Source organism: Elephas maximus, chromosome X, assembly GCF_024166365.1.
Source record: "Elephas maximus indicus isolate mEleMax1 chromosome X, mEleMax1 primary haplotype, whole genome shotgun sequence".
Classification (NCBI taxonomy): Eukaryota; Metazoa; Chordata; class Mammalia; order Proboscidea; family Elephantidae; genus Elephas; species Elephas maximus.
The window spans coordinates 177,560,294-177,632,220 of NC_064846.1; the positions used below are offsets into that span (position 1 = coordinate 177,560,294).

Sequence of the window (71,927 nt, forward strand, 5' to 3'; positions counted from 1 at the left end):
TCTGGGTGGACTCAAACCTCCAACCTTTTGACTGGCAGCCAAGTGCAATCACCATTTGCGCCACCCAGGGACTCCCTTGGAGAAGTTAAGGCATTCATCAGAAGGGACTGTCAGGCTCATTTCTTGTTAGGTCCTGGCGGTCCCTGGTCACGGGCCGTTGCACACCCAGCTCCATCAGGACCGCTGGACTGGGGAGTGTCCTGCGCGCTGCCGTTCTTCCTCCCATGGAAACCTCTGCTTCTCCCCTTCCCAGTGGGGGCCCCATGGGGTCTTTGGCTCTGCCGTTTCAACTGCCCACATCATCCTTTCCAGCCCGTCTCAGGTCCTTTTCTCCTGGAAGCCAGTCCACTAACTCCTCCTACCTCCGCCCCAGAGCAGAGACACACGGTCCTCTCCAGCCTCCCTTTGGTACCCCTCCCCAGGTCATCCCCACGCCCCGGCTGTACCACCGGGCTACCCATGTTCCCACTCCGGGCGCCGCCGGGCGAAAGGAGGCAAGGCTTCCACCTTGGGCCAGGGGGCCGGGCGGGGGGCGTGGCTGGCTCACGGGGCCGGGGGCGCAGCCAGCTCCCCTGCACACCGGAGCGCAGCCTGGTTCCCGCCGTCGTCCACGAGAAGAGCAAGGCTTCTCGCTCGGCCGGGCAGGGTGCCCGGCGCCGATTTGCAGAGACCTGAACGCTCCCGCGGCGCCCCCTTCGCCCTGGGTCCCCCTACTTTCACCGGCTCCGCGCGCCCCGCCCCGGCCGCCTGCGCTCGGCCCCGCGGGAGCGGACGAGGATGCCCGCCCGGGCCGGGTCCCGTGGCCGCCCGCCGGCTCCCGGGGTGGGGCGGGGGTGGGCCGAGGCGTGGACTCGGGGATAAAAGGGCGCCGCGCGGGCTCGCTGGAGCCACGCTCTGCCCGCCCGGGAAGGGCATGGCGCCCCGGCCGTGACGCGCCCGTGCCTGGAGGCTCCGAAGAACAGGTGAGGACCGGACGGCCGGGGCTCTGCCCCCGCAGGGGTTGGGCGCGGGGAGCCAGAGGGACAGGCAGGGCGAGGGCAGAGGTGCGCACAGACAGTCTCCAGGGGCAATTTCAGGTCGCAAAGGGGCCCGCTGCCACCCAGGAGAGCAGCGGGTAGAGTCTGGAGGCCGAGGGCGGCTGCTGGGAGCCGGACTGCCGGCGCCAGGACTCTCTCCTCCTTCGCGTATCCATCCCAGCCTCTTGAGCTCTCCAGCCGCCTCCCCTCTGTCCACCCGGTCCTCCAGCGCTGCCAACCGGCTTCCCAAGCGCAGCGTCCTGTCTGCTCTTGGACGCGGTGGGGAAGAACAGTGCGTGGCCGCCTCCCAAGTCCCGGCTCCAGTATCAAGTCTCCTCCCGCCCAGACTCCCCTGGAAGGGGCGGCGAACGCCCAGCCGGGGCTGCAGCGCGCAAGCTGGGGAAGCCATCACCGGGAGAGACGGGCTCGGTGGCCGGGTCACAGGCGGCGGGGGCTCGCAGGCAACACAAGCCGCGCTCTGGGACCCTGCCGAAGCCCCTGAGCCGCCGCCCGGCGCGGCCGAGCAGCAGCTGGAAGTCGGCCAGGGCGCAGAACCGCCCGCCCGCAGCGCCAGGTCGTCTGCCCCGGCGGGGAGGGTAGAGGGCGGCCTCGCGCCCTGGCGCCGCTTGCATCCAGGGTTCGCGGACCGTCCCGAGAGGGCGGGGGTTTGCAGGCACAGGGCGCCTTCCCCGGCCGGGTGTGCCCGGAGCTAGGGTTCCCTGGGGGGACCGGGTCTCCTGGGAGGACCACGGGGAGAGGGAGGAGGGAGCGCCAAGGCTGGGGACGCATAGAGGGCATAGGGCTCAGGGCTGGGCCTGAGATGCCCTGGAGGATACCCAGTAGGGCCCAGGGTAAACGCGCAGCCAGGGGCGGGGAAAGCCCGGCTGGGGCAAGCTAGGGGACTCCTCCCCGCAAGCTGTTGGAGCAAGTTCTTTCCAGCGCTGAGAGGTGGAGCGCCGACTTGGTTTTTGCAAAGCTCTCTGCACCGTCAGCACTTCGTGGGTAACTGAAAGGGGGAGACGCACAGGGGTTCAGGAAAATGCATACTTCCAGGTCTTTTAAAAGGTGGAAAAGCGACGGATTTTGGGTGCCCAACCCTGGTGGCTTAGTCGTTGAGAGCTACAGCTGCTAACCACAAGGGCGACAGTTCGAATCCATCAGGCACTCCTTGGAAACCCTATGGGGGCGGTTCTACTCTGCCCTCTAGGGTCGCTATGTTTCCTATGGCAACAAGTTCCCCTGGATGGGAGTCCCTGGGTGGGGCAAACAGTTAAGGAGCTCGGCTGCTAGCGGCAAGATTGGCGTTTCATAGTCCACCCAGAGTCAGCTCAGAAGAAACGCCTGGCGATCTGCTTCTGAAAAATCAGCCATTGAAAACCCATGAAGCACAGTTCTACTCTGACACACATGGGGCCACCATGAGCCAGAGTCACTAGGACAACTTCCCCCCACCTGGGAAGGCTGGCTAGAGCAGAGGATAAACGGGGCCCTCAGTGGTGCTCTGTCGAGTGGTTTACCTTTCGCGTGTATGGCTATTTTTACGCACACGTCCTTTAAGAGAAGACAAAATTCATGATGATGAAGGTACGGCCAATGGGCGAAAAATAAATTAACCTCTGACATTCCAGACCACGCAGCTGGTGTAAGCTAATTAAGAATGTCCAATATTTCTGTGACCTCACTGATTTTTTTTTTCTCTTTGCCTGAACATATCTTATGGAGCAATTCTTTTACTCTTTATTTATAGATTGTGCAGTGGCTCCCCCCACCCCCACCCCATCCACACATTTCCTCTGAGAAACCATGGCATTGAACCATCAAAACCCTTTGGCTGTTCCAAGAGAAGAATAAAGATGGTAAACAAACAACTCACTCAGAATGGATGGAGAAGCCTCTAGGGAGGGCTTCCTCAAGCCCTTTAAGGAGTTATAGCTAAACTTTGATGACTATCACTAAAGAAAGGAAACACTCCTGATAACAATGACTTTCCTGAGAAATATTTTTGATTCAAATATATTCAATATATAATGACCCAGTCTTATCATTTGCAGGCAGAAATCTTAGCATTTATTATGGGATGAGCCTTATCTGCACAGTGGTTAAGCGCTCTCCTGCGAACCAAAAGGTCAATGGTTTGAACCCACCAGCCACTCCTGGGGAGAAAGATGTGGCAGCCTGCTTCCGTAAGGATTATAGCCCTGGAAACCATAGGGCAGTTGTACTCTCTCCTGCAGGGTTTCTATGCATAGGAATTGACTTGATGGCAGTGGGTTTTTTTATATAATTAAAATTAAACCTCATGCAATCTCTTTCTATATGCATATATATAGTTTTAGTTATCTAGTGCTGCTATAACAGAAATACCGCAAATGGCTAGCTTTCACAAACAGAAATCTATTTTCCTACAGTTTAGGAGGCTAGAAATCCAAATTCAGGGTGCTGGGTCTAGGGGAAGTCTTTCTTTCTGTTGGCTCTGAATGAAGGTCTTTGTTTCTTTGAGCTTCTGCTCTTGAGCAGTCTTCATGCAGCTTGCCATCTCTCTTCCCCCATTTCTGCCCCTCCTGATTGCTTGTCTAATTTCTTTTATATCTCCAAGGACACTAACTTAAGACACACTCTACACTAATCCTATTTTATTAACACAACAAAGACAACCCATTCTGAAATGGGATTATAATCACAGATACAGGGGTTAAGATTTACAAGACATATTTTTGGGGGACACAACCGAATCGATAATATTCGACCCTTTGGCACTCCAAAATTTGTGTCCTTCCCACATGCAAAACACATTCACCCCATCATATCATCCCAAAAGACTTAAATCAATTCCAAAAATCTCATCTTCTGAATCCTGTAAATCAAATATGGGTGAGACATTAGGTGTGTCACATCCTGGGGCAAAATTTTCTTTTATCTGTGAACCAGTGAAATCTAGAATACAAGTTATCTCTTTCCAAAGTACAATGGTGGAACAGGCATTTCCATTACAAATGGAAGAAATTGGAGGGAAAGAAGGGATAACAGACATCAAGCAAATCTAAAACCCAGCAGAACAATTTACATTAGCTCTCAAGGCTTGAAAATAACCCTCTCTGTTTTTTTTTTCTGGGTGGAGGCCTCCTCAATCCTGGGCTTCAGCTCTGCCTTCTAGGCCCACGGGGATGGCAACTCTGCTCTCTCAGCTTTGGGCAGCCCCATTTTCTAGCCAATCTAAGCAGTGACCCCACCCCCTTGGTCCCAGCAGTCCCCATTCTTCTGGCCCTTGGGCATGGTAGCCCTACTTCCTCAGTTTGGGCCATGGCACCATTCCCCTGGCATACCTTAATAGCAGCTCCAGCGCTGAGTTGGTGAAGATATGATTCTATTAAGCCTAAGAGGCTGTGGCCCCACCCTTTGAAATCCAGGAGACCGTGGTCCCACCCTTTGAAACCGATACAGCCCTGCTTCCTGTATTCCTTCCAACAGTTCTTCTGATCCCTGAGCTGCTCCGGGGATGGTTCTTTTCTTTTCTTAGAGGACAACAGATATAGCCCCTTTGGCCTGTTTCCTGTCTATATAATCCCAAGAGGCAGACAGTGTTCTCGCCTTTTGTTTTTTCTTCATTCCGGTCAGTCTAAGCTGATGAGTTTTCTGCTATAGTGGTTGGTTAGATTCATCAGTCACTGGCTTAATCTTCAACAAAAGATTGTGTAGCCATGTCCTTGGTGAACATCCTAGGACAAATGTCCTCAGTTTGTAGAGCAGAATTTTCCAAATCTTTAAGTTTTGTTTTCATTTTGCATAGTTCATTTTTAAGTCCGTCTCTTTCCTCTCCCATTTTACTACAAGTGGCAAGGAGAAATCATGCAGACTCTTTAAGATCTTGCTTAGAATTCTCCTCAGCCAGATATCCAAGTTCATCATTTACAAGTTCTACCTTCCACCAAACATTCAAAGGTAATTCAAACAAGTTCTTTGCCACTGCATAAAAAGCATCGCCCTTCCTCCAATCACACGTTCATCATTTTGTTTTAAAGCCTCACCAGAAGCGCATTTAATGTTGACATTTCTAGCAACTTTCTGTTGCTGACACCATATGTATTCTCTAAGATGATAGAGACTTTCTCTGTAGCTCTCCTCACTTCCTTCTGAGCCCTCACCTGAGTTGCCTTCGATGTCCATAATTCTGCCAACAAGTCTCTTCAAGGCAATCCAGGCTTTTACTATTAGGCACCTTAAAACTCTTCCAGCCTCTACCCATTACCCAATTCCAAAACCACTTCCATATTTTAGGCATCTGTTAGAGTAGCACCCCACTCTCAGTACAAAATGGCTTAGGCTAGGTTCCACAGAGGAGCAAAACCAGTGAAGCAGATATATGTAAATATATACAGAGAGAGATTTATTTCAAGGAAATGGCTCATGCCGTTGTGGAGGCTGGCAAGTCTCAGATTCATGGGTCTGGCATCAGGCTGGAGGCTTCTTCTCACTCACGTGGTTGCAGGGACTGACAAACCCCAAATCAGCAGGTCAGGCAGCAGGCTCCTGGTTCATGTCCCAAGAATGGGAGGTCAGAGGATGACAAGTTAGTTGCAGGATTGAGAGAGAGAGACCGAGCTTTGCCAGAACATCCATATATATTGGAAGCAGGCCACACCCTTAAGGAAACTCCCTTTTCAACTGATTGGCTGCTCACATTAGATCACAAAATGGAGGACGATTACATCAGATCACAAAATGGAGGATGATTACACATCATACCTGCCAAGCCTCTGAGAATCATGGCCTAGCCAAGTTGAGACAGAACCTTGACCATCATAATGTTGTTGTCAAGTTGCTATTGAGTCAACTCTGATTCATGGTGACCCCATGTGTGCAGAGTAGAACTGCTCCATAAGATTTTCAAGGGTGTGGCCTTTCAGAGGTGGATCACTAGGCCTGTCTTCCAAAGCACCTCTGGGTGGATTAGAACCACTAACGTTTCAGCTAGTAATCAAGTGCTTAACTGTTTTGCCACCCAGGGACTTATGATATATCTATATATCTCTATATAGATATATAAAAAATATATATATGCACACACACACACGTGTGTCTTATTCCAAATCCACAGCTTCTAGAGAAAAACAGAGTGAACTATCCAAATAATAATATCGAAGTCGAGAATTAAGAATCTGTTCCATAGTTATGATTAATGGAAGAAGATAAAAAAATACGTTTCGTGTATCTTTACCCAAATGTTTTAAGTGTCACTACAATGTATCATTTGGAGGCTTAGGAAGCTTGAAACCATACGTAATTTAAAGGCAGAATTACTAAGAACGAGTAACGCAACCTGGCAACAACCGCGTCTCCTTTCCTCGTTCCACTCCAGGTAGCCAGAGCAAGCGCACCGGACAAGATGCCCACGCGTGCGCGCTGGGGGGCGCTCTCCGTGGTGCTGATCCTACTCTGGGGACACTCGTGCACTGCCCAGGCCTGCCCTCATCCCTGCGCCTGCTACGTTCCTAGTGAGGTTCATTGCACGTTCCGCTCCCTGGCTTCCGTGCCCGCTGGGATTTCTAAACACGTGGAAAGAATCAATTTGGGGTTTGTATATATGGCATTCTCACTGAACAACTCCAGCATCTTTGTGTGCATGTTTATTTGGTTTTGCATACACGTATGGAAACCCTGGTGGCATAGTGATTAAGAGCTACGGCTGCTAACCAAAAGGTCGGCAGTTCAAAGCCACCAGCCGCTCCTTGGAAACTATATAGGGCAGTTCTACCCTGTCCTGTAGGATCAGTATAAGTTGGAATCAACTTGACTGCAGTGGAATTTTTGTTTGTTTGTTTGTTTGTTTGTTTTAATGCAGATCAAAAGGATACCTGGTGGTGTAATGGTTAAGCACTCAGCTGCTAACCAAAAGGCTGGAGGTTCTAACCCACCCAGCAGCTCCACAGAAGAAAGACCTGGCAATCTGCTCCCATAAATAATACAGCCTAGGAAACCCTATGGGGCAGTTCTACTCTGTCACACCAGTTGCTATGAGTCAGAATGGACTCGATGGCACCTAACAACAACAATGACAGGGCAGATGACACACAGAGAAATATATGAGGATTATTTACATAGACTTCAGAAATGATTTAAGGATAATAAAAAGAAAATGTTCAATACTTATGACATTTTATAAGTGATCTAGATGATGATACTGTGACATTGAGGAAATAGAAGAATTCTGTCAGGTTCTGCCTTTTTAAATATTCATGTATTTTTTCAAAGAGAAAGAGATTACGGTCAGCATTTCAGACAGAATTTTATATCCTTCATTTCCTCTCGTACACATAACAATTTTATATATATAAATGCTGCTGTTGTTAGGTGCCATCGAGTCGATTTTGACTCTAGGTGACTCCAGGTGACAGAGTAGAACTGCCCCACGGGGTTTTCTAGGCGAACAGATCACCAGGCCTTTCTTCCGTGGAGCTGCTGGGTGAGTTCAAACTGCTAACCTTTAGGTTAGCAGCCAAGTGCTTAACCATGGCACCACCAGGGCTCCTTACACAAATACTTGTTGCTATGAATTGCAGATACTAATAATTGCAGCCTTAATAGTGAATAATCGTTTGGACTTCATCAAAATACATGAGCTGTCTCCTAACTTTGAGAAAACAGCAAAATAATTTAGACTTTGATGAATACCCACTGTGAAGAAGTTTTAATAAAATGAAATGGCAAACTTAAGCCAATGAACAAATAATGGCAAATTATCTTTAGAGTATTTATTTTTCCAGTTACCATGGAGTTGATCGCACCTCGTGACAACCCCACGTGTGTTAGAGTAGAGCTGTGCCCCATAGGGTTTCCCACGGCTGTGATCTTTTGGAAGGTCACCAGGTCTTCTTCCAGTGCATCTCTGGGTGGGCTTGAACCTCAAACCTTTCATTTACCAGCCAAGCCCCTAACTGTTTGCACCGTGCAGGGCCTCCGTTTAGAGTATAGAGTTTAAAAACAAATTCTTGCATCTGTTGAAGCCCAGTAGTAGAATAAGAGAGAACAGAAAGTTAAGACAATAAGATAAAAACTTCCCTAATCTAAGGCAATTGACCATTAAGTAGCTTTCTCGATAAAATCTTGGAAAGCCTTATGCTTGGAGAATCTGCAAATCCAGTAACAATGATGAAAACCCAGTGGGGAAAACAACTGAGTTTTGCCAGAAGGAATATTAACAGCTACACAGTTCCATTTTTACAATCTGACAATTTATTGGGAGACTTCACTTATTTCATGGGAGTAAGACAAAAGGAAGAAGAGATAAATCCCACTTGAACCAGGGTAGGATGAGCTGATTGCACATGGGTTAAGCAGTCCGCTGCTACCCGAAAAGTCAGTGGTTCGAACCCACTAGCTGCTCCACCGGAGAAAGATGTGGCAGTCTGCTTCCGTAAAGATGACAGCCTTGGAAACCCTATGGGGCAGTTCTGCTCTTTCCTACAGGGTTGCTAAGAGTCAGAATTGACTCGATGGCCATAGGTTTGGTTTTTTTTTTTTTTTCTGTTTGGGATGAGCTGAGCTGGTTTTTGTCAAGGGGGAAAAGCTGAGTTTTATCTACAATTTCTCTTCTTTCTTATACTTCCTGGCATGAAAAATGGTTCAGTCCAGTGATTGTTCCTTTCACGAGCCACATTTGAGTACATTGTTCAAAAAAAGAGCCCCTGGGTGGTGCGAATAGTTAACGTGCTCAGCTGCTAATGGAAAGATTGGAAGTTCGAGTCCACTCTGAGGCACCTCAAAAGAAAAGTTCTGGCAACCCACTTCCTATAAATCAGCCATTGAAAACACTATGGAGTGCAGTTCTACTCTGACACACATAGGGCCACCAGGCGTCAGAGTCAACTCGACGGCAATTGGTTTTTGGTTTGTTTTTTCTTCAAAAAGAGAAGAGATGTAACACGTGCATGGATTGACCATTTTTCTCTGAAACCCAGCCCCTTGGTTGAGGACGTAGTCGGGGATCAGGGTACTGTCAGGAGTTATTAGAGTCTCCAAGAGAGATCTTGGGGGTGGCAGGTGGGGCAGAACTGTGCCCTGTCCACCATATGTGGTGTATTGGGGGCAAGGGAGTCAGGTCGGATGTAGGGGAGAGAAAGATACAGTGTGTAGCCTTCCAAAAGAGGAGGTTAACTACATGATGAGTTTAGACTTGCAACATCAATAACTGTTTACATTTTCTTTTTCTTGCATATGTTTCTTTGCACGCATCTTCCAAGTGTTTTCTAAGTGGGAAACTTTACTAACCTCTAAATTACAGTACAGGTTCTGGGGGTTTCCTTTTAAATAACAAGCAGCAAAGACAACACCTACTGGTGTCTTAAAAACCCTCACCAGTAGCATAAAGCAGAGATACTGGCTTGCCCCCTTTTCTCCTGTTGCCAATGATATTTTGAGATGGTTTTGTGTGACATTAAAGGTAAAAGAAAATGACGTCAGGAATTCCTTTGTTGCCTCAACATACAGGACTCCTGTGTCCCTTAATTTGTAAAATGAATTAAATTGCCACTTTTTTCATCCTTGCTCTTTATAACATCATCACAGCCATGTCTCTGAAGCGGAGTCTCAGAGTAAACCATGGAGCTGGCATCACGAATTCTGATGGGAAATAAAAAAGCAAGATGAATATCGAATACAGATAAAATCTGAGGGCTGATTTGTCATTTAGCAATTTGGAGAGAATATGAAACTCTCAAGGAATGAAGTATTACTGGGAGAACTCTGATGTAACTTCGTGTTGCCACACAGCTGTCTCTGGGATTCTCAGCCAGCCTTTAAAGAGAGGTCTGCTGCTTCCCCTAGGACAGCCTCACAGCTGTTCCAGAAATTACTTGCCAAATGTTTTTTGAGTAAACAAAAATCGCTTATCTCATGGCAGATAACAACGATGGTGAGGATGGTGCAGGACCAGACAGTGTTTCGTTCTGTTGAGCATAGGGTGGCTATGGGTTGGAACTGACTCCATGGCACCTAACGACAGTGTCTGATGTACAGATTTTTTAAAGACTTTTTTTTTTCTTGATTAAAAGAAATAGTTTTGATGACATCTTTCTGGAACTTCACAAATACCCATACTTGTCTTTCCCATGTTAAATATTGCTTTGCAACACTACCTGGTGTCTGTGTAGCAGTTTTCCCCACATTGTCTGATAGAAACATCTCATTTAGTGTGTTAAGACGAGTCCCCATGCCCTGACAGGGAACACAACAGAGAACCCCTGAGGGAGCAGGAGAGCAGTGGGGGGGGGGGGGGGAAGACCCCAAATTCTCATAAGTGCAGACTTAATGGTCTGACTGAGACTGGAAGGACCCCGGTGTTCATGGCCCCCAGACCTTCTGCTGGCCCAGGATAGGAACCATTCCCAAAGCCAACTCTTCAGACACGGATTGGACTGGACAACAGGATGGAGAGGGATGGTGGTGAGGAGTGAGCTTCTTGGATCAGGTGGACACTTAAGACTATGTTGGCATCTCCTCCCTGGAGGCGAGATGAGAGGGTAGAGGGGGAATGGACACGAAAAGAGAGAGTGGAGGGAGGGAGTGGGCTGTCTCATTAGAGGGAGAGCAATTGGGAGTGTGTAGCAAGGTGTATATAAGTTTTTGTGTGAGAGACTGACTTGATTTGTAAACTTTCACTTAAAGCACATTAAAAAAATTAAAAAAAAAACCCAGTCACCATGGAGTCGACTCCGACTCATGGCAGCCCCATGTGTGTCAGAGTAAAACCGTGCTCCATTGGGTTTTCAGTGGCTGATTTTTTGGACGTAGATTGCCGGGCCTTTCTTCCACAGCACCTCCAGGTGGACTCAAACCACTAACTTCTCAGTTAGCAGCTGAGAGCAGTAACTGTTTGCACAGCCCAGGGAGTTGGTTATTTCCAATCAACAAGTGAGGAAGATAATTTGGGGAGGAGGCAAAGAGACCAGGAAGTTGGAGAAATGGGCTGATTCCAAGGTCATCTGAGTTTCTGGTCAGGTTCTGTTCCCTGAATCCAACCTGCTTTCCTGCAGCTCTTTGCTGAGTCTTAGGACAACACAAAGAGGATCGGTCCACATCCTGGGGTGCTGGAGGGAAGAAAATTCCTCCTTGACTTGACTCTCTAGGGCAGCGGTGATTCAGTGGTAGAATCCTTGCCTTCCATGAGGGAGACCTGGGTTCAGTTCCTGGTTGGTGCACTTCATAGGCAGCTACCACCCATCTGTCATGTTGCTATGATACTGAACATGTTTCAGCGGAGCTTCCGGGCTAAGAGTAGGAAGAAAGGCCTGGCAACCTACTTCTGAAAATCAGTCAATAAAAACCCTATGGATCCCAATGATCCAATCTGTAGCCAGTCTTGCAGTTGGCACAGGACTAAAGCAACATGTGGTTTTCTTGTGCATGAGTTTGCCGTAAGTTGGGGCGAACTCCATGGCAACTCAGCCACCAGCAAGAGATTGGTTAGACTTCGTATGTAAGCTACGTGCCCTCTGTAAGGCAACGTGCAAAATTCTCCATTCATTTTAAAATTGGTCGTCTAAGGATTAAGTTTGAGGGTTCCCATGCGCTACACTCAACATAAGGAGCCCCGGTGGTGCAATGGTTCATTGCTCAGCTGCTAGCCAAAAGGTTAATGATTCAAACCCACCCAGTGGTTTCGAGGAAGAAAGACCTGGAGATCTGCTCCCATATAGATTAGAGCCTAGAAAGCCTATGGGGCAGTTGTGCTGTGTCACACAGGGTTGCTGTGAGTCAGCGTCCACTGGCTGGTACCCAATACCAACAGCATTCCCCAGAGAACAATGAGGAATGTCTAAACAGGTCAAGATTGCATCTTTACTAATGCTTGGGCAAAAATAAATAAAAATATAATACTCTCCCCCCTAAATATGCAAAAAATGGAACGTTTACAAATAACTTTGACGATTAACCAGAAGTAGTGACGTGACCTTGGGAAATAAGCTTGACTATGTTGAGCGTCAAGGAGCCTTGGTGTCATGGTGGTTAACGTGCTCAGCTGCTAACTGCAAGGTCAGGAGTTTGAATCCACCAGCCACTCCACAGGAGAAAGATGTGGCAGTCTGCTTCCATAAACATTTACAGCCTTGGAAACTTTATGGGACAGTTCTGCTCTGCCCTGTAGGGTCGCTATGAGTCAGAATCAACTCGATGGCAATTGTTTTTTTAATGTTGGCTGTCAACACTTTAACTTGGCTCCTTCAGTGCTCCGTAGTGTTCTCTTTCTCCTGTTATTACCCATTGCTGTCAAGTCAATTCCAACTCCTAGGGACCCCATAGGACAGAGCAGAACTGTCCTTTAGGCTTTCCAAGGCTGTAATCTTTACGGAAGGAGACTGCCATATCTTTCTCCCACAGAGCAGCTGGTGGGTTCAAGCTGCAGACCTTTTGGTTAACAGCTGAGTGCTTAACCACTGCACCACCAGGGCTCCTTTTGTTAAATGCACAACTATTTCCGCTGCTCCTGGTCGTCACTCATGGGGACCAGGTATCACTGATCCCTGCCACTTAGGAGCTGCATCTTCAACCAGGAGCCACGTGAACCAGCTTCATTAGAATTCTCAGTCCTGTTTATCAGCCTGAAACAACCTCTAATGAATGACATTAGCGTATCCTGAGGCAAAATCCCTAGCAAAGTGTCCTGAATTGGATGAAGGTTAATAAAACCATGTCAGCTTCCCCTTGACCAAGAACACAAGGGAATGAAGGTACCTTAGCCACGGTACCAATGTGGACTCAGAACAGCCATGTTGCTGACTTGCTTATGGCAGGGTTGGAGAGGCTGTTCCGTGTGGCATTTCTGGAAGTCCTTAAGTGGTGCAAATGATTAACAGTTGGTTCCACTGCTAACTAAATGATTGGAGGCTTGAGTCCACCCTGAGTCACCTCGGAAGAAAGGCCTGACAATTGGCTCCCAAAAAGATTAAAAAAAAACAAAAAACCAAACCCGTGACTGTTGATTGTGACTCATAGCAACCCTTTAGGACAGGTTAGAACTGCCCCATAGGGTTTCCAAGGAGCGCCGGTGAATTTGAACTGCTGACCTTTTGGTTAGCAGCTGAGCTCTTAAGCACTGTACCACCAGGGCTCCCCATAAAGATTACAGCCTGTGAAACCCTACGGGGCCATTCTGCTCTGTCACACGGGGTCACCATAAGTCGGAATTGATTCAACAGCACCCAACAACAAGGATTCTAATTCACTCCCTCCCTCTCTCTTTTAAGGTTTAATAGTATCCAGGCCGTATCAGAAACCTCATTCGCGGGACTGACGAAGTTGGAGCTGCTTATGGTACATGGAAACGAAATCCCAAGCATCCCTGATGGGGCGTTACGAGACCTCAGCTCTCTGCAGGTGAGCTGGGCTCTCCTGGTGTCCCTACTTGCAGCCTCTAAGACGGTAATAAAGAATGGAAACTATGCGCCACTCCCAGTGCCCAAGTAGGGGCCCTTGGTGGCACCGTGGTTAAGAGCTCAGCTTCTAACCAAAAGGTCAACAGTTCAAATCCACCAGCTACTCTTTGGAAACCCCGTGGGGCAGTTCTCCTCTGTCCTATCGGGTCGCTATGAGTCGGAATCAACTCGACTGGCAACGTGTTTTTGTTGATTTATTTGTTTTTAAATGCTCAGTTGAGGACAGCAGTGGTTCAGTGGTAGAATTCTCACCTTCCGTGCAGGAGACCCAGATAGACCCAAGTTCGAATCTCAGCACCTCGTTCAAAACCACCACCCGTCTGTCAGTGCAGGTTTGCCATGTTGTTGTGATGCTGAACAAGGAGCCCCGGAGGGGCAGCGGTTAAGCACTTGGCTACTAACTGGAAGGTTGGTAGTTCGAACCCAGCCAGCAGCTCTGAGGGAGAAAGACCTGGCAGTCTGCTTCCGTAAAGATTAGAAAAGCCTAGGAAACCCTATGGGGGCAGTTCTACTCTGTCGAATGGTGTCATTTTTGAATCAGAGCTGACTTGATAGCACAAAACAACAGTAACACGATGCTGAACAGGTTTCAGCGTTCCTTCCAGACTAAGACTAGGAAGAAAGGCCTGGCAATCTACAAAAATCAGGCAACGAAAACCAAATGGATGATTGCAATCTGATTTGCAGCCGATCGTGGGGATGGTACAGGAGTGGGCATGGTCTCATTCCATTGTGTGTGGGGTCGCTATGAGTCAGGGGCGGCCTGTGTGGCAGCTAGCAACAAGAAAGATGAATTTCTGAGGCACCTCTGGGTAGTCTTGAATCTCCAACGTTTTAGTTAGCAGCCGAGCCCATTAACCATTTGCGTCTTGGAAGAAAATTCTGGTGGTCTGCTTCTGAAAAATCAGCCATTGAAAGCCCCGTGGAGTACAGTTCTAGTCTGACACACGTGGAGTTGCCATGAGTCAGAATCAACTCAATGGCAACCCTTTTTTTTTTTAAATGATCAATAAACTTTACTTAAAAAAAAACACAATAAAAACAAGCTTAGTGTCATGACTGTCATGCATTTTGAGCCAGTCTCTGTCCTTGACTGTGGCTTTCTTTCTCCATCATGACTTCCTTCTCTTTGTAGGTCTTCAAGTTCAGCTACAACAAGCTTCGTGTGATCACGGGACAGACCCTCCGGGGCCTCTCAAGCTTGGTGAGGCTGCACGTGGACCACAACAAGATTGAGTTCATCCACCCGCAAGCTTTCCACGGCTTGATGTCCCTGAGACTCCTTCATCTGGAAGGGAACCTTCTCCAGCGGCTGCATCCCGGCACCTTCTCCACGTTCTCCTTTCTGGACTATTTCCGGCTCTCCACCGTGAGGCACCTCTATTTAGCGGAGAACAAGATCAGCTCTCTTCCTACCGGGATGCTTCAGAACATGCCACTTCTGGAGAACCTCTACCTGCACGGGAACCCCTGGGCCTGTAGCTGCGAGATGAAGTGGTTTCTGGAATGGGAGGCGAGATCCAGAGGTAAGGAGAAAGGAGAGCAGAGGGAACAGGACGCCTGCTAGCAAAGGCTCTTACCTTTCTTTGAGATGTTGGAGCCCCAGGGCGGTGCAAACCGTGAATGCACTCGGCTGCAAACTGAAAGGTTGGGGCTCGACTCTGCTCATAGGCAGCTCGGAAGAAAGGCCTGGCAATCTACTTCCGAAAAACCAGGCACTGGAAGTCCTATGGAGCACAGTTCTACTCTGACACACACAGGTAGCCATGAGCTGGAGTCAAAAATGGCAACTGGTTTGGTTCTTGTTATAGAGATCCAAGTTTATTAGTGGTTACCAGGGGCAGGTGGAGAGAGGTCGTGAAGGGTTTTGAGCTTCTGTCAGGGGTGATGGAATAATTCGGAAGTGGATGGCGGTGATGGCTGTACAATACGATGAATGTAATTAATATCACTGCACCGTACACATATAAAGAAAGCTGAAATGGCCAAAGTTTTGTTATATATACTTGTAGCACAATTAAGAGAGTCCCTGGGTGGTGCACATGGTTAAGGGCTCGATTACTAGCGGAGGTTGGCAGTTCAAGTCCACCCAGAGGTGCCTCGGAAGAAAAGCCTGGTGACTTGTTTCTGACAAATCAGCCACTGAAAACCCTGTAGAGCTCAGGTCTACTCTGACACACCTGGGGCTGCCGTGAGCCGGAGTCAATGCGATGGCTAATGGTTCTGGTGGTCCTGAGGTGCAGGGCGCCCCCTGGGGAAGGGAGCGGTGGACGTGCAGTGGATGGAGGGCCCGCTCTGGAGTCCTCTGTGTGTGTGTGTGCATGGGTTTGTGAGCATGTCTCTGTGTGCACGTGTGTGTGCATGCTCGTGTGTGCCTGTGTGTGCTATGTCTGTGTGCGTTTGTGTGTGTGTGTGTATGTCTCTACGTGTGTCTGTGTGCATATTTATGTGTAAATGTGTATAGTGTATGTGTGTGTGCTTGAGTGTGTCTGCGCGTGTATATGTGTACGTCTGCCTGTGTTTATGTCTGTGTATGTATGTTTATGTGTTATGTGTGAATTTGTGTGTGTTTGTGTGTTGTGTGTGTATGTTATGTGTGTGTATATGTTTGTATGTCTGTGTGTGTATGTGTATGTTTGAGCATTTTTGTGTATATGTGTGTAGTGTATGTGTATGTGTGTGTGCCTGTGTCTGTGTGTATATATGTGTGTGTATGTGTTTATGTCTGTGCGTATGTGTCTATATGTGTGTATCTCTGTGTATATTTGGGTATGTTTGTGTATGTATGTTAAGAGATATCAGTGACACGAACATTTTTGCACTTTGGGGTATTTACTCTGAGAGTCCCACAGAAAACGGGGTGTGTGTGTATTTGGGTGTTTGTGTGTGCGTGTATATTTGTGTGTTTGAGTGTGTGTGTCGGGGAAGGTATATGGCATGACCATATTTGCATTTTGAGATGTTTACTGAGGGTCACATAGAAAATGGTGTGTGTGTGTATATTTGTGTGGGTGTGTGTATTTGTGTGTGTTTCTGTGTGTTGGGGGAGGCGTGTGGCATGACCCTATCTGTGTTTTGAGGCATGGACTCTGAGAGTCACAAGAAAACAATGTGTGTATTTGTATATGTGTGTGTGCTTGTATGTCTGTGTGTGCTGGGGGAGGTATGTGATGATCATGTTTGCATTTTGAGGTGTGTACTCTGAGGGTCACAGTGAAAACTGTGTGTGTGTGTGTGTAATTGTGTTTGTATGTATATTTGTGTGTGTGTGTGTGTTGCTGGGGGAGGTGTGAGATGTGACCACGTTTGCATTTTGAGGCATAGACTCTGAGGGTCACATAGGAAACAGTGTGTGCGTGTGGAGGGGAGAAGAAAAGTAAACATGGCAACACCAGTCAAAAGGCCACGTAGACTCCGAGTCCAGCCGATGGCTGTCTGACTGACATTCACAGAGAAGAGGAAAGAAGTGGGTAGACTCAAAGAGGACCGACATGGGGGACTCCTGGTCTTCCAGCTTTCCCAGCTGGGGAAACGGTAGCCCCGTGTATAGACACAGAGGAGGTGTGCAGAGACTGGGCTGGGGGCAGAGCGAGAACATGGTTGCTGTGTTCACCTCAGCATTGGGAGCTTCCGTGGCATCTACCTGGAGATGTGAGGCTGGCTGCTGGGTGAGGACCCAGAGGTGCATTGGGGCTGGAGAAGCACAGGTCGGCATCATGTTGCTGTAACAGAAATACTACCAGGGGGTGGCTTTAACAAGCAGAAATTAATTTTCTCACAGTTTAGGAGGCTGGAAGTCTGAATTCAGGGTGCCAGCTCTAGGCGAAGGCTCTCTCTGTCTGCTGTAATAAAAAAAAAAAAATTTTTTTTTTTTTTTTTTTTTTTAGAAGGTCCTTATTTCTTCTGTTCCTCAGACAGCTTTGTGTGGCTTGGCATCTGTCTTTCATTTCTCCACCCTTCCTTAATCTGCTTCTTTTATATCTCGAAAGAGGTGGACTCAAGACACACCCTATACCAATACTGCCTGGTTAACTTCACAAACAAAACCCATTCCCAGATGGGATTATAACCACAGGTATCCCATTGCCACTGGGTTGAGTCCAACTCATAGCGACCCTATAAGGCAGCACAGAACTGCCCCCCATGGGGTTTCCAAGGCTGTAATCTTTATAGAAGCAGACTGCCATATCTTCCTCTCATGAAGTGGCTGGTGGGTTTGAACTGCTGACCTTTCAGTTAGCAGCCGAGAGCTTTAACCACTGTGCCACCGGGGCTCCTTTTAATCACAAGTATAGAGGTAAGGTGATTACATGACATTGCATTGCATTACATTATCGGAAGTGATTACATTACATACATTAGGGAGGGTGATTACATTATGTTATATTACATTATGGAATGTGATCACATACATTACATACATTATGGAAGAGCAACTAGGCTAGTATTTGGCCAAACCCCTGAGAATCATAGACTAGCCAAGTAGACACATGAAAGTAACCATTACACTGTGTCTTTGTCATTTTAGGAATCCTAAAATGTAAAAAGGACAAAGCCTACGAGGGCGGTCAGCTGTGCGCCGCGTGCTCCAGTCCCAAGAAGTTGCACAAACAAGAGATTCACAAGCTCAAGGACATCACTTGCTCGAAGCCGCTCATCGAGTCTCCTCTGAGGCAGAACCGGAGCGGGAGCAGCGAGGAGGAGCAGGGACAAGAGGAGGAAGACGGCGATGACCAGCTTTCCCTGGACAGCTTCCACCTCCCCACATGGAATGTCTCCTTGAACATGACGGACGAGCATGGAAATACGGTGGATTTGGTCTGCAGCATCAAGAAACCCACAGATGTGTACAAAATCCTCTTGAACCAGACGGATCCTCTTGAGATTGAAGTCAACGCGACGGTCGCCTTAGACTTTGAGTGTCCCATGACCAGGGAGAACTACGAGAAGCTGTGGAAACTGATAGCGTATTATAGCGAGGTCCCGCTGAAGCTGCACCGAGCAGTCAAGCTCAGCAAAGACCCCGGCGTCCACTATGAGTACAGACAGGATGCTGACGACGACGCGCTCTACTACACAGGCGTCAAAGCCCACATCCTTGCGGAGCCAGGTTGGGTCATGCAGCCATCCGTGGACATCCAACTGAACCGGCGCCAGAGCACCGCTAGAAAGGTGCTGCTCTCCTATTACACGCAGTTTTCACAAACGATGTCCGCCAAGGATGTGAGGCGGACGCGGAGCAGAAGCTGGGTGATGGTCGAGACGAGCGAAGCCATGCAAAGGGCTCAGACGGTCCTGGAAGGAAGCTCCTTCCAGCTGGGCTGCAATGTGAGGGCTTCTGAGAGTCCTGCCATCTTCTGGGTGTTGCCAGATGGCTCTGTCCTGAAAGCCCCCATGGAGGACTCAGAGAGCAGGTTCTCTGTCCTCAGTGGTGGTCAGCTGAGGATCAAGTCAGCAGAGTACTCAGACTCGGGATTGTACCATTGTGTAGCTCAGGTGACAGATGAAATGGACCGGATAGTGTACAGGGTCGCTGTGCAGATGCCGGTCACTCAGCCACCTAGAGGACACACAGTGACCATCACCAAGAGCCCTGGGGAGCCAGTGATATTGCCCTGCAGTGCTCTGGCAATTCCCGAAGCCCAGCTGAGCTGGGTTCTTCCAAGCAAAAGGATAATGAGCCATCTGGCTAACACATCCCATGCATATATGCTGGGTAATGGAACACTCTCCATCCCAAAGGTTCAAGCCAGCGATGGTGGCTACTACAGATGTGTGGCTGTCAACCTGCAAGGGGCAGACCACTTCACTGTGGGGGTCACCGTGAATAAGAAAGGACCCAGCAGGACCTCAAAAAGAGGCAGACGCCCAGGCTCGAAGACCCTTTCTAGAATAAGAGGAGATGTCATAGAGGATGAAGGGGGCTCAGGCATTGGAAGTGAAGACAAGACTCCAAGGAGGGTCCTACATCCAATGGACCAAGAGGTGTTTATCAAAACGAAGGACGAAGCCAGTGTTGGAGGTAAAAAGACTAAGAAAGGCCGACGAAAATGGAAACTCTGGAAGAATCCTGAAAAGGAACCAGAGACGAACGTTGCGGAAGGTCGCCGAGCGTTTGAGTCCAGGAGAAGGATCAATGTGGCAAACAAACAGATTAATCCTGAGCGCTGGGCAGATATCTTAGCCAGAGTCCGTGGGAGGAATCTCCCCAAGGGCACAGAAGTCACCCAGGTCATACAAACCACGACTCCTCCATCAGTGGGCGTAGAGGTCTCCCCTCTTTCTCCTGCTGTTCCTCCACCCTCGGTATCTCCTGAACAGACAACAACCAGTGCAGAGGACTCCTCAGCAGATACTTCCATATTCAATGAGGAGGAGGAGGTTTTGAATACCATTTCCTCAGCCAGGATTGCACTAGAACACGACCGCGATGGGGGCGTTCTTGCTGAACCCACAGTAACAAGCACGCAGCTGGAAGATGTTCTCGATCAGGAGATTTCTGAGAAGACAAAAGACTCGGCTCCCACCGAAGCTGACTCTTCAGTCCCTACACAGATGTCTTTGCCTCATGAATCCTCTTCCCCTCTGCAGATCCTGGACACGTCCTATGAAGAGCCTACCTATGAAGAGGTAGCAACAGAGGGCTGGTCCACAGTACCAAGCATTGCATCTGTGCCCCCACCCACGTCCAAAGTGGATGAGCTGCCATTGGATGCCATCTCTTTGGCGGAGGCTGAGACGGAAACATATCTTTACCCAGATCCGAAGACTGATTCTCAACCAGCTGAGGATAAGATGGAAGATCTGACCTCCACAGGCTTCACTCCAACCCCTACCTGGTGGGCTGTGGACCCCAGGACATCTGAGCCATTAGGGGAACCAGATGTACCAGCACAAACAAATCTACAAGGACAAACAGATGGCACGAAGCCTATGCAAGGGGGCTTAGGCACTCAAGGCAACTCACTGATGAAGAAAGACGTGGTGGAGAGCTCTCAGATACCCGGGGAAGGGAACGTCCTGGAGAGAGACCCCACAGGCTCCAGACGTCCCGAGAGTGAGGAGCTACGAGGGATAGGCAGCCTTGCTCCATTTATGCTGCCCAGAGAAAGCACACCTGATACTCTACTTGCCAGGGACAGCATTACAGTATCAATGATGACGTTAGAACCAAAGACCGCTTCACCAACCGAGCTGACCACTCACCCTTTTCGAAAAAAGCCCAACGGGAGGAAAAAGTTACGACCTCACAGGTTCCGCCACCGGCACAAGCAAACTCCACCGACAACGTCTGCCCCCACGGAGACTTTTTCTACCCGACCCACTCAGGTGCCAGAGATGAAGGTTCCAAGCAAAGTGGAGGGTTTGCTTGTCTTGACATCTGAGGTTGATAACCTAGTTGGTATCACCAAACAGTTAGAAATGGGGAAACCTGCAGAACCAGTGACCAAGGGAACCCCAAGAAGGAAACACTCAAAGAAACAAAACAAACATCGGTATACCACGTCCACCGTGAGCTCAACGGACTCTTTGCCCAAGACCATCTATCTCCCACAAAATAAACATAAATACGTGACTACTCCCAGCTCTGAAACTCTACTTTTATCTGCAACCATTTCTCTGAAAACCGGGGACCCAAGTGAGACAAGGAGAGCAGAAGATGATATGACAACCACCTCAAAAGTACATCTGTCTCTCAGTAAAGTCCAAGAGGCTACCACAGTCACATATAAGTCCGCATCAGATAGGAAGGAAATTAAGAAGCATTACGATGTCACAAACATCCATGACCATGAAACTAGCACTCCAGCCCCCACTGAGTCAGGAATTAACATCGCATCACCTTCTGGCTCGGTGGTCTCCCCTGTGGAAGGATTTATGGAAGAATCTTACCTGTTAGCGTTTCCAGGAACTCCAGGCTGGACTTCTCCCACGACAGCCCAGCCTCAGAGGGTGGAGACAGGCAGACCTCCTAGCAGTGCTTGGGAAACCCGGACAGACCCACCCCTTTGGAAAGAGTTGGAAAACCCATATTTTCCTTCTGAGTTTTCACCTTCTGCGGCAATCTCTACACTCTCTCAGCAGGGGGAAGACGCTGCTTCTGCTACCGTCTCAAGCGTGAGACTAGAGTCACCCTCAAGCCAGGCAGAAACCACCACTCGTGGTCAGGATCAGCAAAAACCCACCCTAGCGACTACCCATCCTGAAATTAGACCACAAGATCACGTCTCTACACCTGGCTCCCTGAAGGAACCAGCATTCCCATTCCCACCCACAATGTCAATGCCTTTGGTACAAACCACCACTAAGTTCACACCTCTTAGTACAACAACATCTCAAACACAAACAGAGTCCAAAGAAAATGTTTTGTTTAATTATGGGGGTGTCTCAGAAACCGAAGCACCCCAATTGAACAATGAGGGAACGCAGTATATATTGAAGCCAAAGGAGGTATCCACTCCCTCTTCCAAGCAGGATAACGTGAACTTCTCTCCAAAGCAGGAGTTGGTAAAGGAGGTGTTTGATGGTAAGACCTCAAGCACTCTACCTCAAGGTCCAGACATTCACCACCACGATGGAAGAGCACAGATTTACCACCAACCAGGTATGGTTCCCACCAAATTTACACCACCAAGAGGGACAGGGAGGCCACCACCTATGGCCACTCAAAGCTCCTTTAGATACTTGGTGACGTTCCAGCCGCCTCGTCAGGTGACCAGCAAACCAGAAATAAGAGTGTATCCTTCACAGGATTTTCCAGAGAGCAAGCCCTTTGTGACTCCAAAATTAACCACCACGACAACTCCCCTTCCACTTCACAGACCCAAACCCAGCACTCCCAGGAAATTTGATGACCGTGGAACCAACCAGTTCAATGCCAACCCCAAAGTATTTGGGAGCAACAACATCCCTGATCAAAGAAGCCCCGCTGGAAAGCCACCGAGCTCAAGACTTCCTCATCATTCCAATGGCAGGTTCCCATTCTTCTTTAACAGGACTTTTGTGTTCCCACAGTTAGGATCCACCCTGAAGCCTCAGACACCCACCACTCCTGCCTCAGTGACAAGAGAGAGAAAAGTCAACCCAGATTCCTACAACAGGATACTTTCCCAGAGTGTCAACCACATGGATTTTGGTCCTCCTGCACCTCCTTTGTTGCACCCTCCCCGGGCCACCGTGCCACCCTCAACTAATGCACACAATATCCCCCCAGTCCATTCCACCCAGAGCTCCATCCCTTTCACTATGTCTTCTGGCCAGCCTTCCAGAAACTTTCATCAGAGCAGCTCCAAACTCTTCTCCATTGGAGGACTGCCTGCATCCAAATTCTGGACGCTTGGGGAAAAACCCCAAATCATCACCAAATCCCCACAATCCGTATTTGTCACTGCGGAGACAGATGCTGTATTTCCATGTGAGGCAACAGGGAAACCCACGCCTTTCGTTACCTGGACAAAGGTGTCCACAGGTAGGGTGTTTACACATCTGCATTTTAACCAGGGCTGGTGTAGCAGAAGTTTACGAGAGTCTGCAACTCCAGGTACCATTAGGGAGCCTTGGAGAAAGGATGGGTTGACGGGTTGGGAGAAGAAGTCTGAGAACTTGGATTCAAGAACATTTCCTTTACAGGGAAATGGAAGAGGGAGATAGATTGGATGCTGGATTTTAATGGGGCTGTGGAATCATGGAATAGGTCTTTTGGATAAGGCATAACCTAGAATTTGGGATAGTCCTTAAAGGGACCTTTTGCCTTCTCCAAGTGTGACCCAGTACTAAATCCTTCAAACCACCCACTGTAGGGATGGTGTGGGATGGGGGAGTCTGCAAACTCAACCTCGTCCTTCTACTGTTGTTGTTAAATGCTTTCCAGTCAGCCTTGACTCATGGCAACCCCGTGCACAACAGAACAAAACACTGCCCGGTCCTGAGCCATCACTGTGATTGTTTGCAGATCCGACCATTGTGGTCCATAAAGTTTTCACTGGTTGATTTTCAGAAGCTGATCACCAGGCCTTTCTTCCTAGTCTGTCTTAGTCTGGAAGCTCCACTGAACCTGTTCAGTATCCTAGCAACACGCAAGCCTCCACTGACAGACAGGTGGTGGCTGTGCGTGAGATGCACCGGCCGGGAATCAAACCTGGGTCTCTCACACGCAAGGTGAGAATTCTATCACTGAACCACCACTGACCTGGAGGACACTGCGTCTCTGCTGCTGTCAAGTCAATGCTGACTCATAGTGACTCTACAGGACAGAGTAGAACTGCCCCATAGGGTTTCCAAGGCTGTAGTCTTTATAGAAGCAGACCGTCACATCTTTCTCCCCTGGAGTGGCTGGTGGGTTTGAACGGCTGACCTTTTGGTTAGCAGCCTAGCGCTTAACCACTGTGCCACCAGGGCTCCTTGGACACTGAGTAGCAGCCCTAACTTAGGAAGTGTCTGTAACTGAAGGATCCCATCCAAGGTGGAGAACATTGTCACAGGAAGAACAGTGCCTTGCCTGGGGGTGTAATCACTGTGGGGGCAGGGTCTGGAGGGGAGATCTCCAAGGATCCCAAAACCCCATCCAAGGGCAGGTCTTTGGTCTTGGAAAAGGTTATTAGCAAATGAAGGCAGAGAAGCTTGTCAGAATGAAAGCAAATGGCCCTTGGATAAAGCCTAGACCTTCTCCCTTGGGAGAGGAGAAGACCCTAAGACTCGGTGTCTCCAGGGCCTGGGTAATGGGGTGGGAAACATGGACAACTGGGAGAAATGGGCACACAGCCCCCAGCTGTTGGGCAGTATGCCAGACGCCATCTAGAAGCATCACTTAGCGCTCAACCTGACCACACAGGGGAGAGAATGACCCACTAAAGCTACCTCTTCCCTGATGGCTCAGGAGCCTGGAGGGTCAGGGGGACTGTGGCTGCATGCCCTCGGGTCTGTGCAGCTGGCCCAGAGCTCAGGAAGACACAGCAGCAGAAACAAGGCTGGGTTGAATGGGTGGTAAGTGTGTCTCCAGTAACTGCAGTGACAGAGGTGACCACCTTGGGGGATCTAGGGCTCAGGCCAGCTTCTGAAGTCTGTCTTCAAGCCATGCCAGCTGCTGTGGGCATCAACGTGGCATAAGAGTCGATGGAGGGGGTCAAACTAGGCTTACTGTCCTACATATTGGGGGCATGGGCAGGTCTTTGCCTTTGTTGTTTTGGACATTGCATTAGTCACGATTCTCCAGAGAGACAGAGCAAATAGAATGGGGGGATAGGTAGGCAGACAGATTTAGAGATAGATAGAAAATAGATTTGGAGATAGATATAGAGATAGGTACGTGATAGACAGACAGACAGACATATGGTAGATAGATATAAACAGACACAGTAGACTGATAGATGACAGAAAGACAGAGATAATAGATGATAGAGAAGATAATAGATTTAGGGAGAAATTCAGACATAGATAATAGGCAGACAGAAAGACAGACATATGATGGATGGATGGATGGATGGATGGATGGATGGATGGATGGATGGATGGATGGATGGATGGATGGATGGATGGATGGATGGATGGATGGATGGGTAGATAGGACAGATGACAGAGAAGATAAAAATATGATATGAATACATGGATGAAGGTATATAAAACAAACAAAACCAAACCCGTTGCCATCAAGTCAATTCCGACTCACGGTGACCCTATAGGACAGAGTAGAACTTCCCCATAGGGATTCCAAGGAGGGCCTGGTGGATTTGAACTGCTGACTTTTGGTTAGCAGTCATAGCTCTCCATATATAAACACGTGTTTATATACATGTTTTTGTTGTTAGTTGCTGTCAAGTCAGCTCTGAATTGTTACCACTTCAAATAGCTTCCACTGCTCGCCTGTCAGTTTATCATACCGTGGGGGCTTGAAGCTCTGCCACTGGTATGTCAAATACCAGCAGGATCACCCAAGGTGGACAGGTTTCTGCAGAGCTTCCAGACTGAGACGGACTGGGAAGAAAGGCCTGGCAATGTACCTCTGAAAATCAACCAGTGGAAACCCAATGTATGTGTATATACATACATATATATCTACATATATATAGAGAGAGAGAGATTTATTTTAAGGACTTGCCCCTCGCAGGCCAGCAGGCAGAAAACAGCACAAGTTACTGCTGAAGTCTTGAGTGTAAAATTGGTAGGTCAGACACTGGGCTGAAATTCAGGCAAGAGTTGACGATGAAGGCGTGAGCTGAATTCTCCCTTCTCCGAAAAACCTCAATTCTGCTTTTAAGGCCTTCAATTGATTGGGTCAGGCCCACCCACGTTATCAAGGATAGTCTCCCTTACTTAATGTTAATCGCATCTACAAAATACCTTCACAGCAACATCTAGACCCCTGTTTGACCAAACAGCACCACAGACATAAAGGGAGCAATCCAACCAACTAATTGCTGATGTGAGTCCCCGACAAGTGGATTCTGAATCAAGGCGCCCCCATGTGTGTGTGCAGAGTACAAGTGCCCCATAGCATTTTCAAGGCTGTGACTTTTCAGAAGCAGATCACCAAGCCTGTCTTCCGAGGTGCTGCTGGGTGCGTTTGAACTGCCAACTTTCCGCTAGTACTTGAGCGCTTAACCATTTGACCCCCAGGGACTCCAGTCAGGTAATTGTTGTGTGCCCTCAAGTCGATTCCAGTTTACAGCAACCGTACACTGCAGAGTGGGACTGGCCCATGGGATTTCCAGTGCGGAAACCCTGGTGGTGTAGTGGTTAAGTGCTACAGCTGCTAACCAAAGGGTCAGCAGTTCAAATCCGCCAGGCGCTCCTTGGAAACCCTGTGGGGCAGTTCTACTCTGTCCTATAGGGTTGGAATTGATTCGAGGGCACTGGGGTTTTCGGAATCTTTATGGGAGCAGATTGCCAGGTCTTTCTCCCATGGAGTTACTGGGTAGGTTCGAGCTGCCAACCTTTTGTTAGCGGCTGAATGCTTTAACCATTGCACCACGACTCCTTAATCAGGTAGTCATACTAACCTGGGTTCATTTATATGGAACCTGATTTTATGTACTGCTTACCCCCAGGGGCTCTCATGACTCCCAGCACGCGGACACAGCGGTTTGAAGTCCTGAACAATGGCACCCTCGTGATCCGGAAGGTCCAGGTGCAGGACCACGGCCAGTACCTGTGTACTGCCAAGAATTTGCACGGTGTGGACACCATGCCGGTCCTGCTCACGGTGACCACGCAGCAGCCCCAGATCCTTGCCTCGCACTACCAGGACGTCACCGTCTACCTCGGAGACACCATCGCCATGGAGTGCCTGGCCAAGGGCACCCCCGTACCCCAAATCTCCTGGATCTTCCCCGACAGGAGGGTGTGGCACACTGTGTCCCCCGTGGAGGGCAGGGTCACGCTGCATGAGAACCGCACCCTGTCCATCAAGGAGGCCTCTTTCTCTGACAGAGGCGTCTACAAGTGTGTGGCCAGCAATGCTGCGGGCGCCGACAGCCTGGCCATCCGCCTACACGTGGCGGCCCTGCCACCGGTCATCTACCAGGAGAAGCAGGAGAACATCTCTCTGCCCCCCGGACTTAGCATCCACGTCCACTGCACCGCCAAGGCCGCACCACTGCCCAGCGTGCGCTGGGTGCTGGGCGACGGTACCCAGGTGCGCCCTTCACAGTTCATCCGCGGGAACCTCTTTGTTTTCCCCAACGGCACGCTCTACATCCGGAACCTATCGCCCAAGGACAGCGGGCGTTACGAGTGCGTAGCCGCCAACCTGGTGGGCTCGGCGCGCAGGACAGTGCAGCTGACGGTGCAGCGCACCGCTGCGAACGCGCGCATCACCGGCACGTCCCCGCGGAGGACCGACGTGCGGTACGGCGGGACCCTGCGCCTTGACTGCAGCGCTTCGGGGGACCCCTGGCCGCGCACCCAGTGGAGGCTGCCGTCCCAGCGGATGGTAGATGCGCTGTTCAGGTAGGGGCTCGCCCTCTGGCTGCACCCGCTGCGGGCTCCTGCGCTCCTTGCTCCTGGGATGCGGGAGACAGCCCTGGGGCACCTTTCTTTGTGGTCAGGCGGCCCCGGACGGCTACAAATGCAAAGATTCTTGCATGCCTTGTGCCTTGAATGCGGGAGAAACCCCGGGCGCCTTTCCAACTAGTCAGGTGGCTTCCAGCTTGCTGTAAATGCGTGGGGTCTGCGCTCCTCCGCTCCTTGGATGGTGGAGACACCCCTGGGGCAACTTTCCATGTGGTCAGGCCAAAAAAGGCAGCCTCCTGAGCCAAAATGAGTAGGCACAGAGTTTGCCTCGTATGTGCCAGACTGTGGAGGCCCTGGGTGGTGCAAACATTAAGGTGTGTGGGCTAGTTACTGAGGGTTGGAGGTTCAAGTCTGCCCAGAGGCACTACCCAGGGACTCCAAATTCAATTATAGGTAGACCAAGATCTATGGCACAGTTCTAAAAATACTATTAGTAAAACACAGTGTTTAGGGAATTTTTAATAAAAATACCATTTTTAAAGAAAATTTTTAACAAAAGTACCTGGCTGCACAGTGGTTAACCTCTTGGCTGCTAACTGAAAAGTTGGCGATTCAAATCTACCCAGCTGCTCTGTGGAGGAAAAGATGTGGCTGTCTGCTTCCGTAAAAATTAGGAAACCCTATGGGGCAGTTGTACTCTGTCCTATAGGGTCACTATGAGTGGAAATGGACTGGATGGCACCTAACAACAACCTAAAAACTGGGAATATTTAGGGATTAAAATACAAGGACCCCATAATGCTGCCATTAAGATTGACGTGTAATGGATAGTTTTGATGCAGACACTTTGGAACTCTCAGCCTCCCAAATCTTTTCACCGAGTTATCCAAGACGTGGAAACCCTGGTGGCTTAGTGGTTAAGTGCTATGGCTGCTAACCAAGGAGTCGGCAGTTCGAATCCGCCAGACGTTCCTTGGAAACTTTATTGTACAGTTCTACCCTGTGACTATGAGTCGATGACAGTGTGTTTTTTGGTTTATCCAAGATGTTAGTCCCGACTTGCTCAAGGACACAACAGTGTTTATAACCACATCGCCTACGTACTGAAGAACCTTTCCATCCTTCTTTTCCTGTTGCCCCTTTTAACCAAACATCTTTCATAAATATTAACTCGGAGAGGCCTGGGTTAATGTCCAATTTTTTTTTTTTTTTTTTGAAATGGTGGTCTGTATATATGTAACAAAATATTTGCCATCTGAACATATCTTGCGTGTAGAATTTCGTGACGTAGTTAAGGTCATCATGTTGGGCAACCATCGCCCCTCTCGGTTTCCAAATTTTTTCCATCATTAGGTCCATCTTTTATCATTTCAGGTGGAACGACGGAACACCAGCATCAAGGTTTTCGCTGGTCCGTGTCATTTAGCTTTTTCGTAACAGACTCTGTGGTGGAAGGTGCCAGCCAAGTTCTGGAGAATCCAATTCTAGCACTGAACCTCTGGGCATGATCACTGTTACACAATGAATATTGCAGCCGCTTTGCTGCTTCTTGAGATCGCTGGGTGGTGCAAGAGGTTACCATGCTCGGTTGCTAACCAAAAGCTTGGAGGCTCGCGTCTGCCTAGATGTGCCATGGAAGAAAGACCTGGCGATCTACTTACAAAAATCAGCCATTGAAAACCTACGGAGCACAGTCATACTCGAGCCCACACGGGGTCACCATGAGTAGAAAGCGACTCAAGGCCAACTGGTTTTGCTGCTTGTCACCTGCTGATGAGATGAAATGTCATAAGAAATTGTCATGAGTAGAAGGAGTACCTGAAGTATTTTCTTCCAGAAGAACTGAACCTCTTTATAAGGTTATTTCAGATTCACCGTTTCCATGCCTGTAGCGTTTTCCTGATTCCGTCATTATAATTAGCTCTACAAACCAAGAAAACAAACAAGCTGTTGCCGTCCAGTCGACTCCCAATCATAATGGCCCTGTGTGTCAGAGTAGAACTGTGCTCCATAGGGTTCCCAAGGCTGATTTTTCAGAAGCAGGTCGCCAGGCCTTTCTTCCAGGGCACCTCTGGGTGGACTCGAGCCACAAGCCTTTTGGTTAGCAGCTGAGCGCAAACCATTTGCGCCGCTGGCCATCAGATACTCGACCACACACACTCTTGTTTACAGGGCTGAAGTCTTTGCTTGCCTTTCAGACCCTCAAATTAATGCCTGGGCCAGCCGAGGTCAGACAGAATCCAGCAGGGAATTCTTCCGTGTTGTAAATGATTTTAGCATTTGGACGCAACTCGCTCCAAGTCTCCGAAAGCTTTTGACAATCTGTAGCAGCAGTCGTGTGTGCTGGTATTTCTCAGCACGTCTTAGTTCTGTCCCTGTGACTCGAAGCCAGGGCGAGCATCTGGGAGACTTACATTGTATTCTTTGTCTTTTTTTCTCCCTTAGCTTTGACCCCAGAATCAAAGTGTTTGCCAACGGGACTCTGTTGGTGAAGTCTGTCACCGACAAAGACGCGGGGGATTACCTGTGCGTCGCCCGCAACAAGATTGGCGACGACTACGTGGTGCTGAAGGTGAACGTGGTGATGAAGCCGGCGAAGATTGAGCACAAGGAGAACGACCACAAGGTCTTCTATGGGGGTGATCTGAAAGTGGACTGCGTAGCCACAGGGCTCCCCAACCCCGAGATCTCCTGGAGTCTCCCTGATGGGAGCCTGGTCAACTCCTTCATGCAGTCGGACGACAGTGGTGGACGGACCAAGCGCTACGTGGTCTTCAATAATGGCACGCTCTACTTCAATGAGGTGGGGATGAGAGAAGAGGGTGATTACACCTGCTTTGCCGAGAACCAGGTCGGCAAGGATGAAATGACGGTGCGCGTCAAGGTGGTGGCGGAGCCCGCAGCAATCCGAAACAAGACGTACTCTGTCATCCAGGTCCCCTATGGGGATGTGGTCACTGTGACATGCGAGGCCAAGGGGGAACCCACCCCAAGGGTGACCTGGTTGTCTCCCACCAACAGGCTGATCCCGGCCTCCTCGGATAAGTACCAAGTCTACCAAGATGGCACTCTTCTGATTCACAAGGCTCAGAGGTCTGACAGCGGTAACTATACCTGTGTGGTCCGGAACAGTGCCGGAGAGGACAGGAAGGTCGTCTGGATCCAGGTCCAAGTCCAGCCACCCAAGATCAATGGGAACCGCAATGCCATCACCACAGTTCGGGAGATTGCAGCTGGAGGGAGTCGGAAGCTGATTGACTGCAGAGCGGAAGGCATCCCAGCTCCAAAGGCACTGTGGGCATTTCCCGAGGGTGTGGTCTTGCCTGCCCCATACTACGGGAACCGGATCACCGTCCACCGCAACGGCACGCTGGACATCCGCAACCTGAGAAAGAGCGACTCTGTCCAGTTCGTGTGCATCGCCCGCAACGAAGGCGGGGAGGCCAGGCTCATTGTCCAGCTTACAGTTTTGGACCCCGTGGAGAAGCCCATCTTCCATGACCCGGTGAGCGAGAAGATCATAGCCATGGCTGGGCACACCATCAGCCTCAACTGTTCTGCTGCGGGGACCCCAGCGCCCACGCTGGTGTGGGTCCTTCCCAACGGGACGGAGCTCCAGGGCGGCAGACAGCTGCAGCGGTTCTACCACAAGAGCGACGGCAGGTTGCACATCAGTAGCCTCTCCTCTGCAGACGCCGGGGCTTACCGCTGCGTAGCAAGGAACTCTGCGGGCTACTCGGAGAGGCTGGTGTCGCTCAAGGTGGGACTCCAGCCCGGGGCAAGCAGCCAGCACCAACACGTGGTGACCATTATCAATGGAGAGACGTTGCAGCTCCCCTGCCTCATCCAAGCCAGCCGGCCGGCTCGATTCTCCTGGACACTCCCCAACGGCATGGTCCTGGAGGTCCCCCAAGAAGTGGGGCGCTTTGCCCTCTTGGAAAACGGCACGCTGACGGTGCATGAGGCCTCGGTGTTTGACAGAGGGACCTACACGTGCAAGGCAGACACCGAGTACGGCCCTTCCGTCATGAGCGTCCCGGTTATCGTCATTGCCTATCCGCCGCGCATCACCAGCGAGGCCACACCGGTCATCTACGCCCGTCCCGGGAGCACCGTGAAGATGAACTGCTTGGCCATGGGCATTCCCAAAGCCCAGATAACGTGGGAGCTACCAGACAAGTCCCATCTGACTGCCGGCACCCAGGCTCGCATCTACGGGAACAAATTCCTCCAGCCGCAGGGCTCCCTGACCATCCAGCAGGCGTCTCCACGAGACGCAGGTTTCTACAAGTGCACAGCAAAGAACATCCTGGGCAGGGACTCAAAGACCACTTACATCCATGTCTTCTGAGAGACCGGCCGGAGTCACGGCTTGGGAAGTGAGAACAAGGCAGTCATTTGTAAAGGGAGCCTGCTCGGGGAGATGGAGCCCTTCGAAGGATTTTTCATGGTGCCTGGTGGTCCTCGGGTGGCTTTCAAGCTGAGGGTGACCTTGACCTTTGATTTGTTGCTTGAAAGAAGTAACACAGGCGGGCTAACAGGAGTCAGCCTCCCTGGAGACATCCTTTCCTGGTTACCGGATGTCTTGTGTTCTCGTCCGGCATTCCATGGCACCCAAGACTCGAACTGCCATCTCTGTTTCTCAGATACTGCTCCATGCCTTCAGTCACACGGGAAGGACACCTCTGAGAAGCTGTCACTAAACAGAAACTGTAGAGATTAAAAGAGTCTTGCTGCCACACTGAAGTTAACCTACTGCCACTCTGACACGATACAACACCCTACCACGAGTCCTGATATTTCATTTATTCCCTCGTCCCTTCAAAACTCCCCCTGACCAAAGAAAGCCTTTAAAACCAGAGCGATCAGTTTTTTGAAAACAGTTTTTATCGTGGTGAAATATAGACCACAAGACATTTGTCAGTTCAACACTTTCTGACGTTCCTGTGTGAGCCTGAACTCGACGAGACTGCTTTGTTTTTCCAGGTCTCAAAACTCTTCCGCCTTTCACAGGGTACCATCTTACTGCTTTTCTACGGCGCATTTTAGTGGAAAATGTTTGTGTTTTCCTTCTCTGACAGCTCTCCGCCTTACACAGGTTCAGCTTTTGCAGGCTTTAACTGTGTAACTCGGTGATGTTGAGTACATTCTACATGTTGTACGTTTACTCTCACTGCCTTTTTTTAAATTAAGGGGCCCTGGTGGCACAGTGGTTAAGTGCTCAGCTGTGAACCAGAAGGTCAACGGTTCCAGCCCACCAGCGGCTCTTCTGGAGAAAGGTGTGGCAGTCTGCTTCTGTAAAGATTACGACCTTGGAAACCCTATGGGCCAGTTCTACTTTGTCCTATAAGGTCACTACGAGTTGGATTTTCCTTTGTTTTGTTTCATTTTTAACTATTTCACCAGTATTAAAATAAACTCAGTGCTCCCAAAGCAAAAACTTACCCTCACGCCCTCCTCAAAAAACCAAAAAAACAAACCTGTTGCTGTGTTGTCCATTCCGACTCACAGCGACCCTACAGGACAGAGTAGAACTGCCCCATAGTGTTTCCAAGGAGCGCCTGGTGGATTCGAACTGCTGACCTTTTGGTTAGCAGTATGCTCTTAATCACCACTATTTATCTCCTCCTACGGATTGATTTTTTTTTTCTTTTTAATTGTGGTGAAAATACACACAACAGAACCCTCACTAATTCATCAATTTCCACGTATACAATTCAGTGACGTGGATTAAATTCTTCAGGTTGTACGACCTTGGCCTGTGATTGATTTTTTTTTTTTTTTTTTAATACACAGTCTCGTTGTGCAGTAAAACCTGTGAAAATGGAAACCCACGTACGGCATAAACTCGTCTGAGAAGGAAAACTCGAATATTTTCCAGTAAAACGAGCGATAGAAAAATGATAAGACTGCACCCTGTCAAAGGCGGAAAACTTGCGAGACCCAGAAAAACAAGGCAGTCCCATTGAGTCCCAGCTCTGACAAGTTTCACTGTATAGCAAAGAACTCTTTTTCCCCAGAGGTCACTTTTTATATAGTGTTTTATATATATATATATATATATATTTTTTCTTTCTAATCAGACTATGAGACTCGAAAGAGAAAAAAATACTTTGTCTCATTAAACGTAATAAATTATTGGTCTTTACAAGACTTGCATACATTACAGCAGGTATGGAAACACTCTATTTTCTTTAGGTCCCTCCCCGTCCTCCTTCAAATTCCGGAACCACTCTTAGATTACTTTCCCAGCGGCAGGGGAGGCTGGGATATAGACTTTCCTTGTGTGCAAAATTTATCTTGGGAGCTGTGGTCGGGGGAGGCGGAGGGCGGGGAAGCAGAGAGAGCTAAGCCGTGACCCTACAAAAAAAAACGGAATCCAGACTTTTTTTTCTCTGCGGTGGTGAAACTATAGCTGTGGATCTTCAACCTCCCCCCATCGTGGGTCACTCTGTGGTCCTGGATTTGGGAGACTCCCTATTTCCACGTCTGCTTTACTGTATTTTTAAGGTCAATATACTGTACATTTGATAATAAAATAATATTTTCCAAATATCCTGGCGATGATGACAATGAATTTTTCAGCAACGAAAGAAGGTCAGATGAGTTTGGGCTTCATTCAGAGTGCTTGGTAAACCCCTTTTGCCCACCATGTTTCAATTATTCTACTCTCTACAGTTCTTTTTTGTTTTTCTTTTCTTAAGATAATGAAATTGGGTCAAAGGCGGTGGCTCCAGTGATGTATTTAACAGACAGGAAGGCAGGGGCTGCCGCTGCCACGCATGGTGACCATTCCAGTATAAAACATCCCTGGAGAAAGAGCCAAGGCAATTTGAGGATTGAGGAGCCAGGGCCTCAGAATATCCTTCCGGGAATTGTCTTTGGCGAAAAGACCTCTGAGGGTGCAAGCAGTAGCGTTCCTGAAATATGCAAAACTGTGATTCTTGTGCTTCCCCCCACCCCCCGCCCCCAGAGGAAGAGAAATGAGGAATGTAGGAAAGCTGTTTGGCAAGAACGTGACAGTCTGCACTGACGAGAAGCACAGAGCCAAGGCAGTTGAAGTGTCAGCCACAGAAGTGGAAGAACCCTAACTTTTGCATGTCTGGGGAGAAGCCCTTCACGACTCCATTTATTTACTTTCTAGTATCTGCATGGAGCTCTGCTGGCACAGTAGTTAAGAGCTCAGCTGCTAACCAAAAGCTCGGTAGTTTGAATCCACCAGCTGCTCCTTAGAAACCCTATGGGGCAGTTCTACTCTGTCCTGTTGGGTCTCTATGAGCCGGAATCGACTCGATAGCAATGGGTTTGGTTTGAGTTTGGTGTTAGCATAGCCTTTACCATGTGCCAGGAGCCCATATCAATCCCAGGAATTCTGAGACATGTTGAAACAAGTCCTGCTCGAGCAGCAAACATTCCACAGACAGGTTAGAGCAGGACTCCCCTATCTTAGTGCCATGCACACTTAGGCTAACACATTCTATGGGGTGGGGGCTGTCTTGCGCACTGTAAGGTGCTGAGCAGAATCCCTGGTCTCTACTCACCAGATGCCGGTAGCACCTACCTTGCTAGTTATGATAGGGGAAACTCTCTCCAGACATTGCCAAGGGTTCCCTGGGGGCAGAATCGCCTCACCTGAGAACCACTGCCGTAGATACAGATCGATGATAGATAGATAGATAGATAGATAGATAGATAGATAGATAGATAGATAGATAGATAGATAGATAGATAGATAGATAGATAGATAGATAGATAGATAGATAGATAGATAGATAGACAGATAGACAGATGATAGATAGATGATAAATCGATAGATAGATGATAAGTAGATACTTGATACATAGTAGATAGATACATAGAGAATAGACAGATAATAGGTAGATGACAGGTATATACATGATAGATACTAGCTAGATGATAAGCAGATAATGTCGAGTGTCCCCTGGGGGTTAGAGTCAGCCCTGGGTGGGAGCTGCTGTGGTCAATAAATAGAAGCAGCAGGAAATTTTAGAGACCAGCTCCTTTGGACTGTTGCCTGACTGCTTGAATATGGAAGGTAAAGCTACCTGGTGTGAAAAAACCCCCACCAGGCACAGCTTGGAGCTGCTTCACCTGGAAGAAAGAAAACTAGTAAAACAGACCATTGACTTGTTGCTCTGTGCTCTCAAGAGGTGACTGACGGATGACAAAACTTCTTTGCACAAACTGAACATACATTTTGAAGACTTGCCTCATTCTGTTACACTGTTGTTGTTGTTGATTGCCGTCAAATTGATTCCAACTCAAAGCCACCTTCGGGAAAGAGTAGAACTGCCCCATAGTGTTTCCCAGGCTGGAATCTTTACAGGAGCAGATGGCCTGGTCTTTTTCCCTCAGAGTCGCTGGGTGGGTTTGAACTGCCAATCTTTTGGTTAACAGCCAAGCTCTTGACCATTGTGCTGTCAGGCCTTTTTCTGTAGGCATCCTAAACCCAACCAAACCAGTGGCCATCGAGTCAGCTCTGACTCATGGCGCCCCCATGTGTGTCAGAGTAGAACTGAGCCCCGTAGTGTTTTCGGTGGCTCGTTTTTCTGAAGTAGGTAGCCAGGCATTTCGAACTGAGGCACCTCTGGTTGTACAGGAATCTCTAACTTTTTGGTTAGCAGCCAAGAGCCTTAACTGCACCACCCAGGGACTCAGATGACATAAATAGGCATTCTATCCGTACTTAGAGTCTTCTAAAAAGATGTAAAACATGGATACGGTAAGGTTAATACAAGGCTGAGGCACAGAGAAGTGTTAAAGGCGGTTCAGCCTGCACTGGTCTTCAGGGGACTCGAAAATATCGCCAAAGTGGGAGGATGACAGACGTTTTTAAGGCCGAGATGCTATTTCTGCCAGGTGGCTGGACAGCACAAGGACGGTAGGGGGTGAAGAATTTTCTAAGCAGCAAAAACATCATAAAGTAAGTTACAGCTCCGGGCAAGGAGACCTGGGGTCTACTGACAGATGAAAATGGTAGGAGTATTTGGACTAGAATCTAAAATGTACTGCTTTTTTTGTTGTTGTTGTTGAAAATGCTAAAATATTTAAAAATTTCAAGCAGGAACGATCATAGTTAGAGGCAATGGTGATTTACTTACACTGAACCAGATGCAGAGACTCTGACTCATCGTGACCCTGTGTGTGTCAGGGTAGAACTGTGCTCCACAGGGTTTTCAATAGATGACTTTTCAGAAGGAGATCGCCAGGCCTTTCTTCCGAGGCACCGTGGGGTGGACTGGAACTTCCAATCTTTCAGTTAGCAGCTGAGCGCTTAACCGTTTGCACCACCAAGGAGCTCAGAACCAGTGGCCGTTGAGACTCATGGTGTCCCCATGTGTGTCAGAGTAGAACTGTGCTCCATAGGGTTTGCGATGGATTTTCAGAAGCAGTTGCCAGGCCTTTCTTGTGCATGCCTGGGTCAACTTGAACCTCCCAGCTTTCAGTGAACAGTTGAACACTTAACCTTTTTGCCACCCAGAGACGCTTTCCAGTGACACTAAGAAGCATTTAAACCAGTTTGCCCGAAGCAGGAACCTGTGAGACTGGACCAGACAGATCAGTAATTGAAATCACATATCCCACTATCACGAGCTGTAAATAATTTCCTCACTAAGAGAGAGTTTTTCCACATGGCAGACTTTTCTCATCTGGTGTATGTCCTTGTAGATTTGTGTGCTCAAAAGCAAAATCCTCAGCTCACAGGCAATCGTCCTCTCTGAGTGCTCCCTGCTCGTCCTCGTGGAAAAACAAAACCCAAACCAGGTGGTCCGCTTTAAAATTCGGCTCGCGATTGTAAATGCTGCTGTAATTCCGAAGTGGGGCTGGATGCTAGATGCTAGCAAGGTCCGCCGCGCCACCGAATTCAAACTGGAAGATGCTGGTCCCTGCGACAGCCGTTTCTGCATCTTTGCTGTGTTAGATTCAAGTCTCCTGCAGGTGAGAACAGGGTGAGCTTCATAGTGGACTGCAGGCTATTTCCTGAGTGACCAGCAGGACCTGACCCGCTGTGGGGAAAACCCAACACCAACTTACCTCCTTCCTGACAGAATCTGCTTTTTAGCCACGTCGGCGGTTCCCCACCTTAGCTTCATGTCATAACCACCTGACGAGATTGCAAGTCTTCAGTGGATAGGTGTCTCAGTTTCCAGTGACAGGATAGAATCTCTAGGTCTTTATGATGCTTGTCGACTGGCAAAGGAGCCCCGCTAACCAAAAGGTTGCATGTTCCAGGTCACCCAGAGATGCCTCGGAAGAAAGGCCTGGCAATCGATTTCTGAAAAAACAGCCATCGAAAACTCTGTAGAACACGGTTCTACTCTGACACATATGGGGTGCCATGAGTCAGGGTCGAGTCGAGGCAACTAGTAGGGGTGGCAGTAGATTGGCTGGAGGACAGGAAAAAATCCACTACTTCCCCTCTTTTCTTCCCTCCCCTACACCCACACAAGCCCATGAGGCCACGGAAGAAAAGCAAGGATGGTGTTCATATGAATTTTCATGGCGGCTCAGTTCTGTGCAGGTGGAAGAAAGGAGCCAATCCATAATGCAAACACCCATGTTGCTCTCTAAGCTTTTTCTGACCAAGGAATCGGAACACCGTGCATGGTCTTGTTGTCACTTGCCATTGAGTCTGCTCCAACTCATGGTGACCCCATCCACAGCAGAACAAAACGCTGCCCAGTTCTGCACCATCTTCACTGTCGTTTGTATGCTCAAGTCCACTGTGTGTTTTGAGTGACTTCCAACCTAGGCGCTCATCTTCCAACACTACATCAAAGTTCTGTTGTGATCCACAGAGTTTTCATGGGCTGGTTTTTCAGAAGTAGATTGCCAGGCCTTTCTTCCTAGTCTGTCATAGTCTGGAAGCTCCACTAAAACCTATCCACCATGGGTGACCCTGCTGGCATTTGAATACCGGTGGCATAGCTTCCAGTATCAATCAGAGCAACACGCAAGCCATCGCAGTACCGCACATGGACAGATGGGAGCACCCAGGGTAAGTGCTACAAATTCCTTTGTTCTCTGTGTGTCCTAACATGGTGTCCCGTCATAACCATTATGTGTGATTTTATTTAAACCTTCATGTCTTCTTCCCCCCTCCAATTTTGCTTACCCCTTTGCCGTTGCTACTGTGTGCCATCAAGTCTATTCCGACTCATGGCTCCCCCATGTGACAGAGTAGAACTGCTCCATAGGGTTTCCTAGGCTGTCATCTTTACGGGAGCAGATCACCAGGTCTTTCTCCCTCGGAGACACTGGGCGAGTTCCAACCGCTGGCCTTTTGGTTAGCCGCTGAGTGCTTACCTGTTGTGCCCCCAGGGCTCCCTCACCCCATTACCCCACCATTCTTCATGCATTCTCTTCTCTCTTGACTTCATCCAGCACACTTGTATAACAGGGCTTTATTTATCATTCTAACCCTGACCTCTTTCCCAAACCCAGCCCCTTCTTTTCAGTAATATGCTGATTATCTTTCTCTTTCTAAGGAAAGTCTCTCCAGGATCTTCAACTCCAAACCACATTCACCACCTCAGATAAGTGAGATGATGGCTCTCAGTGATCTGCCCCCTACCCATAGGATGGCATTATACCTCTCCACATATGGTCTCGCGATGCGCTCTGGCCAACGGAACACGAGTAGACATGACGTAAGAAACATCCAAGAAGTCTTGAGGTATCCTCAATCCTCAAAGTCCTGCCCTCCACCATGACAGCAGTATTAACCAGAAGACAGTTGTTGTTGTTGTTGTTAGGTGCTATCACGTTCCTTCCGACTCAGAGCGACCCCATGCATCACAGTGACCCCATGCCTGGTCCTGCACCATCCTCACAACCGTTGCTATGTGTGAGCCCATTGTTGCAGCCACTGTGTCAATCCACCTCATTGAGGGTCTTCTCTTTTTCGCTGACCCTCTACTTTACCAAGCATGATGTCCTTCTCCGGGGACTGGTCCCTCCTGATAACATGTCCCAAGTACGTGAGATGTAGTCTCGCCAACCTTGCTTCTAAGGACCATTCTGGCTGTACTTCTTCCAAGACGGATTTGTTCATCATTTTGGCAGTCCATGGTATGTATATTCAATATTCTTTGCCAAAACCGCAAATCAAAGGCATCAATTCTTCTCTGGTCTTCCTGATTCATTGTCCAGCTTTCACAAGCATAGGAGCTGATTGAAAAGACCATGGCTAAGCCATAGTAACCGGAGGATAGCTGCTCCTTTAGCCTGTGTTCTGGAATAAGAACTATGTGAAGTGAAGCTCTATGAAGTAAGCAGAGCCCTTCTGAGCTCAGCTGACCTGCTGCTGCTGTTGTTGTTGTTGTTGTTAGTTCCTGTTGAGTTACCTACAGCTCCTGCCGACCTTATGTACAGCAGAACAAAACTCTGCCTGGTCCCGCACCATCTTCATGAACACTGGAACATTTGAGTCCACGTTGAGGCCGTTGTGTCAATCCATCTCATTGAGGCTCTCCCTTGTTTTTGCTGACCCTCTCCTTCACCAAACAGGACATCCTTCTCTAGCAATTGGTCTTTCCTGATGAGATGTCCAAAGTCAGCAAGATGAAGTCTTGCCATCCTCACTTCTCAGGAGCGTTCCGGTTGCATTTCTTCTAAGACTGTTATTTTAATGATACTAACTATATTTATTCTTCGATAAAACAATATAATGGAATTCAAGTTTCAGGGCTTGTTATTCAAGCCTATGGCTGAAACCATTTTAAAACCAATTATAGTTAAATCATGTGTTACAAAAATTACTCACTGAGTTCTCATATTCTGGATACACTGATGGGACCCAAAACCCATCGCCGTCAAGTTGATTCCAACTCATAGTGACTCCACAGGACAGAGTAGAACTGCCCCACAGAGTTTCCAAGGAGCTCCTGGTGGGTGTGAACTGCCAGCCTTTTGGTAAGCAGCCGTGGCACGTAACCACTACGCCACCATCCCACCCCGGAAATCTTCAAGCTCCATTCGCCCCAGTGCAACCATCTCACCCGAGCATGTAGCTGGCATGCTTTCATGAAACATCTTCCACCCCTAAGAGAATGCTGCCACCATCTTGAACGTCATCCTACCCTTTTCACACATCTTAATGTAGTCCTCACAGTTATTTCTTATTTTTTTTTAAATATTCTATTGTGCTTTCAGAGAAACTTTACAAACAAATTATGTTCCCGTTTAAGTTATTTATTATTTTAAGGGGAAATCACTGACTAGATAGTAGTCAAGTGTCAACTTTGGTGAAGGGAAAGACAACACACAATATAGGAGAAGTCAGTACAACTTGACCAAGGCAAGGTCATGAAAGCTTCCTAAACACACCCAAACAGCTTAAAGGACTGAGTTACTGGGGCAGAGGCCTGGGAACCATGGTTTTGGGGGACATCTGGGCCAATTGGCCCAACATAGTTCATAAAGAAAATGTTCTACATCTTACTTTTTGGTGAGTAGCATCTGGGGTCTTCAAGGCTTGTGAGCGACCATCTAAGATGCATTAATTGGTCCTATTCCACACAGAGCAAAGGAGAATGAAGAAAACCAAAGTCACAAGGAAAACATTAGCCCAAAGGACTAAAGGACCACATGAACCACAGCCTCCACCAGCCTGAGCCCAGAAGAACTAGATAGCGCCTGGCTACCACCACCGACCGCTCTGACACGGATCACAACAAACAGTCCCAGACAGAGCCAGAGAAAAATGTACAACAAAATTCAAATGTGCAAAAAAAAGACCAGACTTACTGGTCAGAGACTGGAGGAACCCCCGAGATTACGGACCCCACTAACTCAGAACTGAAGTCTGTGTGCAAACACATACATGAATATAATTTGATTTTGGTTAATAAAGTCAACTTATATATTTTTTCACAGCACAATATGTGACTTGCGTATTTCAACATCCTTAAATATTCTACTTGATACCCATTTCTTTGTATGTGCCATAAAATGTTTAATCCTACGTTGGTGGACATGGAGATGGTTTCCTATTTTGGCCATCTCTGAAAAGAATCTCTTATCTATAAGCCAGAAAACCAAAACAGTTGCCGTTAAGTTGACTCCGACTCATAGCGACCCCAAGTGTGTCAGAGTAGAACTGTGCTCCACAGGGTTTTCAACAGCCAGGGAGAACCTCATGGATCACAAAAGAACATTGTCAGATATAGTCCTGGAAGATGAGCTCCCTAGGTTGGAAGGCACTACACAACACCCACAACAACGGACTCAAGGATACCAACAATCAACAAGATGGCGCAGGACTGGGCAGCCTTTTGTTCTGTTGTACACGGGGCCACCATGAGTCAGAGCTGACTCGATGATAACCAACAACACACAAAAACCCGCTGCGGTCAAGTCGATTCCAACTCATAGTGATCCCATAGGGTTTCCAAGGCTGTAAATCTCTACAGAAGCAGACTGCCACATCTTTCTCCCAGGGAGCCACTGCTGGTTTCGAACCACTAACCTTTCAGTTAGCAGTCTATCTTTTTAACCACTGCGCCACGAGGGTTCCTTAACAACACACAAGAGATATTGAAACCCGTTACTTCTTCTGAAAGATTTTCCTGAGAAGCTGCCTCAGTTTCATTTTCTCACAACTAAATCCACGGATCTTTTGGTTTCCGTATAAATAATTTTCTTTGTGTAGCAGAGGGCCCCATGGAACAGACAGCTAATAAGTTTCACATGATTAAAAAAAGAAACATGTTAAAAGCGCAGCTTGGAATATTCGTATCCTCAAATTTTCCACCCAAGTTCTGCATGTGTGTATGTTTTGGTTCTTGGAAAAACACAGTGTTTTCCTGCCTCTTTGCCTTCTGTTTGTAAGCCGTCCGAGGTAGCTGCAAATTTCACTTTATCAAGTGTTATTGACGTTGGCCTTCTATCACACGAGAGCCATTTTTACTACAGTTACTACTTAGGTTGCTGATGAAATGCCGAGCCAAAAATTTAAAGAGTTGGGCTCCCTTTCACTGAGATCAAGCCTTTATTCTTCACTGCAGAGTTTCAAGGGCGGTCAAGCCTGTGTAGAATTCTTAACAGACAGAGAGAATTCCATGTGATTCCTTGGATGTCGGCTTCGTTTGTTTATACCTTCCACACGATTTAGTGAATACCTGCTATGGAAAATGATTAGAATCTGGAGAGGCACATGAGACAGATACAGGAATGGCTGTTTGACACAGACGTTGTTGACCTTAGTTGCTATGGCGTCAATTCAACTCATGGGGACCTTACGTAACAGTAGAACAAAACGTTGCCCAGTCTGGCGCCATCTTCACGATCGTCGGTATGTTTGAGTCCACTGTTGCAGCCACTGTGTCATTCCATCTCATGGAGGGTTTCCCTCGTTTTTGCTGACCCTCTACTTTACCAACCAAGATGCCCTTTTCTAACGACTGGTCTTTCCTGATAACGTGTTATGAGGAGGGACCGGTCCCTGGAGAAGGACATCATACTTGGTGAAGTAGAGGGTCAGTGAAAGAGAGGAAGATGCTCAATGAGATGCATTGACACAGCGGTTGCAACAACGGGCTAAACCATAACAACAATTGTGAAGATGGTGCAGGACTGGGCAGTGCTTCATTCTGTCGTACTTCGGGTTGCTATGAGTCGGAACTGACTCAATGGCACCTAACAACAAGGAGTCTCTGTGCCAGCCAAGCCACTACGAGTTCCCATCCACCTTGCCCGTGTACATAAAGCAAGAGGGGCCCCCAGGCTTGAGAAGGGGCTATGGCACCTGGGCAGAGTGCGTGCCATCTTTCACGTAGACCAAAGCTCACTGGAGCACTCCCCACATACCTAGAGGATAAGTCACCCCGCAGCTCAGCTCAGTCAGCCATAAACATACCAGAACAGCCTCACGCAAGATGGCTCGTCAGTGTGTGCCCATGAGGTCTGTCGGAATTATATTTTATTTTTTGAGACCGTAACCATGGTAGCATCAAGTTAAGTGTAAGGTGGAGCAAGAAGTACTGCTGTGGTTTTTGGAAAACCCTCCACTATCATTTTCTTATTTTATTAAGTTAGTAAAATGATGTGTAATAACGTAAGTCACATACGCCAAGGACCTAGGGGCATTTGAAACAAGCCACGCGAGAGAACGGGAAGAGATTAAGTCAGGATAAGGGCGACATTTGGGATGACAGACATGAATTCTGTCATTAGAGTGATAAACAGATGCATGAATAGATAGGTAGTGACGTCGTTGTTGGGTGCTGCCAAGTCAATTTTGTCCCATAGCGACCCCATGTGACAGAGTAGAGCTGCCCTGTAGGGTTTTCTAAGCTGTAATCTTTATAGGAGCAGATCGCCAGGTCTTTCTCCTGCAGAGGTGCTGGGTGAGTTCAAACCACTGACCTTTCAGTTAGCAGCCCACTGCTTAACCATTGTGCAGATAGATGTTGGATGGATAGATAGATGGATGGATGGATGGACGGACGGATGGATGGACGGACGGACGGACAGACGGAGAGATAGGCACATACATAAATACATAGGGATAGATAGATGATTGATAGATAAGGATGGATGGATATATTATTGACAGATACATAGATGGATAGACAGAATGAAAGATAATAGATGGTAGATAGATAGATAGGGATTGATAGAAGATTGGTCGATAGATAGATAGAATGAATGAACAGATTACTGACAGATACATAGATAGATGATAGATGGTGTCTTAGGTTGGGTTCTCTAGAGAAGCAAAACCGGTAAAGCATATGAATATGTATTTGGAACCCCCCATATCTGTGGGTCAGGTTAGAGGCTTCTCCTAATTGGTGTAGCCACATGGGCTGGCAAACCCAAGATCGGCTGGTCAGACAGCAAGGCTCTTACTCACAGGCTTTGAAGATCAATGAATTCCAAGATCTGCAGGCAAGACAGCAGGTAAGTTGCTAGCTCAAGTCCCAAGAACCGGAGATCAGATGAACAGGAGCACAAAGCCCCCCAAGACTTACCAGAATGTCCACCTATATTTGGATACAGGCCGTACACCCAAGGAAAGTCCCTTTCAACTGACTGACTAATCACAGCAGATCCCACCATGGGGGGTGATCACATATTAAATCTCAACAGAAATGATCACAACATTGAACAACTGCCAAAATGCTGAAAACCATGGCCCAGCCAAGCTGACACACAACCTCAACCATTATGGAGAGATAGATGCTGTTGTCGTTAGGTGCTGTTGGGTCAACTCCGACTCGTAGCAACCCTATAGGACAGATTAGAACTGGCCCATATGGCTTCCAAGTAACAGCTGATAGATGAAATATACGTAGCTAGATAGACAGACAGATGACAGATGGACAGATACATGGCACATAGACAGAGATGATAGGTAGATAGATACGACTGATAGATAATAAAAATAGGTGGATAAATAATAGATAGGTGTAGATAGATACACATACACACTAATGTGTGTGTGTCGTGTATGTGGTGTGTCACATATGTGGTGTGTGTCATGTATGTGGGGTGTGTGTCGTGTGTGTTGTATATGTGGTGTGTCCTGTATGTGGTGTGTGTCCTGTATGTGTGTGTGTCTTGTGTGTGGTGTATGTGGTGTGTCATGTATGTGGTGTGTGTCTTGTATGTGGTGTGTGTGTCCTGTATGTGGTGTGGGTGTCATGTATGTGGGGTGTGTCCTGTATGTGGTGTGTGTCATGTATGTGGGGTGTGTCCTGTATGTGGTGTGTGTGTCATGTATGTGGGGTGTGTCCTGTATGTGGTGTGTCATGTGTGTGGTATGTATGTCATGTGTGTTGTACATGTGGTGTGTCACATATGTGGTGTGTGTCCTGTATGTGGTGTGTGTCATGTGTGTTGTGTACGTGGTGTGTGTACATGTGTATGTTGCATATGTGATGTGTGTGTGCATGTATGCGTGTGTGTCTGTGTGCCCACACACGTACTCATGAAGGATTTACAATCTAGAATGTCACTCTGACAGCTCCCAGCTGCCCACTTCCTGCCCACACACACTGCTGCTAACTGAGGAGGATATGCCCGGGTGTTGGTATTAACAAATAGGAACAAGTATATGAGCGCCCACTGTGGGGCGAAACACTCAGTGCCCAGAAGTGGGGGTTCCTTTGGGCACAAAGCCGCACTTCAACATTCGACAGCCAGAACAATGAAACAGCAGTTTATGACTCACAGGTCCGGGGAGGGACCACGCTGGGGGCCACACACAGCGTTCACGGGGGCACCCACAAAGGGGAGAATCAGAGAGAGCAGATGGACCTGGACTCAGCCTTTCCTAGGGTCCCAGCGTGGGGACGGGTTTTACACTTGATTTTATCAGCTTAGGGACTACTGGCTAATTTACAGCAAGTGGCTAGAAACTGGAGTCTGGGGGTGCAAACAAATTTGGCAAGGAGGGTTGGGGGTCCTTACCTAGGTTGGCAGATATGACGTGTGGGTGGAGACGGACAAAGGACAACAGGGGGAACTGCCTCTGGACTGTTACCTAGGATTTTGCAGGTGACTGCCAGCTGCTTAGAAGGGCCAGGAGGCCTGCTATTTTGAAATAAGTAATGTTGAAGCAAGGAGCCCTGGGGGCGCAGTGGTTAAGCGCTCGGCTGCTAACCAAAAGGTGGGCAGTTCAAACCTACCAGCGGCTCCGTGGGAGAAACACCTGGCAGTCTGCTCCCGTGAAGATTACAGCCTTGGAAACCCTATGGGGCAGTTGTCCTCCATCACATGGGGCTGCTGTGAGTCAGAATGGACTGAATAGCACCCATCAACAGCAACATGCTAAGTTCTTAGCACAGTGTTCAACATTTTAAAAAGCGTTTTCACTAGGGAAGACCACTACTTTATGAGTTTTTAGTAATTATTTCAAGTGCTTTTACTGTCAAAATAGCTCTGGTGGCACAGTGGTGAAGTGGTTGGCTGATAACCGAAGTGTCAGCGATTCGAACCCACCAGCAGCTCCTCAGGAGACAGACCTGGCAGTCTGCCTCCCTAAAGATTACAGCCTTGGAAACTCTATGGGGCAGTTCTACTCTGTCCTATAGGGTCACTATGAGTCAGAATCAACTCAACAACACACACCAACAACAACATGGTTTATTGAAGGCGTCCCTGGGTGGTGTAAATGGGTAAGAGCTTGACTAATAGCCAAAAGGCTGGCTGTTCAAACCTGCCCAGCCGTGCCATGGAAGAAAGGCCTGGCAATCTACTTCTGTAAAGATTACAGCCAAGAAATCCCTATGGGGTGATTCTATTCTGTCACATGGGGTTGCTGTGAGTCTGAATCAACTCGTGGCACCCAACAACCACCACGACAGCCTTTGATATAATGAGATAAGAAAGACATTTCACCTCTGTGTTTTCCTCCTCAAAAACACTTAGGCTAGCTCAGCACTGAAGCCGCTCCTGAAGCTCACTTTTCAGACAAAGATTAGACAGGCCTACAAAACAAACTGGTGACACAGTGGTTAAGAGCTGGGCCGCTAACCAAAAGGCCAGCAGTTGGAATCCACCAGGTACTCCTTGGAAGCCCTATGGGGCAGTTGTACTCTGTCCTATAGAGTCACTATTGGTCACAATCAGCTCTACGGCAAAGGGTTTTAACATTTAAGCAGAGGCTGGAGGAGAAGGATGCTGACGCATCAGGAAATGGAGTTTGGGGTTCTTAGGACAGCCTGCATCTGGGGTATCTCCCGGCGGTCCCGGGGAGCCTCGCAGGCGTTCCCTACTGCTCTTAATGTTGCCTTCTCATTGTCAGCGTTGACTTTTCCCTGCCAGCAGCGGGACAAATGGCTGTGACTCACAGACTCTGCAGCTCCCCACAGGTAGAACTGCTCAGTGAGACTCGTTCCTCGAATCTCATTGAACCTCTCCTTCCTCGGGAGGTGCAAACACCGGGCTACCTCACGGAGATGGTGCGGATGGCACACTTTGACCCTCAGGTGTGACCAAGTCAGCACAGAAACCTGTCGTGTTTGAGTTGGCTTTGGTGGCACAGCAGGCATGGGACTCCCCTTGGGAGGAAAACCCTGCCAGGATTAGCTGGGTAACCCCCCCTCGGGAAGGAATATCAGCTCATGGAGGATCCTGGCTTCCATGTGTTGGGGATTGAATGGTGTCCCCCCAAAACACGTGCTGTGAATCCTAACCCCTATAGCCCTGGTGGTGCTGTGGTTAAGAGCTTGGTGGCTAACCAAAAGATTGGTGGTTCGAATCCACCTGGCATTCCTTGGAAACCCTATGTGGCAGTTCTACTCTGTTCTATAGGGTTTCTATCAGGCAGAATCAACCCGACAGCAACGGGTTTGGCTTATACCTGTGGATGGAATTGCATTTAGGAATAGAGTTTTCTTTGCTATGTCAAGGAGACCATATCAATGTAGGGTGTATCTTAAACCTAACCACTTTTGAGATACGCAGAGGGCGAACTAGACAATGTTACCAACTGCATTTTGCCCCATCCAAATAGGTGTTGTGAACCCTAACCCCTATACCTGTGATTATAATCCCACTTGGGAACGGATTTTCTTTGTTACGTTAATGAAGCAATATCATTGTGGAGTGTGTCTTGAGTCCATCTATCCTGAGGTACAGGCAGGCCCTGATTTACAACATATTCGAGTTATGACAAAACGCGCTGACACCTGTCTTTTTTTTTTGTACGTCTTATCGTTAGTAATACACGCTACATACAGTGTTGCAGCACGTAACTTGCTGATGTTATCATTCTCAGATGTTCACTCGCAGAGGTGTATACGTAATGTTTCTAACCCCCAAGAAGCCCTGGTGGTACAGTGGTTAAGAGCTCGGCTGCTAACCAAAAGGTGGGCAGTTCAAATTCACCAGCTGCTCCTTGGAAACCCTGTTGGAACCAACTCAACGGCAATTGCCTTTTTTTTTAATTTTTTGGTTCCAACCCTCAAAGATAAAATAAGATCAGATTTATAAAGATACTGATAATTAAAAGGCAATAATAATTAAAACTAAAAAAAAAATAATGATAAGGTGTGTGACTTACATCAGTACCGACTTCCAACGAAGTCGTGGGTACCCTGTCTTAAGTCAGCGACTACCTGTATAAAAGCAGCAGATTGGGCTCAGAAGCAAGTAGAGATGGGGGAAGATAGATGTCACACCACGTGGAGATAGCCAAAGAACCAAAGAACAGAAGCTGAAAAGAGACAAGGACCTTCCCCAGAGCCAGCAGAGAGAGAGAGACTTCCGGCACAGCAGGCGCCCAGAATTCAGACTTCCAGCCTCCTACACAACAAGAAAATCATTTTCTGTTTAAGAAAGCCACCCCCTTGTGGTGTTTCTGTTACAGCAGCACTACATAACTAAGACAGAGGCTTTTTCTCCCATTGCTCTGCTCTGAGTTTTCCTGCTTACCTCCAAGCCCTCACTCGGAGGCCACTTGGAAATGCTGGGAACAGCCAGCTTGGCGTGGGAGAACTCAGGCTCCACCAGCATAGCTGAAGGGACTGTAAATTAAAGACACTGCCGCAAACATTGGAAAAGATCACAAGGAGAAGCAGATCTACCAATGTGACGGATGACTGCAGGCACGAGTCAGTGTCAGCCTTCCACACCCTCCGACCACACGGGGGCATGGAACGGAGGCTTGATACTGGATACAAATTCACCCCGGGGTTTTACTGTTTTACTCAAGCAGATTCCAAGTGACAAGGACAACTTCAACACCCACTGTCCAATTACAGATGGGATCGTGCTGGCTTCCGCTGGAAGTCCACTGAGTTGTCTTGCTAGTGGTATGGCATCCAGACCTAATGAAAAGGTGGTCCACTTTTAATACATAATACATGCTACGACATGGGTGAGCCTTGAGGACCAGGATGTTGCAACTCCTTAAAGCGTTCAGCAGCTAACTGAAAGGTTAGAGGTTTCAGTTCACCCAGAGGTGCCTCGGAAGAAAGGCCTGGTGAACTGCTTCCCCCCAAAATTAGCCATTGGAAACCCTGCGGAGCACAGTTCTACTCTGATGCACATGGGGTCGCGATGAATCATAGCTGACTGATGGCAGCTGTTTTTCGATTCATTTATGTATCAATAGTCTCTGTATCTATATATCTATGGAGTCCCTGGGTGGTGGAAATGGTTACATGCTCGGCTGCTAACTGAAAGGTTAGAGGTTTGAGTCCACCCACAGTCACCCCGGAAGAAAGGCCTGGCAATTTACTTCCAAAAAATCAGTCATTGAAAACCCTGTGGAGTACAGTTCTACTCTGACACACACGGGGTTGCCATGAGTTGGAACCAACTAGATGGCAACCGGTTTTTTAAAACATTATGCTGAGTGAAATAAAGCCAGACATATGATTTCGTTTATATGAAATATACCCAACAGGCAAATACATGTAGAGAGAAAGTAGATTAAGGGTTACCCTGGTATGTGGGGAGGCAAGCAGGGGTAGTTATTACTCAGTGGGTACACAGTTTCTATTTGGGGTTATGGAAAAAAGTAAACTTGGAAATGAAAAGCAGTGACGGTTGCCCAGTGTTGTGAATGTGATGAAGGCCACATGAAAATGGTGAAAATGGAAATTTTTATGTGGTGTTGGCATCACATGGACCGTGCACAGCTGTGGAGGAAGCAGCCCTGTGAGCCCTCTTCACTATTAGGACCGTACTATGCTCCGGTGATAGGAGCCCTGGTAGGGCAGCGGTTAAACGCCAGCCGCTAACCAAAAGGCTGGTGGTTCAAATCCACCAGCCGTTCTGCCAGAGAAAGATGTGCCAGTCTGCTTCGGTAAAAATTGCTGTTGTTAGGTGTCGTGGAGTCAGTTCTGACTCACAGACAGCAACCCTAAGTACAGCAAAACGTAACACTGCCTGGTCCTGAACCATCCTCGCAATCATTGAGCCCGTTGCGGCAGCCACTGTGTCAATCCCTCTCACTGACGGCCTTTTTCCTTTTCACTGACCCTCTGTGATGCCCTTCTCCAGGGACTGGTCCCTCCTGATAACATATCCAAAGTATATAAGACACAGTCTCGCCATCCTAGCTTCTAAGGAGCATTCTGGCTGTACTTGCAGAAACAGATTTGTTCGTTATTTGGCAGTCCGTGGTATATTCAGGATTCTTCGCCAACACCACAATTCAAAGGCGTCACTTCTCCTGTCTTCTTTATTCATTGTCCAGCTTTCACATGCATATGATGTGATTGAAAACACCATGGCTTGGGTCAGGCACACATTAGTCCTCAAAGTGACATCTTTGCCTTTCAACACTTTCAGGCAGTTTTTTGCAACCGATTTGCCCAGTGCAATGCGTCATTTGATTTCCTGACTGCTGCTTCCATGGGTGTTGATTGTGGATCCAAGTAAAATGAAACCCTTGGCAACTGCAAATCTTTTCTCTGTTTTTCATGATGTTGCTTACTGGTCCCGTTGTGAGAATTTTTATAAAGATTACAGCCTTGGAAACCCTGTGGGGCAATTCTACTCTGTCCTATATGGTCATTATGGGTTGGAATCGACTTGACGGCAAGGGGTTTGGTTAGGGTTTTGAATCAGTGCACGCAAAGTCAGAAGCCTTCTGCCTGATCACATGTTTATTGGATAGAGGTTTGCTGGTTGCCAGGGGCTGGTGGATTTGAACCGCCAGCCTTCTGGTTAACAGCCGAGCTCTTAACCGTGACACCACTATGGCTCCACATACAGCATATATGTGACATTTTACATGAAATTTCAAGGAAGTCACGGATCTTCTGAAACCTACCACCATCATCTCTAGAGCATAGCCCTGCTTACACCTTTTGTGATTCTGTGGCATAAACTATAACATTAAAACTTTGGTTGACTCCCTTGTTAATAAAATATACATCCCCAAATCCTTAACCCAGGGGCTGCAGAAGAAAGGACTGGCTACCTGCTTCCATAAAATCAGCCACTGAAAGCCCTGTGGGGCACAGTTCTACTCTGACCCACATGGGGTCACTGTGAGTCAGGGCGGACAGAACAGCAACTGGTTCTCATTGGGGATCGAGTATAAAGTACAAGTCACAGATGTTGGTTTCCAATCTCTGAGCCTGAGGGAATATCCACAACATGGTCCCAGCAAGGACGGAAATACAGTATTATGGTACCACGCCAATTTTTACACGATCATCAAAGGAGACAAGGCCTTTTGGAAGACGTATAAAATGATATAGACTTGTCAGGGGGGACCAGGAAAAAGGACTGCATCGTGAAAACATATCAAATGAAAGTTAACGTGAAACAGCTGGATTCTAAAAGTGTAGGTACCTTAAGGAACTCGAAATGCCTCGGGTTTATTTTATGTTAGCCTTCGGTGGGATCAAGCATGATCGCAAGTGTTAAATAATCCTGACCTAGCGAATGGATTACCGACGCCGTCAGGAAATTGATCTATTGATATTTGAAATGCAGAAAAGGGAGCAAAATTTGGCAGTCTCATGATGTGTTATTTTTCAGGCTCCAAAGTGGCCTTCCTGGGCATGATTTTTTTCCCCCGCAGGGGACCACCGTAACAAAGATCGTCTTCACTAACTAGCTAAAATGATTACGTTCAGAGTTGGGGAGGGTAATCAAAGAACAGATTCTGTATTTGCGGTTATTTTATACTAAACACGAGCACACTTGCTTCTTTAAAAGCTGGTATAAAAACACTTGGAGCCCTATTCTACAGTGTTTGAATTTGTTGAACAACGGATTTCATAGCAGTTTTAATGGAGCCCTCGTGGCGCAGTGGTTAAAAGCTTGGCTGCTAACTCAAAGGCCCGTAGTTTGAATCCACCAGCTGCTCATTGGAAACCTGGGGTAGTTCTACTCTGTCTTATCGGGTCGCTGTGAGTCAGAATCAACTCAATGGCAATGGGTTTTTTTAGAAAATTTAAGGCAGGCATTTAATACTCTATCCCATTCACCTACCTGATCCAACTCAATCGGTATTTTGTAGTTTTCATCGTAAAAACCCTGTACATGTTTTGTTAGATTTACTCCTGCGTATTTCTCCTTTTTTTTTTTAGGGATCTTTCAATACTATTTAATTTTGATATCTGCATATTTATTCCTACTGTATTGATTTTTCACATTTATATTTTATCCTGCAACTTTGTAGAATTCAGCCTTAGTTCACGGAGGGTTTTTTGTTTGATTGATTTCTTGGGATTTTCTACATGGAAAATCCTGTCATCTGCCAGTAGGGAGTTTTATTTCTTCCTTTCCAATCTGTGTCTTTTATTTCTTTGTCCTGCCTTGTTACACTGGTTAGTACTTCTAGTACTGTTTTGACTAGGTATGGTGAGACAAGACAGTCTTGCTTTATTCTTGATTTTGGAGGAAAGCATCCAGTGTTTCACCATTAAATATGGACTTAGCTATAGGGTTTTTGTAGGTCTTCTTTATTCATTTGAGGAAGTTATCCTCTATTCCTATTTCTGACAGCTTTTATCATGAATAGGTTTGACTTTTCTAAAAAAAAATTTTTTTTTTGTTTCTAATATCATTTGAAATGCTTGTGTGATTTTTCTTATTTAGGCTTTTTATAGGGTGGATAAACTGATTGGCTTTCAGACTTTGAACTAGCCTTGCATCGCTGGACTAAAGCCCACTTGATCATGGTGTATAATTCTTTATACATGTTTTTAGATTATCAAGAATATTAGCCCTAGCGTCCACTGAGAGCTTGCGAACTACCACCAAGCTTGAAGAGTTTAAACAAGCACCTAGATTTTTTTTTCTCTCCACCAAAGCAGAGTGGTATGCCTGTTTTAGGTCATTCTAAGTGGAAGTTGGAAACCCTGGTGACGTAGTGGTAAAGAGCTTCAGCTACTAACCATAAAGGTTGGCAGTTCAAATCCACCAGTCACTCCTTGGAAACCCTGTGGGGCAGTTCTACTCTGTCCTATAGGTTCGCTGGGTCAGAATTGGCTTAACAGGGGGAAGTTAGTAATATTTCCTTAACTTCGGCTAAATTAAGGAAAAAAGTTAGGCCAGGGTGATCAGCTAGGAGACCAGAAGAATGGATATAAAGATTTTCACATTGGTAATTATTAGGCCAAGAGACAGAAAGGGCCGCATAAGCCAGAGACTCCATCAGCCTGAGACAAGAAGAACTAGATGGTACCTGGCTACAACCAATGACTGCCCTGACAGAGGACACAACAGAGAACCCCTGAGGGAACCCCAGGAGAGCAGTGGGATGCAGACCCTGAATTCTTGTAAAAAGACCAGACTTAATGATCTGACTGAGACTAGAAGGACGCCAGAGGTCATTGTCCCCAGACCTTCTGTTAGCCCAAGACAGGAACCATTCCCAAAGCCAACTCTTCAGACAAGGATTAGACTGGACTATGGGATAGAAAACGACACTGGTGAGGAGTGAGCTTCTTGGATCAAGTAGACACATGAGGCTATGTGGGCAGCTCCTGTCAGGAGGGGAGATGAGAGGGCAGAGGGGGGCAGAAGCTGGGTGAATGGACATGAAAATACAGGGTGGAGAGGAGGAGTGTGCTGTCTCATTGGGGGAGAGCAACTAGGAGTATATAACAAGGTATATATAAATTTTGTATGAGAGACTGACTAGATTTGTAAACTTTCACTTAAAGCACAATAAAAATTTAAAAAATAAAAGAAAAAGGATTTTCACATTGAAGTATGTAGACCCAGATCAATTAAGTGAATACGATTTATTACTAGGATCCAACCCTACTGTAACATATTAAATTGTGTCCCCCCAAAATATGTGTTGTAAATCCTAATCCCTATACCTGTGGTTAAGGAGCCCTGGTGGCACAGTAGTTAAAGGGCTAGGCTGCTAACCAAAAGGTCATCAGTTTAAATCCACCAGCCGCTCTGCGGGAGAAAGATGTAGCCGTCTGCTTCTGTAAAGATTTACAGCCTTGTCCCTCGGACACGCTGCTAACTCAGAACTGAAGCCCTTCCCAAAGCCCACTTTTCAGCCAAAGATTACACAGGCCTATAAAGCAAACCAAACCAAACCTGTTGCTACTGAGTCGATTCCGACTCATAGCCACCATATAGCCACCCCATAGGACAGAGTAGAACTATCTTATAGGGCTTCCAAGGAGCAGCTTTGGATTACAGTTGCTGACTTTTTGGTTAGCAGTTGTAGCTCATAACCGCTGTGCCACCAGGGCTCCAGACAGGCCCATAAGATAAACAAAAACACGTGATGAACGTGCTTCTTAGTTCAATCATGAATACAAGACCAAACGGGCAACTCCTGCCCAAAAGCAAAGATGAGAAGGCAGTAAGGGACCGGTAACGTGGGTGAGCGGACACAGGGAAACCGGGATGGAAAGGGAAAGAGGGAGAGTGCTGACACATTTTAGGCATTGCAACCAATGTCACGAAACAATTTGTGTATAAATTTTTGAATGAGAAACGAATTTTCAGTGTAAACTTTCACCTAAAACAAAAAAAAGATTTACAGCCTTGGAAACCCAATGGGGCATTTCTACCCTGTCCTATGGTGTCACTGGAAGTCGGAACAACAAAATGGCAGTGGGTTTTTTTGTTTTTGGGTGAGGGGAGGGTTTATATCTGTAGTTATGATCCCATATGGGAACTGCTTTTTTTGTTATGCTAAAGAAGCCCTATCAGTGCAGGGTGTGTTTTAAACCCATCAGTTTTGAGATATAGAAAGAGCAGTTTAGGATATAGGAACAAGCAGACATGAGGGAAGGATAGGCACCATGCCACATGAAGATCACCAAGGAGCCAGGGAACAAGGACCTTCCCCCAGAGTTGACAGAGAAAGAAAGCCCTTCCCTGGAGCGGTGCCCTCAATTCAGACTTGTAGCCTCCTGAACTGAGAAAACAAACTTGTTTATTAAAGCCACCCACATGTGGTGGTATTTCCATTTGAGCAGCACTTGATAACCACGACACCTACGTTTCTCCTTCCTCTATGCTTCTGTCTTAGTTACCTAGGGCTGCTGAAACAGAAATACCGCACATGGGGGGCTCTAAACAACAGACATTTTATTCTCTCACAGCTCAGGAGGCTAGAAGTCCAAAGTCAGGGCTCTGGTTGTAGGGGAAGGCTCTCTCTCTGTCGGCTCTGGGGGAAGGCCCTTGTCTCTTTTCAGCTTCTGCTGCTGGGTTCCTGGGTGATCTCCACGTGCCATCTCTCTTCCTGCCTCTGTGTTTGCTTCTCTCTGTGTCTACTCTGCTCCGTTTACATCTCAAAGTGGTTAATTTAAGACACACCCTACACTTACAGGAAACCCTGGTGGTGTAGTGGTTAAAAATTCAGCTGCTAACCAAAAGATGGGCAGTTCAAACCTACTAGGTGCTCCTCAGAAACCCTATGGGACAGTTCTACTCTGTCCTACAGGGTCGCTATGAGTCGGAATCAACTCAATGGCAATGGGTTTTGGTTTTCTACGTTGATATGGCCTCATGACCATAACAAAGAAAACCCTATTCCCAAACTGGATGACATCCACAGGTATAAAGGTCAGCATTCCAACACGTATTTTGGGGGACACAGTTCAATCCGTAACAGCTTCCGTAACTCTGCTTCTGTCTTGGCAATGACCATACCCTCCTTGTATCAGAGAGTCACGAGTAGGGTCAGCCATTCCTTAGATCTCAAATACCCAGCTCTCCGCATGATGGGGGGGGGTGACCTGCCATCTTCTATTTCTGAGCCTTTGTGAAATTTCACACATAAGCAAGACTCGCACTTTTAACAGAATCGTATGTGTGTGTGTGACCTTGAGGTATTTTACACCACCAATAGAAAGAACACGTCCATATTTATACTATTAAATGACCATATTGCATTTCAAAGGATAAAAGCATTCCTTTCAGAAAACTTGAGATGTTTTTGCACTTTTTCAGTGTCAGCTAATTTAAAAATAAATGGTGTATAATAAAATAAATAAAACGCCCCCCCCCCCGCAAAATAATAGCAGACATGTGTTGCTGTATACATTTGGCTCTGAAGTCCTTTGCCATGTGGCTCAACCAAACCTTTCAAGCCCCTCCTCCTGGATGAATGAGAAGCAGAGAAAGCCACAACAAGACTGTGTCAGAACACAGAGGTTGCTGACGATGGTGGATTACCACCCCAGGCCAGCCGAGCAGAGAGGGGCACCTGGGTCTCATTTTCCTGTCCACGGAGACATTCTATGTAAAGGACTACAGCAAAAAAGCGATTTTTTTAAACCATGCTTGTTTTTTTAACCTAGCCGTTCAAATCAAAGCAGCACTGTTCACAACAAGAGAGCTTTAAGACACGGTCCCCAAGGCAAGCAACCACTTGATAGGTACCAATTACACTCAGCCACACGTACAGAGAGCTCATCACGTTAAGGCGGTGTTGGAATATGTTGACATGTTCCCATGTCATCCCCAACAACACTGTTAAGAGAGGGGGGCTATTATCTGCTGTTGTTCATTGTTAGCTGCTATGGAATTGGCTCTGATGCTTACCGACTTGGAAACCCTGGTGGTGTAGTGGTTAAGTGCTACGGCTGCTAACCAAGGGGTTGGCAGTTTGAATCTGCCAGGCGCTCCTTGGAAACTCTATGGCGCAGTTCTACTCTGTCCTATAGGGTCGCTATAGGGCCGCTATGAGTCAGAATCATTGCGACAGCCCTGGGTTTGGTTTTAGTTTTGGTCTTAGCGACTTTATGTAAAACAGAACCACGACATGTTGCCTGGCACTGTGCCGTCTTTACCATCATTGGTATGTTTGAGTCCGTTGTTGTGGCCACTGTGTATCCTGAGTGCCTTCCAACCTAGGGGCTCATCTTCCAGCACTGTATCGGACAACTTTCTGTTGTGATCCAGAGGGTTTCCATTGGCTGGTTGCCAGGCCTTTCTTCCTAGTCTTAGTCTGGAAGGTCCATTGAAACCTGTCCACCATAGGCGACCCTGCTGGTGTTTGAAACACTGGTGGGAAAGGTTCCAGCATCCCAGCCACATGCAAGCCACCCCAGTAGGACAGACTGACAGACGGGGAGTGGATTACCAGCTGACAGCTGAGGAAATTGAGAGGTGAAATGAGCAACCCACCATCATGGAGTTAGAAACTCTGCAACCAGGATTCGAACCCAGGCAGCTGGCCTCCGAATTCTCTAGAAAGTCTTGCCGGCATCCTGACCTTCATGTCTATCGGTGGCAAATGGTCCTTTCTTGATGTTTTCACAGGGTTTAAAATCGCACTCTTTTTCCTAACAGGCCATTTCATGCTCATGGGACTTGTAATTAACTATGTTGATACAATGTTGCATAGTTCTGTGTTCACAGTATTAAATGTAAACCAACCGAACAAATACATATGGACTCTATGTTGCAGCGCGTGCTGAAATCTATAAAAGTGTAGACCAAGCAGTCACACCTTTTGTAGGCACCACTCTTCTTGGTCAAAAAGAAGAAAAAAAAAAAAACCCAAACCCGATGCCATTGAGTTGATTCCAACTTATAGCAGCCCTCTGTGTGTCAGAGTAGAACTGTGTTCCATAGGGTTTACTCGGCTGTAATGTTTACGGGAGCCGGTCACCAGGCCTATTTTCTGAAGCACCGCTGGGTGGGTTTGAACTGCCAACCTTTCCATGAGCAGGTCAGTACAAACTACTTGTGCCACCCAGGGATTTCTTGTTGAGGGGAGGTGGAGCCATCTCCAGATAGAGGTTGTCTTGGATACTGCTGCCATAATAGAAATACCACAAAGGGGGAGCTTTAAAGAACAGAACTTTGTTTTCTCACAGTTTTAGAGCCTAAAAGTCCAAATTAGGGTCTCAGCTGTGTCATTTCCTTCCTTGTAGATAACCCTGTGTGCTCTTTGGTTCCTTGACTTATAGATGACCCTCAGATGACATCGGAAACCCTGGTGGCGTAGTGGTTAAGTGCTACAGCTGCTAAGCAAGAGGTCAGCAGTTCTAATCCACCAAGCACTCCTTGGAAACCCTATCGGGCAGTTCAACTCTGTCCTATAGGGTCGCTATGAGTCAGACTTGACTCAACGGCAGTGGGTTGGTTTTTTGGTTTTCATATGGCATCTGTCTTCCCCAGTGTGTGCATGTCTACATGTAATCTTTTCTTTTTATAACTCAGAAGTGATTACATTCAGAACCCACCCTGCTCAAGTATGATCTAATTATCATAACAAAGAAAACCTATTTCCAAACAAGATTGTGTCCACAAGTTCAAGGGTTAGGATTCCAACACACGTTTGGGGAGATACAATTTAGCCCATGACACAGGTGCTCAGGTAGCTAACTCAGAGAGGGTATGGAAACTCCAATCTAACGAGTAAGTAAAGCATTCAGAGAAAAGAAGGGGGAAAGCTTGTTTTCAGCTGGAGGAAGCTGGTAAGGTTTCAAGAAAAACAAAGGCTTTTTAGCTTGGTCTTCAAGGATGGAATGTGGAGATGAGGGACAGAGAAGCAGAGAGAGTGCAGTCAGAGAGAAGGGGGGAGGCAGGAAGAGCAAGCTGGGGGCAGTGAGGGTGAGCCTGGAGGAGAGGGCAGGCTGGAGAACAAGCAGAGGGCAGCCTGTTTATAACTCCTCCTGGCTGTTTGTCAGACCCGGGATCAAGTCGCAGCGTAGCCACTTTCCACCTTGGGAAAGTTTTCCAATTCTCCTAAGCCTCATGTTTAAAAAAGAAAAACGATAGTAGAAACCATTTCACAGAACTGTTTTTCAGGTTCAATTACTACTCAGTCATAAAGAGAAATGAAGTCCTGACGCATGCTGCAAGGTGGACGAGCCTGCAAAGCATCACGCTGAGCAAAACTGGACAGACACGAAGGACAAACGCTGTGTGATCCCACTTATATGAACTATCTAGAATAGGCAAGTACTTAACAGTTTATTACTGGTCTCTAGGGCGGGTGGGATGGGGGGTAGGGGGAGCCATTGCTTAGGGCTTACAGGGTTTCTGTTAAGAGAAAGGGGAAAAACTTAGAAACGGATTGTGGCGATGGTTATACGACACGATGAATGTAATTGCTGTCACCAAGTTACACATGTACCAAAGGTTGACATGGCGAATGTTTAGTTACACACACGTGTGTACATAGACAGGAAACTCTGGTGGCCTAGTGGTTAAGACCTAAGGCTGCTAACCAAAAGTCGGCAGTTCACATCCGTCAGACGCTCCTTGGGTACCCTATGGGGCAGTTCTAGTCTGCCCTATAGGGTCACTATGAGTCGGAATAGACTAGACAGTGAAGGGTTTCATTTTTTTTTTTTTTTAGGTATATATATATATATATATATATATATATATATATATATATATATATATATATATATATATATATATATACAAAGAGCCCTGGTGGTGCAGGGATTAAGCACTCGGCTGCTAATGGAAAGACGGGCAGTTTGAACCTACCAGCCGCTCCTTGGGAGAGAGATATAGCAGTCTGCTTACATAAAGATGACAGCCTTGGGAACCTTATGGGGCAGTTCTACTCCGTCCTACAGGGTCCTTGTGAGTTGGAATTGACTCCATGGCACACAACAACAACAACGACATATACACATTTACCACAATTAAAGAAAAAAAAAGTACTGTAAAAAGCTTAGCACAGTGACTCTCACATAAGAAACATTAAAAAAAAATAACAATGAAACACAGGAAAAATTTAAAGCCATAAATCAAAAAGCCAAACCTGTTACCACTGAGTTAATTCTGACTCATCACAGCCCTATAGGACGTAGTAGAACTGCCCCATGGGGTTTCCAAGGCTGTCATCTCTATGGAAGCAGACTGCCACGTCTTTCTTCTGTAAGGAAATATTACACAGAGAAATAAATTGAATGAGATTTCTCTTCTAAATGATGGCTGAATATAAAGTATAAATAGCCATCATAAGAAAAGAACAATGATTTATCCTCCAGCATCATGTTGAAGGAGCCCTCGTGGTGCAGTGGTTGAAATGCTCAGCTATTAACCGAAAGGTCGGAGGTTTGAACGCACCAGCCGGTCTGAGGGAGAAAGATGTGCCAGTCTGCTTCAGTGAAGATGACAGCCTCGGAAACCCTATGGGGCAGTTCTTCTCTATCCTATAGTGTCTCTATGAGTTGGAATTGACTCAATGGCGGTGGGTTTGAGTTTTTTTTGGGGGGGGGGGTTATTGTCTTAGTTATCTAGTGCCGCTATAACAGAAATATCACAAGTGGGTGGCTTTAAGAAACAGAAATTTACTCTCTCAGAGTTTAGGAGGCTACAAGTCCAATTCCAGGGAGCCAGCTCCAGGGGAAGACTTTCTGTCTTCCTGGCTGTGGGAGAAGATCTTTGTCATCAGTCTGTCTCTGGTCTACGAGCTTCTCAACTCAGGGACCCCGGGTCCAAAGGACAGACTCTGCTCTGGTGCTTCTTTCTTGGTGGTATGAAACCCCACTGTCTCTCTGCTCACTTCTTTCTTTTGTATCTCAGAAGAGATTGGCTTAAGACACAATCCAATCCTGTAGGTTGAGTCCTGCCTCATTAACATAACTGCCTCTATTCCCGCCTCGTTAACATCATAGAGGTTAGGATTTACAACACATAGGAAAATCTCATCAGAGGACAGAATGGAGACCAATCAAACAATACTGGGAATCATGACCTAGCCAAGATGACAGATTTTTTTTTTTAATAATTTTTATTGTGCTTTAAGTGAAAGTACAAATCTAGTCAGTCTGTCACATATAAGCTTATATACACCTTACTCCATACTCCACTTGCTCTCCCCCTAATGAGTCAGCCCTTCCAGTCTCTACTTTCGTGACAATTTTGCCAGCTTCCAACTCTCTCTACCCTCCCATCCCCCCTCCAGACAGGAGATGCCAACACAGTCTCAAGTGTCCGCCTGTTACAAGTAGCTCACTCTTCATCAGCATCTCTCTCTAGCCCATTGTCCAGTCCCTTCCATGTCTGATGAGTTGTCTTCAGGAATGGCTCCTGTCCTGGGCCAACAGAAGGTTTGGGGACCATGACCACCGGGATTCCTCTAGTCTCAGTCAGACCATTAAGTCTGGTCTTTTTATGAGAATTTGAGGTCTGCATCCCACTGTTCTCCTGCTCCCTCAGGGATTCTCTGCTGTGCTCCCTGTCAGGGCAGTCATCAGTTGTGGCCGGGCACCAACTAGTTCTTCTGGTCTCAGGGTGATGTAGTCTGTGGTTCATGTGGCCCTTTCTGTCTCTTGGGCTCATAGTTGTCGTTTGACCTTGGTGTTCTTCATTCTCCTTTGATCCAGGTGGGCTGAGACCAATTGATGCATCTTAGATTGTTAGCATTTAAGACCCCAGATGCCACACTTCAAAGTGGGATGCAGAATGTTTGCATAATAGAATTATTTTGCTAATTGACTTAGAAGTCCCCTTAAGCCATAGTCCCCAAACCCCCGCCCTTGCTCCGCTGACCTTTGAAGCATTCAGTTTATCCCGGAAACTTCTTTGCTTTTGGTCCAGTCCAGTTGAGCTGACCTTCCATGTATTAAGTATTGTCCTTCCCTTCACCTAAAGCAGTTCTTATCTACTAACTAATGAGTAAAAAATCCTCTCCCACCCTCCCTCCCTTCCCCCTTTCGTAACCACAAAAGTATGTGTTCTTCTCAGTTTATACTATTTCTCAAGAACTTATAATAGTGGTCTTATATAATATTTGTCCTTTTGCCTCTGACTAATTTCACTCAGCATAATGCCTTCCAGGTTCCTGCATGTTATGAAATGTTTCACACATTCGTCACTGTTCTTTATCGATGTGTAGTATTCCCTTGTGTGAATATGCCATAATTTATTTAACCATTCATCCGCTGATGGACACCTTGGTTGCTTCCAGCTTTTTGCTATTGTAAACAGTGCTCCAATAAACACGGGTGTGCATATACCTGTTTGTGTGAAGGCTCTTATTTCTCTCAGGTATATTCCGAGGAGTGGGATTTCTGGGTTGTATGGTAGTTCTATTTCTAACTATTTAAGAAAACTCCAGATAGATTTCCAAAGTGGTTGTACCATTTTACATTCCCACCAGCACTGTATAAGAGTTCCAATCTCTCTGCAGCCTCTCCAACATTTATTATTTTGTGTTTTTTGGATTAATGCCAGCCTTGTTGGAGTGAGATGGAATCTCATCGTAGTTTTAATTTGCATTTCTCTAATGGCTAATGATCGAGAGCATTTTCTCATGTATCTGTTAGCTGCCTGAATATCTTCTTTAGTGAAGTGTGTGTTCATATCCTTTGCCCACTTCTTGACTGGGTAGTTTGTCTTTTTGTGGTTGAGTCATAACAGAATCATGTAGATTTTAGAGATCAGGCGCTGGTCGGAGATGTCATAGCTGAAAATTCTTTCCCAGTCTGTAGGTGGTCTTTTTACTCTTTTGGTGAAGTCTTTTTTTTTTTTTTAGATGAGCATAGGTGTTTGATTTTTAGGAGCTCCCAGTTATCTGGTTTCTCTTCATCATTTTTAGTAATGTTTTGTATTCTGTTTATGCCTTGTATTAGGGCTCCTAGGGTTGTCCCTATTTTTTCTTCCATGATCTTTATCATTTTAGTCTTTATGTTTAGGTCTTTGATCCACTTGGAGTTAGTTTTTGTGCATGGTGTGAGGTATGGGTCCTGTTTCATTTTTTTGCAAAATGGATATCCAGTTATGCCAGCACCGTTTGTTAAAAAGACTATCGTTCCCCAATTAACTGACACTGGGCTTTGTCAAATATCAGCTGCTCATATGTGGATGGATTTATATCTGGGTTCTCAATTCTGTTCCATTGGTCTATGTGCCTGTTGTTGTACCAGTACCCGGCTGTTTTTACTACTGTGGTGGTATAATATGTTCTAAAATCAGGTAGAGTGAGGCCTCCCACTTTCTTCTTCTTTTTCAGTAATGCTTTGCTTATCCGGGGCTTCTTTCCCTTCCATATGAAGTTGGTGATTTGTTTCTCCATCACTTTAAAAAATGTCATTGGAATTTGGATTGGAAGTGCATTGTATGTATAGATGGCTTTTGGTAGAAAAGACATTTTACTATGTTAAGTCTTCCTATCCATGAGCAAGGTATGTTTTTCCACTTATGTAGGTCCCTTTTAGTTTCTTGCACTAGTACTTTGTAGTTTTCTTTGTATAGGTCTTTTACATCTTTGGTAAGATTTATTCCTAAGTATTTTATCTTCTTGGGGGCTACTGTGAATGGTATTGATTTGGTGATTTCCTCTTTGATGTTCTTTTTGTTGATGTAGAGGAATCCAAGTGGTTTTTGTATGTTTGTCTTGTAACCTGAGACTCTGCCAAACTCTTCTATTAGTTTCAGTAGTTTTCTTGAGGATTCCTTACGATTTTCTGTGTATAAGATCATGTCATCTGCAAATAGAGATAATTTTACTTCTTCCTTGCCAGTCCGGATGCCCTTTATTTCTTTGTCTAGCCTAATTGCTCTGGCTAGGACCTCTACCACAATGTTGAATAAGAGCTGTGATAAAGGGCATCCTTGTCTGGTTCCCGCTCTCAAGGGAAATGCTTTCAGGCTCTCTCCATTTAGAATGATGTTGGCTGTTAGCTTTGTATTATATAGACGCCCTTTATTATGCTGAGGAATTTTCCTTCAATTCCTATTTTGCTGAGAGTTTTTATCATGAATGGGTGTTGGACTTTGTCAAATGCCTTTTCTGATTCAATTGATAAGATCATATGGTTTTTGTCTCTTGTTTTATTTATATGGTGGATTACATTACTGGTTTTTTTATTATTAAACCAGCCTTGCATATTGCATAACTGGTATAAATCCCACTTGGTCATGGTGGATTATTTTTTGGATATGTTGTTGAATTCTATTGGCTAGAATTTTGTTGAGGATTTTTGCATCTATGTTCATGAGGGATACAGGTCTGTAATTTTCTTTTTTTTGTGGTGTCTTTACCTGGTTTTGGTATCAGGGATACGGTGGCTTCATAGAATGAGTTAGGTAGTATTCAATCATTTTCTATGCTTTGAAATACCTTTAGTAGTAGTGGTGTTAACTCTTCTCTGAAAGTTTGGTAGAACTCTGCAGTGAAGCCGTCCAGGACAGGGATTTTTTTTTGTTGGGAGTTTTTTGATTACTGTTTCAATCTCTTTTTTTGTTATGGGTCTATTTAGTTGTTCTACTTCTGATTGTGTTAGTTTAGGTAGGTAGTGTTTTTCTAGGAATTCATCCATTTCTTCTAGGTTTGCAAATTTGTTAGAGTACAATGTTTCATAATAATCTGATATGATTCTTTTAATTTCAGTTGGGTCTGTTGTGATGTGGCCCATCTCGTTTCTTATTCGGATTATTTGTTTCCTTTCCTGTATTTCTTTAGTCAGTCTGGCCAATGGTTTATCAATTTTGTTAATTTTTTCAAAGAACCAGCTTTTGGCTTTGTTAATTCTTTCAATTGTTTTTCGGTTCTGTTTTTTTTTTTTTTTTTTAATTCATTTAGTTCAGCCCTAATTTTTATTATTTGTTTTCTTCTGGTGACTGATGGGTTCTTTTGTTGCTCCCTTTCTATTTGTTCAAGTTGTAGGGACAGTTCTCTGATTTTGGCTCTTTCTTCTTTTTGTATGTGTGCATTTATCGATATAAATTGGCCTCTGAGCACTGCTTTTGCTGTGTCCCAGAGGTTTTGGTAGGAAGTGTTTTCATTCTCATTGCATTCTATGAATTTCTTTATTCCCTCCTTGATGTCTTCTATAACCCCGTCTTTTTTGAGCAGGGTATTTTTCAGTTTCCAAGTATTTGATTTCTTTTCCCTGATTTTTCTGTTATTGATTTCCACTTTTATGGCCTTGTGGTCTGAGAAGATGCTTTGTAATATTTCGATGTTTTGGATTCTGCAAAGGTTTGTTTTATGACCTAATATGTGGTCTATTCTAGAGAATGTTCCATGTGCGCTAGAAAAAAAAAGTATACTTTGCAGCTGTTGGGTGGAGTGTTCTGTATAAGTCTATGAGGTCATGTTGGTTGATTGTAGCAATTAGGTCTTCCGTGTCTGTATTGAGCTTCTCACTGGAAGTCCTGTCCTTCTCTGAAAGTGGTGTGTTGAAGTCTCCTACTATAATTGTGGAAGTGCCTATCTCACTTTTCAGTTCTGTTAAATTTTGTTTTATGTATCTTGCAGCCCTGTCATTGGGTGCATAAATATTTAATATGGTTATATCTTCCTGGTCTATTGTCCCTTTAATCATTATGTAGTGTCCTTCTTTATTCTTTGTGGTGGATTTAACTTTAAAGTCTATTTTGTCAGAAATTTATATTGCTACTCCTGCTCTTTTTTGTTTGCTGTTTGCTTAATATATTTTTTCCATCCTTTGAGTTTTAGTTTGTTTGTGTCTCTAAGTCTAGGGTATGTCTCTTGTAGGCAGCATGTAGATGGATCATGTTTCTTTATCCAGTCCGAAACTCTCTTTCTCTTTATTGGTGCATTTAATCCATTTACATTCAGGGTAATTATAGATAAGCATGTGGTTTTTTTTATGTGTTTAGTGCTGTCATTTTGATGCCTTTTTGTGTGTGTTGTTGACAATTTCATTTTTCCACTTACTTTTTTGTGCTGAGATGTTTTTCTTTGTAAATTGTGTGTTCTTCATTTCACAGTATTTGACTTTGTGTTTGTTGAGTCGTTTATGTTTTTCTTGGTTTTTATTTTGAGTTATGGAGTTGTTATACCTCTTTGTGGTTACCTTAATATTTACCCCTATTTTTCTAAGTAAAAACCTAACTTGTATTGTCCTATATCGCCTTGTTTTCCTCTCCATATGGCAGTTCTATGCCTCCTGTATTTAGTCCCTCTTTCTGATTATTGTGATCTTTTACATATTGACTTCAATGATTCCCTGTTTTGAGCATTTTTTCCTTATTAAAATTAATCTTAATTTGTTTTTGTGATTTCCCTATTTGAGTGGATATCAGGATGTTCTGTTCTGTGACTTTGTGTTGTACTGGTATCTGATATCATTGATTTTCTGACCAAACAATTTCCTTTAGTATTTCTTGTAGCTTTGTTTCGGTTTTTGTAAATTCTCTAAGCTTGTATTTATCTGTAAATGTTTTAATTTCCCCTTCATATTTGACAGAGAGTTTTGCTAGATATATGATCCTTGGCTGGCAGTTTTTCTCCTTCAGTGCTCTGTATATGTCATCTCATTGCCTTCTTGACTGCATGGTTTCTGCTGAGTAGTCTGAACTTATTCTTATTGATTCTCCTTTGTAGGAGACCTTTCTTTTATCCCTGGCTGCTTTTAAAATTTTCTCTTTATCTTTGGTTTTGGTAAGTTTGATGATAATATGTCTTGGTGATTTTCTTTTTGAATCAATCTTATATGGAGTTCGGTGAGCATCTTGGATAGAGATCCTTTCATCTTTCATGATGTCAGGGAAGTTTTCTGCCAACAGATCTTCAACTATTCTCTCTGTATTTTCTGTTATCCCTCCTTGTTCTGGAACTCCAATCACATGCAAGTTATTCTTCTTGATAGAGTCCCACATGATTCTTAGGGTTTCTTCATTTGTTAAAATTCTTTTATCTGATTTTTTCCTAGCTATATTGGTCTCAACTCCCTTGTCCTCCAGGTCCCCCACTCTGCATTCCAATTCCTCGAGTCTCCTCCTCTGACTTCCTATTGAGTTGTCTAATTCTGTAATTTTACTGTTAATCTTTTGAATTTCTGAATGCTGTCTCTCTATGGATTCTTGCAGCTTATTAATTTTTCCACTATGTTCTTAAATATTCTTTTTGATTTCTTCAACTGCTTTATCAGTGTGTTCCTTGGCTTTTTCTGTAGATTGCCTTATTTCATTTATGAGGTCATCCCTGATGTCTTGAAGCATTCTGTAAATTAGTTTTTTATATTCTGTATCTGGCAATTCCAGGATTGTATCTTCATTTGGGAAAGATTTTGATTCTTTAGTTTGGGGAGTTGTAGAAGCTGTCACGGTCTGCTTCTTTATGTGGTTTGATATCAACTGCTGTCTCCGAGCCATCTATAAGATATTGTAATGATTTATTTTATATTTGCTCACTGAGTCTTATCTTGTTTTGTTTTCTTTCAATATATGTAGATGGGCTACTAGATTGCGCTGTCTTGATTGTTGTAGCCCTTGAATCACTTATGTCCTCTTACCAGCTGGTTTGGGCTGTTACCAGATATATAAGCCTAGGAGTCCGTTCACTATTCTTGAGTAGAATCTGATTTTGGGTCATCAAGTGTGTGGTGGAGACTGTCACCTATCCATCTAGAGAAGTAGTGGTGATAGTTGTGTGCACCAGATTCTAGTAGCAGCAGGGAGTCACACTCCGGGGCGGGGGCAGGATGCTGACAGGCTTCCCCCAAGTGCCAGTGAGGTAGGTGTGTCTCTATTCCTAAAGCACTTTGGTGGGTGGGCTCTGCAGCTGTACCTTAGGCACCCAATGCATGTACCTCTACAAATTTGTAGATGTCACTGTCCTCAGACTCCTATGGCAGGAGGTTCGGTGGTCTGGGGGAGCTTCAGCCCTCAGTTCCCCATTGTAGGTCAGTGAGGGCTCTGTTTAATAGATAGAGATATCAGACCTGGGAAGCTTGTCTTTCCAGTAATCCGCTAAAACAATTACAGTCAGATCCCTATCAGAATTGCCTTTGCAGTATAATAGCTACCTTGTTGCCTGTAGGGATGAAAGCCCAAGACTGTGGATCACATATGCTTGGCTGGAGCTGGTTGTGTATTTTTAGTCCAATTAGGGAAGGATTTTTGGTCCCTGGGTTTTTTGTAGCTTCTTCTCTCAGGCCAGGAGAATGGGTTAGGAAAAGACCAAAAAAGAAAGAAAAACCACGGAGCACTTCACTATCTGGCTCAGGAAATTCCAGTATAAATGAAGCTGCCTGGGAAGGGGAGGTTAGGGATCAGATAGATAGGAGAGAGTAGCACCCAGGAATACAGACAAAGTTACTTATCTTGCTTAGTGATGACTGTTTTATCTCAGATTCCCAAGGGGCGTGTCGCCTGTGTGCGTTGGCTGGGTAGAGATTGCCCCTGAGGGTCAAGCCCGAGTCCCGTGCCCGAGTCTCAGAAGCCTTGGTCAGTTTCTCCGCTCCCAGTCCAAAGCCCAGCGCCAAGGTTCCCTGGCTGGGACGCCACACTCCAGGCTCCAAAACCAGTTGTTGCCTCCCGGTGACTTCTCCTCCTGTCAGCCACGTCGCTGCGCTGCCTGCGTGCACTGGCTGGGCTTCCCCCCAGGTCAGTTCAGGGGGCTAGGGCTGCACCCCATGTTTGAGCCGTCTCAGGATGCCATGCTCAGCTCCCCTGTGCCCAGCCCAAAGCCCGGTGCCAAGGTTTTCTGACTGGGATGCTGGCTTCAGGCTCCGAAATCAGTCGTTGCTTCCCCGTAGTTGCTTGTTCTCAGTCTCTGTCACTCAGGTCAACTCTTTAGATCTCTGTTTGATGGTCAGGGTTCGTAGACTTTCATGTATGTGATCGACTCACTTGTTTTTCTGAGTCTTTGTTGCTAGAGGGATCCAAGGTAGCTTCTACCTAGTCAGCCATCTTGGCCCTGCCTCCCACATATTTTTGAGAGACACAATTCAATCCATGACAGTTATCACTCAAATGGCACCAAACCAGGGTGATTATAGTATCAATGTTGACTTTGAACAAATGCTTGTTCCAAACACTAGAATGAATACAAGCACACTACCTAATGCACTAAACCTCCTATGTAGAAAACCTCAGAATCAGTGTGAAACAACCAATGGCATTTCCGATTTGACACCAGAGTAAAGAAAACAGACCCGGTGAAGACAAACAAAACAGATCTGAGCTTCTCCAGTAGGCAACTTGAGAGTATGAGGTTGTGGGGACGTGCCAAATTCTTTTCCTACCATGTGCCCAGAATTTCATTAAAATGGCATTAATTCTAGAAAAGCTGATACAATGACTATTTGCCACAGTGTAAAAGGATTGGGGGGTTGTAAAATTTTGCATTGACTTGAAACTCTGTGAAAAACACAAGGGAAGGTGTTCTTATCCTGAGAATTGTGGGCAACGGACAGGGAACGTAAATCCCGTCATTTTTCAAAGACGATAAATTCAACAAACCCAGATGTTTTGAGTTTTTTCAGATAATGCAAAGTGAAGACACACAGAATGCTCTAGAACAGAAAAGGCAAAACATGGACTGGTACTCAGCTACGTGATGCACACATACCTTGAGCAAATTTCACAGGCTCTGTGCCCGGGCCACGGATCTGTTTACGCGTTTGGTTGCCATGAATGAACAGTGAATGCCAAATTTGTAACTCAAGAGAGAGCATCATGTGGGAATGAAAAATTGTATAGCCACTACAGAAAACAATCTGGCACCTTCTTAGAAAGCTAGAAATGGAAATACCCTACGATGCAGCAATCCCCCTCCTTGGAATATACCCTAGAGAAATAAGAACCGTCACACAGATAGGCATATGCTCCCTCAGGTTCATTCTGTCGCAACACTACTCACTGCAGATAGCATCAGGGAGCCCTGGTGGAGCCAACGGTTTGTCGCTCATCTGCTAACCCAAAGGTCTGTGGTTCCAACCCACTGGTGGCTCCACAGAAGAAGAGATCTTGTTCCATAAAGATTGCAGCCTTGGCAACCCTATGGGACAGTTCTACTCTGTCCTATAGGGTTGCTATGAGTCAGAATCCATCCAATGGCAACAGGTTTGGTTTTTGGTTTTTTATGTTAACAAGGCAGGACTCAATCTACAGGATTAGTTTGTATCTTGAGTCACTCTCTTTTGAGATATAAAAGAGAGAAGCAAGCAGAGACAAGAGGGACCTACTACCACCAAGAAAGAAGAGCCAGGAGCAGAGTTCATTCATTGGACCCTGCATCTCTGCACTGAGAAGCTCCTAGACCAGAGGAAGATTGATGACGAGGACCTTCCCCCAGAGCTGACAGAGATAGCAAGCTCTCGCCTGGACCCGGTGCCCTGAATTTGGACTTGTAGCCTCCTAAACTGTGAGAGGATAAATTTCTGTTCGTTAAAGCAATTTGCTAGTGGTATTTCTGTTATAGCGGCACTAGATGACTAAGACAAGTCATTAGGAAACAGGGAACCTTTTATCCTTCCCAAGACCCACGTGCACCCTCACACATCTGCTGAGGGGACATGGTGCAGCCTCACACAGCTCCACGGCCAGCCAGGGGATGACTGTCCTAATGCTTCTGCTTATCAGCTGGGGAAGATACTCTGCCATGGCCTGGGTCCAGATTTGCCGCAATTTTCTACCTCTTTCCCACCTTAGGAAAACATAAAAAAAAAGGCATTGCTGTCAAGTTGGTTCTGACTCATGGTGACCTCATGCATGCAAGAGTAGAACTGTGATCCAAAGGGCTTTCAAGCCTGAGACCTCGCAGAAGCAGATAGCCAGGCCTTTCTTGCAAGTCACTTCTGGGTGGGTTTGACCCACCAACTTTTTGGTTAGCAGCTGAGGGAAAACTCATTGTGCCCCTCACCCCCCAGGGACTCCTGAGAACACTCAGGACTCCTTATAGTAACGAGGCAAATGTCTGCATCTTCCGAGGTGTGACGTTGAGATCAATGGTCGTTATGCTGAGTGATGTACTCCGAGCAACAAGTCGGTGCTGCTGCTGTTGTTGTTAGTCCCCACAGAGTCGGCTCTGACTCTTGGCTTCCCCACACACAAAAGAGTGAAACACTGCCTGGTCCTGCACCATCTTCATGGTTATTGGTATGCTTAAGTCCATTCATGCAGCCACTGTGTATTGTGAGTGCCTTCCAACCCGGGGGCTCATCTTCCCACACTGTACAGGACAATGTTCTGTTGTGATCTATAGGGTTTTCATTGGCTGATTTTCCTAAGTAGATTGCCAGGCCTTTCTTCCTAGTCTGCCTTAGTCTAGAATCTCCGCTGAAACCTGTCCACACCATGAGTGACCCCGCTGGTGTTTGAAATACTGGTTTAGTTCCCTCGTGCATGGGGTCGCCATGAGTTGGTGCCGACTGGATGGCACCTAACAACAAAGGTCGGTAAAAGCAAGTCTAGCTGAAGAAGAAGCCATTCCCAAGACAAACCACGCGGAACCAAACTCAAATAATTTTAGCACAGTGCTTTCTTAAGGAATCTTACTTGTCTTCATTTTTCATCTCCCGAGGCTACTCTCTGATTTGTTATAACTGAAAAAACTAAAACTTATGAAGATAGATGAAGGTGAGCATACGTCCAAAGACGTTTTTCCGCTCGTGAAACACGCTCACCACGACCCCATTCGAGTAACAACGGAAACCTCGCCAATTTACTCATAGTCTTGGAAGCAGAATCCCAGATCCTTGCATCGGAGGGGAAGCGATCCAACACAAAACACCACAGAGGAGAAAAGATCATACTGTGCTCATTTGAAACGTTTTTGGCTCCTTTGTTTTTCACAGGAAAAGAAAGAACAGGAAAGACGGCTGTTTTGGCTGTCTTCGCTGGTTTTTATCTGCAACTCAGGATGAAGGATTAACTCCACAGGCCAGCAACCTACTATCAGTTTATCTTTGGAATCACAGTCTCATGAATTAACCCAGTTTCT

General features: G+C 46.6%; 1 protein-coding gene across 3 annotated transcripts; it reads left to right on the plus strand.

The window, feature by feature from the left end:
• Positions 1–570: 570 nt before the first annotated feature.
• On the plus strand, positions 571–33,910 carry MXRA5 (matrix remodeling associated 5). Of its 3 annotated transcripts, XR_007515784.1 has the most exons (8): positions 571–962; positions 6,373–6,587; positions 13,256–13,385; positions 14,580–14,970; positions 17,973–22,913; positions 26,488–27,388; positions 29,837–32,405; positions 33,188–33,910. XR_007515784.1 is itself a non-coding variant. In XM_049871750.1 (7 exons), exons 2-7 carry the CDS (start codon positions 6,400–6,402, stop codon positions 31,740–31,742), a joined length of 8,457 nt encoding a protein of 2,818 aa, XP_049727707.1. In that variant the 5' UTR covers positions 571–962; positions 6,373–6,399; the 3' UTR covers positions 31,743–33,910. The 3 variants fall into 3 exon arrangements, 2 of the variants coding, with proteins under 2 accessions (XP_049727707.1, XP_049727708.1); XM_049871750.1 differs by having other exon boundaries at positions 29,837–33,910; XM_049871751.1 differs by lacking the exon at positions 571–962 and adding an exon at positions 971–1,590 and having other exon boundaries at positions 29,837–33,910.
• Positions 33,911–71,927: the final 38,017 nt, after the last annotated feature.

Coding starts and splice junctions, on each gene's coding strand:
- MXRA5 (XM_049871750.1), top strand. CDS start 6,400: ATGCCCACGCGTGCGCGCTGGGGGGCGCTCTCCGTGGTGCTGATCCTA. Junction 13,386..14,579: donor GAGACCTCAGCTCTCTGCAG/GTGAGCTGGGCT, acceptor TTCTCTTTGTAG/GTCTTCAAGTTCAGCTACAA. Junction 27,389..29,836: donor ATGGTAGATGCGCTGTTCAG/GTAGGGGCTCGC, acceptor TTTCTCCCTTAG/CTTTGACCCCAGAATCAAAG.